This window comes from Balaenoptera musculus, chromosome 18, assembly GCF_009873245.2.
Source record: "Balaenoptera musculus isolate JJ_BM4_2016_0621 chromosome 18, mBalMus1.pri.v3, whole genome shotgun sequence".
NCBI classification, from domain to species: Eukaryota; Metazoa; Chordata; class Mammalia; order Artiodactyla; family Balaenopteridae; genus Balaenoptera; species Balaenoptera musculus.
Window position 1 is genome coordinate 36755490 of NC_045802.1, and position 72089 is coordinate 36827578.

A 72089-nucleotide genomic window follows, 5' to 3' on the forward strand; every position below is an offset into this window, starting at 1 on the left:
TTTATTACTTGTGATTGCTCTGTTCATATATTCTATTTCTTCCTGGTTCAGTCTTGGAAGGTTATAACTTTTTATGAATTTGTCCATTTCCTCCAGGTTGTCCATTTTATTGGCATAGAGTTGTTTGTAGTAGTCTCTTAGGATGCTTTGTATTTCTGTAGTGTCTGTTGTAACTTCTCCTTTTTCATTTCTAATTTTATTGATTTGAGTCCTTTCCCTCTTTTTCTTGATAAGTCTGGCTAACGGTTTATCAATTTTGTTTATCTTCTCAAAGAACAAGTTTTTACTTTTATTGATCTTGCTGTTGTTTTCTTTGTTTCTATTTCATTTATTTCTGTTCTGATCTTTATGATTTCTTTCCTTCTGCCAGCTTTGGGTTTTCTTTGTTCTTCTTTCTCTACTTCCTTTAGGTGTAAGGTTAGATTGTTTATTTGAAATTCTTCTTGTTTCTTGAGGTAGGCTTGTATAGCTATAAACTTCCCCCTTAGAACTGCTTTTACTGCAATCCATAAGTTTTGGATTGTCGTGTTTTCATTATCATTTGTCTCCAGGTATTTTTTGATTTCCTCTTTGATTTCTTCAGTGATCTCTTGATTATTTAGTAACGTATTGTTTAGCCTCCATGTGTTTGTGTTTTTTATGTGTTTTCCCCTGTAATTCATTTCTAATCTCATAGCACTCTGGTCAGAAAAGATGCTTGATATGATTTCAATTTTCTTAAATTTACTGAGGCTGGATTTGTGACCCAAGATGTGACCTATCCTGGAGAATGTTCCATGTGCACTTGAAGAAAGTGTAATCTGCTGTTTTTGGATGGAATGTCCTATAAATATCAATTAAATCTATCTGGTCTATTGTGTCATTTAAAGCTTGTGTTTCCTTATTAATTTTCTGTTTGGATGATCTGTCCATTGGTATAAGTATGGTGTTAAAGTCCCCCACTATTATTGTGTTATTGTCGATTTCCTCTTTTATAGCTGTTAGCAGTTGCCTTATGTATTGAGGTGCTCCTATGTTGGGTGCATATATAATTATAATTTTTATATCTTCTTCTTGGATTGATCCCTTGATCATTATGTAGCGTCCTTCCTTGTCTCTTGTAACATTCTTTATTTTAAAGTCTATTTTATCTGATATGAGTGCTGCTACTCCAGCTTTCTTTTGATTTCCATTTGCATGGAATATCTTTTTTCATCCCTTCACTTTCAGTCTGAATGTGTCCCTAGGTCTGAAGTAGGTCTCTTGTAGACAGCATATATATGGGTCTTTTTTTTAAATCCATGCAGCAAACCTGTGTCTTTTGGTTGGAGCATTTAATCCATTCACGTGTAAGGTAATTATCGATATGTATGCTCCAATTACCATTTTCTTAATTGCTTTGGGTTTGTTTTTGCACGTCCTTTTCTTCTCTTGTGTTCCCCACTTAGAGAAGTTCCTTTAGCATTTGTTGTACAGCTGGTTTGGTGGTACTGAATTCCCTTAGCTTTTGCTTGTCTGTAAAGCTTTTGATTTCTCCATTGAATCTGAATGAGATCCTTGTCGGGTAGAGTAATCTTGGTTGTAGGTTCTTCCCTTTCACCAGTTTAAGTATATCATGCCACTCCCTTCTGGCTTGTAGAGTTTCTGCTGAGAAATCAGCTGTTAACCTTATGGGAGTTCCCTTGTTTGTTAATTGTCGTTTTTCCCTTGCTGTTTTCAATAATTTTTCTTTGTCTTTAACTTTTGCTAATTTGATTACTATGTGTCTCAGCCTGTTTCTCCTTGGGTTTATCCTGCCTTGCACTCTCTGCTCTTCCTGGACTTGGGTGGCTATTTCCCTTCCCATGTTATGGAAGTTTTCGACTATAATTTCTTCAAATATTTTCTTGGGTCCATTCTCTCTCTCTCTTCTCCTTCTGGGTCCCCTATCATGCGAACATTTTTGAGTTTAATGTTGTCCCAGAAGTCTTTTAGGCTGTCTTAATTTCTTTTCATTCTTTTTTCTTTATTCTGTTCCATGGCAGTGAATTCTACCATTCTGTCTTCCAGGTCACTTATCCTTTCTTCTCCCTCAGTTTTTCTGCTATTGATTACTTCTAGTGTAGTTTTCATTTCAGTTATTGTGTTGTTCATCTCTGTTTGTTTGTTCTTTAATTCTTCTAGACCTTTGTTAAACATTTCTTACATCTTCTCGACCTTTGCCTCCATTCTTTTTCCAAGGTCCTGGATCATCTTCACTATCATTATTCTGAATTCTTTTCTCTGGAAGGTTGCCTGTCTCCACTTTGTTATTTGTTTTTCTGGGGTTTTATCTTGTTCCTTCATTTGGTACATAGCCCTCTGCCTTTTCATCTTGTCTATCTTTCTGTAAATGTGGTTTTTGTTCCACAGGCTGCAGGATTGTAGTTTTTCTTGCTTCTGCTGTCTGCCCTCCAGGGTAAGAGAGATTTTTAACACTGGGGTGAGCTAGGGGAAAAGTACTGGAGGACCTTCGGGGTGGTGGTCAATGTGATTAGGTCATTTCTTGTTTGTTAGTTGATGCTTATCAAAGTTAAACTGCTACTCTCCCATAGATCTGGAGATAGGGTGCTCTCTCTCTTGATGATGTTTCAAAAGAATGGCTTATAGGTCTTTGAGAGAGACATTTCTAGGTTGTAAAACTAGCAAGAGGTTGGGAGAAGATTTACATATTAAAGGGACAGGGAAAGAATTTACAATAGTAAGTTTTCTAAAATAAATGTTTTAAGAAAAGAGAAGTCTATTGTCAGGAAGAAACCATTCTAAAATTTAGTCAAGCTGAGGGGAACATTAAGCTCATCTTGGTCAAGAGAGAGACAAAAATACATAGAAGTATAACACCAAGCAGAATAATGGTGCTGGGTTGTATAGGGATGCTATTTTACAGGGTATATGTGATTTTATCCCAATTCATATCAAGAATAGCTGTCTTAAGTCCCCAGTTCCAGACTTATAGAGCAACTAATTAGAATTATAATTATAAGGGGGAACATCTCCTAATGACAAAGATGTAACAACCAACTTGTTGTTTACTAGAAAATGTGTTGACAGGCTGCATCTTCTGGCTTAGCTCTGATCTCAGAGCTTTTCCAGCTATTATTCCTAATGTTCATCATTAATTTCAGGGCCATAATTTGGCATTAGCATTTAGGCTACTATCAATCACCTTCATCATCTTTCCCTACCCCAACTTTCTAGATCCTCTAACTTGAAGACCTGATTATAACCGTCTCCTGGATAACATGGCTATCCTCTCATTTTACTGAGGGAAAACATCCTGGGTCACTTTAGCCTGTTCTCCCTTCATGTCTTCTAAATCTGGCATATTTGCCAAATAACCCTAAACTGAAAGTGTTCTTACACATTTTTCTGGACAATAGCTTTTTTCATTTAATCTCCAAAAGACAAGGAAGTCACTTCAGCATCTCAGAAGTCATTTTTCCCCTTGGTTAATAAAGGAGACTTTTCTGAAGCTCTCTCCCCAGCTAAGACAGGAAAAGCAACTGGCTAAAAAGCAAATTTAATCTCCGGCAGGGCACCTCTACTCCATTACACTATCCCTATTCTTTTTATGTTCTCACAAAAATGTTACAAAGCTCTACATTTAATAGATAAGAAGACTGAGACTTTGAGAGTCTTATTCAAGCCACATAACTGTTAAGCAAAGGGCTGAGATGTAAGCCTAGATTTTCATAATTCCGAAGCCTGTGTTCTTTGCAATTTTTTTTTGCATTGTTACATACTTAATCAAGTTTTAATCATGAGGATAAACCTAAATTCTATGGCTTTTATTTTTTCATGGAAAAATGTAGACATCTATAATGATATCAAAATGAAACATAAAAATATTATTCTGGTCTAATGTGGAGTTTTTCCTGAGTTATAATAATTATAACAGAGTTTTCTATTCAAATGTTCTTTCAGGAATAGATCATTAGAAAAAATATGCTAAATGGTATTGATTATCCATTTTTATTTCAACATTAAGAGGAACTATTTTACTAGCTTATTATTTCCTTTTGTGGCTTTATAAGGTCAATTAGTTTTGTTCTCTTTGGAGATAAGAATACTGAAGAAAACAGAGTACTATAGGTAATATTCTTTTTTTTTCTTTTTTACTATTTATTTTTTATACAGCAGGTTCTTTTTTAAACATATTTATTTATTTATTTGGTTGTGCAGGGTTAGCTGCAGCAGGTGGGCTCCTTAGTTGCAGCGTGCAAACTAACATGTTCTTTTTAATTATCTATTTTATACGTATTAGTGTATATATGTCAATCCCAATCTCCCAATTCATCCCACCACCACCACCACCACTGACCCCCACCCTGCTTTTCCCCCTTGGTGTCATACGTTTGTTCTCTACATCTGTGTCTCTATTTCTGTATAGGACAAATTCTAATTACTTTATAGAATATGAACTACTTTACCTTGTTTTGGTTGTTTGCTTAAGATATTTTTTCTTATTAAAAAATTACAATGGAAAATGCAGGAGTAAATTTTCCTTTCACATTATTTCACAATTCACCTCACTTCTCTTTCATGTACTTATACTATGAGGCTGATTTTAATTCTTGGCTTGGTGAACAATAGTTTGTGCATCCCTTTGAAAAACTGAGCCATGCCTCATTGCACTTCTGTCCTTCACTTTCTCAACCTAGAATTTATCCTGAATATTTCAGAAAATTAAGGCTACATCTTCTCTATAAGAGTGAGGTTTGAAGGATGAAAAGCCAAGTACCTGGATAGGCACAGATGCATCTAAGTTGCATTCATGGAGATGGGGCTGTGGCTGCTATGTTCTTGCTGATGTTCTGTTCTGCTGCTGCCATGAGCCTACTGAGGTCATGAGCCCTTCTCTTTGTCACTGGCTCCTAATACTGCCACATAGCAATAGAATTCTCCATCATGGCATCAGTTAGAGGGAATGTACAAAACTCCCTATCTCAAGAGATGTTTAAAGATAGGTACTAGAGCTGTACCTAGTGTGTGTGAGTGGTAAAATTATACAATCTCACCGGGAGATGGGACCATAAAAAATCACAGTCATTGTCAGACTTCAGAATTACTTAGTATCACTCAGGGATGATTGTTAGGTAAGCAGATCTCCCTGTTACAGTAACAATGCATTTCTCTGAGTGGCTCCAGAATCTAGTTGTTTGACAAACTTCTGAAAGTATTTCTTAGTTACCTCTGAAACACAAAAGGATTTGGCTGGGTGGTTAAACAGTGCAATGCACCTCTGAGATAATAGAATCTGAAAATGACAGCAAATAATTCCTGAATGATAATTTTCATCATAATTATCTGGGTAAAATCTAACCAGATTCTAACTCTTTTATAGATCAAAAACCTATTATGTTTTCTCCTAAATGGTTGGATTGCAAACTGATTTGATTTTGCCTCCAGCAGACTTTCTGTGACTGTGTCCCAGGGGAGAGACAAAAGGACTGGAAACAAGGGTCATTCTAGAGGACAGCTTTTGTTGAGAAAGGTACCTTCATTCTTCTCACTTGAGGCAGAGAGCACCGTCTTCACCAGGTAATGAAAAATCTGCTTCTAGAGTCATTACTCCCTCACCCCCTCCTGATTCTTGACAGAGTGCATCCAAAAAGTGAAAGAACTGTTTATCTCATGATTCTAGTGAAGTGAAAAAAGATGGCCTTCTCCCAACTCCTGGGTAATTAATTTAGCCTAATGTGTTTGTTCTAGAATCCAAGTACTGCAGTAATAGGCGCCATGTAAATATACAGATAGCTTAAGAGAGATCACTTTATTTAGATAATCAAATAACTCTTTGGTTCACCCAAGATTAACAATGACTTGAAACTCTCATTCATTTAAACTAATACCATCTTACCTGTTATAAAAATATTTAGTATTTAATGCACAAATTTTAGTATTTAATACACTGTAAGGAAAGTAGTGCTTAACAAAGATTATATGCCTTGCTTTCAAGGTCTGACAACACAGGAAGGATCAGATTTGGGATCCAAATGCAAGCCTACAGACTCCAAGTCTAGTTCTCTTTAAAGGATGTGAGGGCGTATGTAATGAGTTTTTCCAGATTCTTACAGTTATGGAGGACATCCAAAGCTCTGGTTACAGTAAGAGTGTTATTGGCCTCAAACCCTCACCCAGATTTGCTGAGACTGTAAAGTACTCTTATCTCTCTTCAAGTCTTGGTTTCTCCTAAAAAACATTCTCCAGTCTCCTTTCTCTGGTTAGGGTTCAGGGGCAACTCATTTGACATAGCACTAAAGCCTGGGGTCATCATATAATTTACTCATAAACCTTTGACAGACTCCATAGTTCCAAAATATTTACATCAGACAGATTCTGCCACTGCAATTGTTGTCTAGATGTGGAGACAGATATCTGGTGCTCTCTCCTCTGCCATCATCTCAGAACCCTTCCCTCCAGTCATACGTATTTGCACAAGAGAAGTGAAAACATATGTCCACCAAAAGCCTTGAACAAGAATATTTATAACAACGTTATTCATAATCACCGAAAACTGGAAACAACCAGATGTCTATCAACAGTCCAAAGGAAAAATCAAGTGTATATTCATACAAAAGAGTACTGAGTAGTATTCTACTCAGCAATAAAATGGACCAAACTGATGATAAAATAAGCAACATAGGTGAATCTCAAAAATGTTATGTTGGGTATATTTCTACTGATATGTATACTTTTGTGTAATTCTGAAATGGCCCAAACTAACACTGAGGATAAAAATCAGATCAGTGATTACTTGGGAAACAGAAGGAGGATATAAGCTGGGAAAGGACATGAGAGAACTCTCTGAGATGGTGGAAATGTTCTGTGTGGGGGTCAGTTTGCATTTTTCAAACTGATTGAATGATATTCTTAAGATCTGAGCATTTTATTGAGTGTAGATTATACCTCAAAAGGAAATATTTTTTAAAGCTCACTAAAAATTACCCCTGTAAATTCTACTTGATCTTGCTTATCAGTTGATTTTGAAAATACATATACAGATGATAACCACCCATGAATAGAAAAAATCAAATAAATGGGTCAAAATATGATTTTATAAGTTTGAATCCAAGTCATTCAGTATCTGTTTCAGTCAGGTCAGAATGTATAAATGAGATACTAATAATTAACCAAATTCATTGTGATGTCCGGAGAATAAATTGATTGAAGATCTCTAAAACAATAAAAGCAAATCATTCTTTATATGCCATATAGTTTATCTTGACATGTAAAATGGAAAATCATCATTCTTTTCTTCAGTTGTTATGGTAATTTTTGCTATACTTTAGGGAGGTCAAGCTATGTAGGCTGTATGTAAAAAGAGGAACAGGTCATTGTTATTTTGCATAATTGATTTTCAGTGATCTGAGACCCTTCTTGGAGGTTGATTTGTGTAAATACCATAGTGCCTTTGTTGTCATAAATAAGGAACCAATTTATTGAGTTGATAGCTGTGAGAAGGTGGGAGAGGCAACAGATTGTTATCAACTGCAAACTTATGGAATCATGAGGACATTTGGCCAAGTACCACTTCATATGGAACTAAAGGGGAGTATTGTCCCTACGATCAATAATGCTTACCCGGGCACAGAAGAATATAGAGAAAATCTAGATAGGGACAGAAAGCAGAAAGGTAAAGAGAATCAGATGTGATATAAACCATAGAGCACATCAGGGTATTGCTCAATTCTCTATGAACTGCATTAAGATAAAGCAGAGGGGCTTCCCTGGTGGCGCAGTTGTTAAGAATCCGCCTGCCAATGAGGGAACATGGGTTCAAGCCCTGGTCCAGGAAGATCCCACATGCCATGGAGCAACTAAGCCCATGAGCCACAACTATTCTAGTTGTGCACTCTAGAGCCCATGAGCCACAACTACCAAGCCCACGTGCCACAACTACTGAAGCCCACATGCCTAGGGCCTGTGCTCCACAACAAGAGAAACCACCACAATGAGAAGCCCACACACCGCAAAGAGGAGTAGTGTCCGTTCGTCTCAACTAGAGAAAGCCCATGTGCAGCAACAAAGACACAACACAGCCATAATTAATTAATTAATTAATTTTTAAAAAGATAAAGCAGAAATAGCTGAAGCTAACTGTTTATACACCCAAATATTTAGAAATAAAAATATTTTCATCTACAACAATCCTGAAAATCACTCCAGTTCCTAAAAGGCCAAAGATAATTGGCAGGTATATAAAGAAAGCGATATTTAGAAGGGAGGACCTGACATTTAGCCTATTTAGATACGTGACATCAATACATATTGTTAAGCGGGCCAATTGATGTGACACAATAAATCATTGTTACAACAGTTTCAGAAGTACTATCTAAAAATAAAGTTATGTCCCAGAACAAAGAAAAATTTTTAGCTTCAACACTTGTTGACTCTGTTTTCTTGGGCAAGTTACTTACTGAGCCTCAGTGTCCCCATCAGTAAAATATGGATAATAGCACCTACCTCATAGGGTGTTTGAGAGGATTAATGATAAAATGCAGACAAAACATTCAGCACCATGCTTAGAATAGAGTAAGTGCCCAATAGGTGATAAAATATAGTATAGGTAGAGATGTATGCACATGCATATATACATAATTATAAATATTTGGCAAAAGAAGAGACAGATTTGACAGATATACATCAAATTTTTACTTGTTACTCATGCTAGGCACTGAATTCCTACCACTGGAATGAATAGAAGGGATGTGCACTGCCACTTCCAGGCCTGGCATGTGAAATCCTTCCATGAATTTCTCTACATGTTCCCTTTTCCTTCTGCCAGCTAAATGTTAGGGGTCACTTGCTAAAGGATGGCAGAACCTGGATTACTGACAGCAAGGACTGAGTGCCACCACCACCACCATCTCCACTCCCCTGACCCCGTGTCCAAAAGTTTTAAGTGCATGAAAAATAAACTTCTATTGCATTAAGGCCACTGAAAATTGGGATCCACCTATGGTAGTAACTAGCATTTCTTTGACTGGCACACTAACACATCGGAACATCAGTTTCAGATTTTCGTTGTATGAATGAATAGCAGGAGAGGGTGTCAGTCAGAATTTTGTTTGGTTCTTAGTAGTAAAAAACTCAATTTCCAGCAGCTTTAACACCTAGGGGGTTATTTTTCTTATAGAACAGAGGTCCAGAAGTAGCAGTTACTCCCTTATTTCGGCAGCCGGTATATCTGGAAATCTCTTGCTTTTCCTCCTGATTGCAATATTACGGCTGCAGCTCCCACTATCATGTCCATGTATAGGGCAGGAAGAAGATAGCAAAGCTCACTGCATCTGTCCCCTTTTATCAGGAAAGTCAAAGCATATATACTTCTCAGCAGACATCTGCTCAAAACTGGCAGAAGTGTGTCATCTAGTCACAACTAGCCACAGGAAGGATGGAAAGTCAATATTTACTGGGTACCTTGTTGCCCCAGACATAAGTATGGTTCTGTTATCAAGGAAGAATTGTCCATTCTACCAGTATAAGTGTTCAGTTCCTCAAGATTGTGTTGTGTTCACACCCCAGTCCTCCACCCCAGTTCAGATGCCAATCACAAGCCCAGGTTATCACCTGTGCTTCTGACCAATGGGCTGCAGATTGGAGGTTCCCATGACCCCCTTCTTGGGTTGGTTTAATTTTCTAGAGTTTTCACAGAACTCAGAGAAACATTTTACTCACTAGATTACTGGTTTATTATAAAAATATATAATTAAGGAACAGCTAGATGCAAGAGATACATAGGGAAAGACATGGGTAAGGGCACAGAGCTTCCATGCCCTCTCCAGGCATGCTACTGTCTCCAAATTTCCACATGTTCACCAACCCTGAAGCTCTCTGAACCCGTCCTTTTGAGGTTTTATGGAGGTTTCATTACATAAACATGATTGATTAAATTATTAGACATAGTCAATTGATTCAACCTCCAACCCCTCTCCCTTCCCCAGAGGTCAGGGGGTGGGACTGAAAGTTCCAATTCTCCAATCACATGGTTGGGTCTCCTGGCAACCAGCCCCCATCCTTTAGTTACCTAAGGGCTTTCCAAAACTGACCTCATTAACATTACACAAGACATCTATGTTGCTGTCATCACTTATTAGAAAATTCCAAGGGTTTTAGGAGCTCTCTGCCAGAAATGGGGATGAAGACTAAAATATATATATATATATATATATATATATATGAAAATATATATATATATATATACTTATATATGTATGTATTTTTCTTATTATAAATCACAATAAAACACTTGTGAATTCAGTATTTTGTGAATCTATCTGCTGTTAGCTCTGGAATAGACTATTAAGTTTGTGTTTGTGTTTTGCTTGACAAACATTGATCTTCCCATATATTTATTGATATGCAAAATTACAAAGTTGCTGGAAAAATAGTGGAAAAAAAAGTCACATGGGGCAAGCAACTTCCTAGAAGTAAAAAGACAGAGAAATCTCTTTTGTTACCATTACCCCTGGACATGATATACTGAAGTAGCCCCTACTAAATATGGTGGGAGAAGGCAGAAAAGACTCACCAAACAGCAAGGGAAGTGGTTATTGAACTTGTGTGTGATTGGGCTTAATACCAGGCATAGGTTGTCATAAGACATGACTGCATCCTGGTAAAGATCATGGCCCAGGCTTGAAGTGCCCCTTGAATGAAACTGTGTCATGGAGGTTTTGTATGGTATACATTAATTAAGGAGCAAACAGAGTCAGACATATACTCAGGTCAATCAGCATCTCTTTCTCCTAATCTCTTCACTAGGCTCTGAAATGTCTAGGACCAATTCCCTCAAATCTATCACCACCCCTCACATCCCAAAATATTTCACCTTCATGCTTATCATGCATCCATTGGCTCAGGCTATGATGAAACCCTGAAGTCGTTGTTGACTTTTCTCTATCCTTCATATCTCCTACTCAGTCCATTAGAAAAGTCTATTTTTCTACCACCTAACTGTATCTTAAATCCAACCACTTCTCATTACCTCTACTGTTACAACCCCAGACCAAGTCTCCATCAATCCCTACCAGGACAGGAAAGAAATCTTCCAACCAGCTATCCCCCACATAGGAGCCTGAGGGAACTTTTTAAAGTACATGTCAGATCACTTAGGTCCCAAACTAAAACCCTCCCATTGCACTTGGAATTAAATTCAGACTCCTTAAAATGGCTTCTCTTTGCTTATGCTAGAGCCTACGTACCTTTCTGGCCTCATTTCCTTACTCTCTGCTCCTTGTTCATCACCAAGCAATGTTGGCTTTTTCCCTCCTCAAAGCCTTTGCACTCAGTGTGCCTTCTGCTTGGACCATTCTTCCAACAGTCATCCTGGGGTTGTCTTCTCATCATTTCAGGTCACAACTCAAATATTGTTTCTTCAGAGATGCCTCCTCTATTCTTATTGCTAAAAAATTTGCTAAAAATCTTCTAGATCCCAGTCATGCTTTATCACATTAAATTATTTTAACTTCTTCTAGAATTTATCAGACTAAAATTATTTTGTTTATTTGTTCAGTGATTTCTGTTTGTCTCCTTCCAACTTGCATATAAGTTCCCATGTCTGTCTATTACTGCCATATCCCAAAAGCTTCACAAAAGAGCCTGGCATATGGCAGCTTGTTCACCACTTGATGAACTAACAGTTTTGATATGGAACAATCAACATCTGGTAGCATTTGTGGAGATCACAATCACAAGCTTTAAAAGTGTAACTCTGAGCTCTAGATCTACTGAGAAACAAGTAGCTACAGAGTGACCACTCCCTCCACTCATCAGGGTCGAGGCACAGCTGCAGGGTCTGGATTCAGCATCCACACTTGGGCATATCTGAATTTCAGCCCTAGTTAAAAGATAATTCTACTCAGGATTCATTCTTTAACCCAGAGGTCCCCAACCCCTGGGCTGCAGACTGGTATTTGTCAGTGGCCTGTTAGGAACTGGGCCGTACAGCAGGAGGTGACCAGTGAGTGAGCAAAGCTTCATCTGCTGCTCCTCATCACTCGCATTACCACCTGAACCATCCTCATCCCCACCCCCAGTCCGTGGAAAAATTGTCTTCCCCAAAACCAGTCCTTGGTGCCAAAAATGTTGGGGACCACTGCTTTAGACTGAATGAGCCAGTGAGCCCTAGTCTGGCTCCCCTCTTTCCTTTTCTTTTTCTTTCTTTACTCCTTTCTTTTCTTTCTCTCTCTCTCTCTTTCCTTTCTTTCTTTCTCTTTCCTTTCTTCCCCTTCCTTCCTCTCTTTCTTTCTTTCTTTTTTATTTTTCATTGTTGTTGCTTAAAAGAAGGACACCAAGAAAAAAGAAAAGAGTTTTCTTGATAGGGCTCAATCTATTTAACTATAAATATTAGAATATACATAAGCTTTCCCAACATAATGCAATCACCTTTTAAGTGTACAGTTACATAATTTTGAGGATATTCACATGGTTGTGCAATCTCCAGAACTCTGTATCTTGCAAAATTGAATTCTGTACCCATTAAACTCCCATTCCATGTCTTATAGTCCTGGTAGTATGAATCTGTTCCTAGCTTTACTTATGAAATTTATTTATCTGTAGCACTGATGTGATCTTACAAAGTGATCCATGACACTTTTCTCATCTTGTACATGCACTGCAGCAAGAAGGCTAATCCTCAGAGTGTGAAACCTCCTGAGTGACTGTCTCAAAGCCTAAGTTCCATAATCCACTAGATATTTTGACATTTTAATACTAGATACAGGCGTTTGACCAACTTCTTAAATATTCTAAATTATTTTTTCATTTCACAAATTTAATGAGGTCTACCATCACTAATAACAAGTCTATTGACTACAAGAATGTTGACTGTATTATTACTTATTATAGTCAACATTCTTAAGGAAACAAATTGCTCAAAAATAGGTTAAATAAATTATAGTTGCATCAAAGATTATTTGAAAGGTGTAATAACATGGAAATATGTTCATTACATACTGTTGAGTGGAAAAAATCTGGTTACCAAATATGTAGTTTGATCTCATTTTTAAAGAATAAAAATATGTATGTTTGAATACATGCATGTATGTGCATGTGTTGTATTTTATATAATATACACACATATCTTTACACACATATGTATACAGACATATAGCAACATGGTAGAGCAATAGAGAGACACAGAGAAAAATAGAGAGAAGGTAAGAGAGAGGGGACTGTACCTCTACATTATTGACTCTCAGCTTAATTTCATGTATGGAGGAAAATGAACTAGAAAATAAAAACTGGAAGAAAACAAAATATTAACTATGATTGTCTTTGGGAAAAGACAATGTGGGTAATTTTTGCTATTTGCATTTTCTAGTTATTAATACTTATATACTTACATTACCTTTGTAATTTGTGTAGTGTTTTAAGTAAAAAAGTTTTATATCCAAATTTTCAGTGATTTTTAATAAAAGATATATCAACAAAATATGATTATTTCACCTTTAGCCCACAAATAAAACTCATACCATATTTTCTATCATTATGAAATAAATTTGGACACAGTCAATAAATAATATCACCCAATAAAATAAATCTTGTATGGTTCACTTTAATTAAACATTACATGAAAATATGTTACTAAAAAGCAGATATTAAACACATCTCCTAAAATAATTCTTAAAACATCCTAAATCCAATACCAAGAATTTGGTTGACCCAAGTTAACATTATACAACTACATGTAACACATGTTTCAAAATAACCAAATCACATGAAATTTTAAAGTAAAAAGAATTCAGAGAAGTCTTCAGTTAAATGTTACATAGTATTCATTATTTCTGTCAGCCAATGTACCTAGGAAGCAGGATAATTGATAGTATCTTTGCTTTGTGTAGAATGGAGGCATATGGGTTTAAATACTTTTTAATAGAGCACTATTGAAAGCAGAGTCAAAATTAAATCAGGAAAATGTGTTTTCTGTATTAGTTTATTCTTGGGAGCTATTTTGACAAACATCAATTTCTCCTATTTTGTAAAATTCTTTTTCTCTACTGTATCTTAGCCCATGACTCAGGATTTAAAAAACGTCAGTATTTCCCCACATTTTCAGTGACAGTGTAGGTGCACAAACGGCTCTGATCTGGTGGATAGTTATGGAGAAGGCCGTGAAAGAGCAAGGGCACATCTGAGAGGATAAAAATCAATGACATTAATAATGACCACAGTTACAAGAGTTAGTGCAAAACTTTTTTTTTTTTCTTTTTTAAACTTTTATAAGATTATCAAAATTGTGGAATGGTGGACAGTCTATAGCTGGGAAACCTGACACCTGAGTTGTCACTCTAGATTTCTTATGGTCATTTGTGTGAGCTTGAGCAAGTCAGAGGCTTTGGAAATCAGTTTCTTCAATTTAGAAATAAGTCTGGGCCAGGCTTATTAAAATTCCTTTCAGATTCATAGTTATATAACTCTAAGGTACATATACCTTTGGACACCTAACTACTATCAGGTACGGCTTTGGCAACATGAAAAATATCAGTTTCAATACTATATAAAACAATAAAAGAACTACTAACATTTTCAAAATGTGGTACAATACAAACCACTGGAATATTGTTATCCCTGAACAGTTCTTATTTTCTTATATTAAGAAAATTTTAACCTCCTACTGATCTAAAATGCCATATTGTTTCTTTTTATTTATGTCACTAATTTTCTCGGTTATTATGAAACTTCATTTCTGAATAAAATTTTATTTTTTAGTATTATTATTTAAATTTCTAGGGAAATTGTTTTCAGTAATGTTTTAAAATATTCATTAAATTCCTATTTACTTTAAGTGTCAGCATTCTTCAAGTGCTCAATACAGTTTACACAACTAGAAGTTTAATCTGAAAATCTATAGGCTTTTAGTGTCTTTAATTTGAATTAACATTCCCTCATATTATAACAAAAACTTAATGAAAGTTAATGATATTGATATCTGATAATTTCTAAGGAAATATGGGGAAAGCATACACTTTAAATAGACAAATATATTCAGGAGAATATTACCTGGCTTGATTCTCCCTTTGGATCTCAGAAAGTAAATAGCACTGTATTTTCATCCAGCTCCGAGAACTCAGCTTTATTTCTGCTATAGGCAAAGAGGTGATTTCATTCAACTAGACAATTCAATCAGCACAGCTTGCTGTAAACAGGAAATAATATATTATTTAGCATAGTAAGATGAAAATCCCATTTGAGGGAAATGACTTGTTGGGTCTTTGAAAACACCTCAATTTCCCTTTTCATTGACCTCACAAGCAGTGCTAAGGAATTAGTATTTAGATTTCTTTTTAGAAGGTCCCAAACGCAGGTCACATCTATATTCTCTCTTGAGTGCTACAACCTAGACTGGCGAGGAAAGCAGAGATTTCTTCTTATATGCTAACCAAGTGCAATGTTAACTCATCATTATCAGCCTCATCCATGTTAACCTTCTCACAAACATGAGGTGGGGAAACAAACGGCTCAAGGTAGGAAGTAAGTGAAAACAATGAACATTTATTAAGCCTTTTCTTATGTGCCATATTCTTTATATTAATTAACTAACTTCAATTCTCACAACTCAGAGGTGATAATAGTTAATCCACTATGCATGATAAATTAGAAGAAAATGTTCAGAATGCTTAAGTCATTTATGTGAAATCTATGACACACACACTTAAGATCTCACATTCATAAAAGTAGCTGTACATTTTTCTATTTTTCCTTTTACTTCCCTGGAGTTTGCAAATATCTTTTAAGCTCTGAATAGAATTCAATACAATAAATACTTAATCTTTTCTGTTTGGTACTGTGGGGGACACACGAATGAACTAAGGGAGGCCCTAAATCCCATACTGATACTGATGGTAATTAGTTCAATTTCATGACAGATTCTCCTAGTTCCAGTGGTATAAAAAGGCTTCCAGTTTTATTTATGAAATTTTTAAATTTATCTGTAGCACTGATGTGATCTTACAAAGTGATCCACGACACCTTTCTTACCTTGCACATCCACTGCAGCAAGAAAGCTAATCCTCAGAGTGTGAAACCTCCCGAGTAACTGTCTGAAAGCCTAAGTTCCATAACCTGCTGGGTGCTCTCACATTATAATACTAGACACGGGCATTTGACTAACTCCTTAAATACTATGAATTCTTTTCTTTTATTTTGAAGATCTAATGAGGTTAACTGTCTCTAATAACAAACAGCTATTTCTTAAAGGAAAGATAATCTCTGGATAACAATACATGATTTTAGGATCTGAGAAGTAAAATGTGTTTTTAAGGTTGATATAATACAAAGGTTTTGACAGAATTTACAATTCTCTGAGGTCACATGAGAGCATGAACATGAGCATCTGAATTCTAGAGGTAGAGAGACTTCATCAGCTCTAATCCCAGCTCAGTCACATGCTAAATGTGTGGCAAGTTCTTTGATTTCTCTGAGTCTCAGTATTTTTATCTGCAAAATGAAGCTAATAACATGTACTCTGAATAGTTGTTGTAAAGACAAAAAATAATACTTGTAAAGATCTAGTAGAGAGGATACAATAGGTACTTCATAAATAGTAACTTTTTTGTCATCTATCATTGCATTGCATCATTGGCTACAGTAGCATTTCAACTCTGAGAGCATACATTTGGTCTGTGATAAACTAGTTGACCAGTTCAAGTATGAGTCCGATTAATGAGGATATGCAGAGATCAAATAAATAAATAGATTCTTTGGACATTTTCTACAAATTACCTTCCCATACAGCTGTCTTCTAAATATAAGGTAGATGACTCTGGATTAGCTAAGAGGACAAAACTTACCATTATCATCTTTATGGCTTTAGTCTGGAAAATAATAATAGTGATAATTACCTTGGACTCTTGTGGAATTTCCATAAGTAATGTATATAATTACCATGAAATAGACATCTTTTGATATCAATGAAATAGTAAAGTGAGAGAATTTAGGAAGACACATTTCAGAAGTCTGCTCATTATAAAGTGCCTATGATTGTCACTTAAGCAGGAACAGATAAAGTATACTCATATTAAAACATATGGCAACATTCTTAAATAAAATGCCTCAGTGATTGGATGATTCTACTGAACTACTGCCTCAGTTGACCAAAATTCTAACTTGCACAGTGCAAATGCAACTACTTTGAGCTAAAGATTAGTTTTAGAATAAATAATATATGCATACTCCCCAGTGACCATTCATTTTAAAACCTGACTCTACATGTGCAATCACTTGCAAAATCAATTATTTCTATGATTATGGTACTTAGATGGTTTTCTTTTTATGTTGGAGAATAATCATACTTAAATAACATACACAGGTTAGGGAAAGTGATCATGGATCATCAGACTATAAGAATTATCAGGACATGATAAATGGTTATGTATTTCAATGGTAAAAGCAATCTAATTATTAGCTCTTCATTTGAAGCAGTTTATCTACAGTTCAAAAATGCTTTCAGTGCTTTCACTGATTAAACTCTAAAGCATCCTTTTCATTGTCAGCAGAAGTGACCAGCATTTAATTAAAATAGACTCTTCTAACTATAAATAATTTAATTAATAGTTTTAAATTTAATTTGGCTAAAATTGGTGAATTGATAAATAACTAAATAATGCAAGAATAAGAATTATCAAAACATTTTTGAGAACACAGTTCTGCTTGGAGGGCTCCATGGAGGAAGTACCTCATTTTCAAGAAAGGGATGATGTTTCTTTTGTTTTCGTTCAATTCTTTCCTTCCTTTCTTTTTTTTCCTAAAGAGAAAATAGAAAACTATTTATATATAAATTTATATACAAATATGACCATTATTTTCAAATCAAGTTGCTTGCTGAAGAACAAAATAATCATTATAAGGTATTTAAATGTCATTTGCTAGCTTAATTGGTTATAAAGTAATAGCAGCTAGGGAATATTGTTAATTTATGAGTATACTATCAATAGGCGTTAACGCACCACTTTATTTTTTAAATATTAAAAGTGATAATATTTTAAAAGAATTATGTAAAATAGGAAAAAAAGACCTGTAATCCCATAATTCAAAGAGAATAATTATTAGAATTTAGTGATGACTTTCTGAGAACAGAGTCTCAGAAATAAATTTACTGGGTGCAAAGGTTGAATATGTGATGGCAGCAGATGATACTTCACAGTGTTTAGAAATATTTGAATATTGAGGTTCATGTTTCTTTGCTTGTTATTGAGCTTGAGCACATTTTCATTTCTTTAGTGCTTTTGTGAAGTTTTTGCGCTATTATTTGGCTCTTCTAACTGTATGGGTATTGGTGCTTGTAATTTTTAGCAATTTACATATTTTCATATAATAAATATTATCCTTGTAGCATTTTATCTACATTATTTTTAGTCCTTAATTTTTTACCAAAAAATTAATATTTCAACCATAGACAACTAAACTGTTTAAAGAGTAATATAGTCAAAATCTGTGTACCCACTACCTGCCTTTTGAAATAAAACATGACCAATACTTGTGCAGCCCTTGTATCCACTCCCTCACCACACTTGCTTTCTCTCCACCATCCAGAGATAACCATTACTGAATTTAGTGCTTAAGTTGCAGTGCATCCCTTAATACCTTTATCATACACACATATTCATCCCCAAACAACAAATAATTTTGTTTTGCAGGTTTTTTGAGTTTATGCTAAAAGGTACCATGTTATATATTCTTTTGCACCTGTCTTTTATTTATGACCATAGTTCTAAGATCCATCTATATGGAGCTGTAGCTCTAGTTCATTGATGCACAGAATTCCAGTATATCAACATATCACAGTTTACTAATCTATTTTGGTGTTGAAGACATGATGTTCTAATGTTTTTTCCACACAAAGACAATGCTGCTGTAAATATCCCTGTTTGATTCCTTGGGCTTATAAGCCAAGATTTTCTCTCCAAGTATATGCCTAGGAATGAAATTGCCAGTTTGTAGGGTATGAATATGTTCGACTTTGCTGGACAATAATGATTTATTCTCCAAAGTTGTAGGAAATTACCCTCCAGCCAGCAATTATACTGATTTTTTATTTTGTATTATTAATATGATGTATTCTATTGTTTGGCATTTTATATTTAATGTTTAAATCTTTTGAAGTTTGTATTGCAGTAAAGTAACTGTTTGAAGTGATTTTATGTCCAAATGTCACAAATAATCCCAATTGTTATTGCCTTGCATCCATTAATTTGTGTTACTTTATTATATAGTACATCCTTACAGGTAACAGGTTCTGAGGCTATTATTCTACTTGTACTATACTATAATTTGTGCTCATTCATTCAATGTTAAGCACTGAGATCTTACTCTGGGTCAAGCAGTATACAGGGAGCAATGCATGAAGTGATTATAAAATACAAACACACAGGTAACTGTTCCTGTCCCTTAGGGAACTTTCAAAATAGATGCTTAATAAACAAGTACATAAACAACAGATAATTCCAAATTGTGTGAAATTCTATGAAACATATAAACAAGCTGTTGTGATTGATAAAAAATGAAAGGAAGTACTTACTTTCAAAGAAAAGTGGATTCAGGGAAAGTCACTTTGAGACGTGATGGGTAAGAGGAGCCACTGGTGATGTGCACTGAGGGGAGGGCACCCCACACAGACAGAAGAGTGTGTGTGAGGACTCTGACAAGTGGGGAAAACTTGGGATGGGAGAGGAAGCCAGAGAGCCAGTGTGAATAAGGCCTGGCGGGAGATGGGAGCAGGGTCCCAGATGAGAATGACAAGGTATACTGTAAGATCAGACGGGGCCTAGCAGGCCACGGTAACATTTAGAACACAGGTTTGAAAAAAAAAAAAAAAAAAAAAAGAGCTGCCAACAGGTGATTTGGAGAAGAAAGGCAGAATGCTGAGAGGTAAACTGAGGAACATGGCAGCAGAGGAGCAGAGGAGGAGACAGCTCAAGTGGAAGGGGAAATCGACTGTGCAGAATGCCTAGAGTTCTAAGAAACAGGGCAGAAAAGAATACATACCACAGGCTAGATGCTCTAGCAAAATCTTAACTCTCAAAGTTTAGTTTCAGAAAAGGGATAAGATGGGGGTTTATTGAGGATGAAAAGGATATGAAGAACTAAGGAAGTGTAAACAAACTTTCCAGAAGTTTAGCTATTAAAAAAGATGAGATCATAGCTGGAGGGAAATGAAGAATTAAGAGAGTTTATGTTTATTAAGATTACTTATCCTGAGACTTGATGGGAATAATCAAGGAGGGTAGAAGAATGCAGATTCACAGGAGAGTGAAATGGTAAGTTCATATTTCATTGCTTGATTGGTACAGTCCCGCTTCATATTATTTTGAAAATATTATCTTCCAGAGTCTCACATTTTTATTATACCAGGTGAATTTTAGAACCATTTGGCTTCCCTGCTATACTCCCTTCCAAAAAATGACTGAGTATCTGAGGATTAATATGAAATCTAAACAATGATCTAGGAATACTTGAAATGTTAATAGCATTTGGCCTTTCATCCTGCAGCTTGGACTGTCTCTCCGTTTCTTCAAGTTTCTGCTAAAACTATAAAGTTTAGTGGTTTCCTTGTATTCCAAAGAGCAATGGTGTCACGGAACACTTGGACAACCCTGCCTCTGCAGGCTGAATGGCTTGGGAGGAGTGGTATTTTGGTAAATTATTAGGTGTCTATGCTTCTTTCATCAGTACATAAATGGAATTGATAATGTCACAAGGAGAATATGGTAATGTAAGGTTCCATTAACATGCAATTATTCACATACAACAAAAGGATTGAAGAGAGGTGTGAAATTTTCTTTTTGTCTTAACATTTTGCTCTTCATCATGAGAATGTTTTCATCCTTGCTACTTCTAATAAACAGAGAACCTCCTTTCAGAATCCTAACTGAGAAAATAAAAGCTGTAATTGGATCACGGTCAATCATCTTATTACTTTAGAGAGAGGCAGGACCTCTAGCTAGGTGAGAGAAAAGCAGTGACCATGCTGTGTCCTCAGAAACTGACTGAAAAAACCTCATTGTCCATTCCATTTAGCATAGAGAGAGAGAGGAACTGAAAGCAACCTTGAGTTTACCGGCAGGTGCTAAAAAGTCAGGGCAGGAAACAGGCAATTATCAACCTTAATATCAATTTACATGAATCAATGTTATCTTGAGTAATAATTAAAAGAGGTTTCTTAAAAAGTCCTTCTGTCTGTTGTTTGTTGGAGTCTGAATCTTTTGCTTATTTTCTTATTAAATGTAACTATGAATTAATCTGGGAACCAGCTTGACGAAGCATCTTACCTGATCTTTGGCTACAATTTTCACCTAAAACAGTGACCCATCAATTGCTCACTCCCCAAACTAGGTTGTACATCAAAATTTTGAGATGTTACTTTACATGAAGATTGAAGTAATTAGCTCTTCTGTATAAGGGTATTTTTCCATTCTCTCTGCAAACAAATTTCAATAAGAAATTGGTAAGATGGGGAATAGAGCTGTAACATGTTGTACATGGATTTTTTTTTTAGGTAGCGCTGTATTGTAGGGATATATTGTATACCAAAACAAGTTATTTTGTCTTAGGTCTTTGACTAGTTTTTGTTTTCCAGAGGATTGATTAGAATGAGAAAGTGACTAACCACTGTAATAAAACATTGTGTACCTAACTATGACTTAGTCACTAAGGAAATTCTATCTCATTTTCAAGACAATGTGAAAATAAAACTGAAAACTGAAACATTTACATTCAGTTACTACTGTAAAAGATACTAGCAGAATTAGCATACGTCTCCTTAATATAAGAAGATTTTTAATTTTTCTTAGAACAAAGCATTATTTAAGAGTTTAAGGAAATCATCATAGAACACTACTATCCTCATTCAAACAACTGAACCAATTTTGATCACCTTATTACTGTTTCTCTGCATGGATTTAGCATTATAGCAGTACTAAAGTCAACACATAAACAACAATAAATTCTGTTGGTATTTTTATTAGGATTGCATTAAATTTGTAAATTACTTCAGGGAAAACTGACATCTTTATAGCATCATTATAAGATTTTTTCTATACAAGAACAGTTTTGTTCTAATTTCTCAGTATTCATTTGTGTCCTTCAGGAGTGTTCTAAAGTTTTCTTTATATTGGTATTGCACATTTCCTGAGTTTATTCCTAAGTGTTACATCTTTTTATCCTATCTTTAAATAGCCTGCTTTGGGTCTTGTGTGTGTCTCTACTACTGATTCTAAATTTTATGTGGAAAAAAAAAACCCAAGAATATGCAGAAATACTTTGAATGAAGAGTTATGAAGGGAGATTAGCCCAAACATATATGAAAATATATAAAGTCCTGATGATGAAACAGTGTCGTACTGGAATATGTACAGTGAGATTGACCAATGGAACAGAAAGTTAAGAAACAAACAGACCTGAAAATATGGGAATGATCTAATGTATCATATAATAAAGGCAGTACCTCAAATCAGTGGGTAAAAGATGTGCTGTTTTATGAAAGATGCATTTGGAAAAAATAAAGATGGAATCATATTTCCCATCATACACTAGGATAAATTCTAAGTAGAGCAAATATTAAAATGTTAAGATATTAAAATCATAAAGTCATTAGAAGAAAAATGGGAGCTTTGACCCTAGATTTTGGAGAAAGTCCTTTCAACTACACCTGAAAATCAGAAGCCATAAAAAAAGACTGATAGATTTGACACCTGAAAATAAAATTAATTTTCTCATGGAATAAAATGATATAAGACTTCCCTGGTGGCACAGTGGTTAAGAATCCACCTGCCAATGCAGAGGACATGGGTTTGAGCCCTGGTCCAGGAAGATCCCACATGCTGCAGAGCAACTAAGCCCATGTGCCACAACTACTGAACCTGTTCTCTAGAACCCATGAGCCAGAACTACTGAGACCACGTGCCACAACTACTGAAGCCCGTGCACCCTAGAGCCCATGCTCCACAACAAGAGAAGCCACTGCTATAAGAAGCCCACATATCGCAATGAAGAGTAGCCCGTGCTTGCCACAACTAGAGAAAGCCTGTGCGTGGCGAAGACCCAATACAGCCAAAAATAAATAATAAATAAATAGATTTACTAAAATAATGATATAAGCAAAGTTGAGAGACCAAGAATACAATGGGAAAAAATTTATAACTCATATCAGAAATGATAGGCTAATTTCCCTAGTACATAAAAAAGCTTCTAGAAATCACTAAGAAAAAGACCAATGAAAAAATGTTCAGTTTATGAATTGACACTTTACAGGAAAAAAAATACAAATTATCCTCATACAAATGAAAGGATACTCAAGCTCAATCCTAACCAGAGAAATCCAAATAAAAAAATACTCTGGATGACATTTTTTTAACTTGCTGATAGACATGAAATCAAAAAAAGTTTGATAAGAAACCCTACTGGACCCTAAGCCCTGTGGAGAAATTTTGCACTTTTTGATTGTTGAATCATCTGAATGTGTTAACTATTCACATAAAGTACTTATGCATCTGAAATGTATTACTTATTTACTTATTCAAAAATAAATGAATAAAATACATATTTATATTGATATTTTAAAACAGAAAACAGTATTTTGCTTGCCATCACTGAAAAGTAACTATAAACATAAGTACATTGAAACAAAGAATATAAAGTCCTGCTAGATATCATTTCTCCCAACGTTCATACTTGATTGCTTTCATTAAAAAATCACTTAAATAAGACCTTCTCCTTGAGGTCATCAGAAAGATCAAAAGAAAATGAAAAATGGAATAACTTTCTCATTAAATACAATTTTACTGTGTGCCAGGACCAAGTTCCACCTAAATTAACCTGGTATGCCTTCAGTAATACATTTATCAGCTTTTTATAATTTTAGGTAGGAGAATCATTACGAAGGACGAATAGGCATGACTGGTAAGTGACTAAATGTGGGGATGTAGGTAAGGAACAATATTATGACTAGTTTTAAGCCTGACTGTTTTAAGGAATAGTAGAATTATTAATAGAAATGATCTATTAATAGAAATAGATCGAATAAATTTTGATATATGTAGGAGAGAATGAATTCAACAATTAGCTTCCAGGTAGAAATGGTCAGTAGGCATGGGACAAATAGAACTGGAATTAGGGACAGAAAAGTCAGAAAAAAGTACATTTAAAAGACACAGTGCAGGGCTTCCCTGGTGGCACAGTGGTTGAGAATCTGGCAATGCAGGGGACATGGGTTTGAGCCCTGGTCTGGGAAGATCCCACATGCTGCGGAGCAACTAGGCCCATGAGCCACAACTACTGAGCCTGCTCATCTGGAGCCTGTGCTCTGCAACAAGAGAGGCTGTGATAGTGAGAGGCCTACGCACCGCGATGAAGAGTGACCCCCGCTTGCCACAACTAGAGAAAGCCCTTGCACAGAAACGAAGACCCAACACAGCCAAAAATAAATTAATTAATTAAAAAAAAAAGACACAGTGAATTAACAAATAACACCTACCAGCCATTTTTCATATTCATCAAGAGCTTGTTTATCTTTATCTTTTTTCTCAGCTCTTTTCAGTTCTTCTTTTCTTTTCTCATTTATTTTCTCTTTTTCCTTTTCCTTGAAAAAAGCTTCCTTTTTTTCATTCCTATGTAGGATAGACAAAACACTGGCAAGTTAAAGGAGAATATATAATAAAGATTCCCTAATGTGCCTTTGCAATAATGAGACTGAGTGCATTAGTAACATTCAAGTAAATGAATTTTAGAAAAGCCTAAAGTGTTACTAATTTAAGATCTATCAAAACATTTATTATTTTGGATTACCAGTTTTCAACAGCAGTTAAGTTATCTTTCCTTTTCTCAGCAACAGTTTCCTCCTCTTTCTGTTTCTTTGCTCTTTCATATTCTTTCTCTTTTTTACTTTTCTCTTTAAGATATTCCATCTTTTTCTCTTTCCATTTTTCAAAAGACTGAAAAAGTTCAGAGTTACTTTCTTATTTAATGTGAATATAATAAAATAGTAAAAACACAGTTAATCATTAATTTTCAAATATTTTAAAAATAATTAAGATATTCAAAACCATTGCATACTTGCAATGCTTCTCTTTTTCTCACAGCATTTTCTTCTTCAGTTTTCTTCTGGTTTTTTTCCTCAAGCCTTTTTTTTGCAGCCACCTTCTTTGCTTCCTTTTCTTTCATGGCTTTCCAGGCCTCAAATGATGCTAAGGCTTCTTCTCTCTTAGCAGCTCTTTTCTATTTTGGAAAAATAATAGACAGTTATATGTATATGTATAAGTAGACAAATATAGATAGATATAGATATACACACATTCATTTATTTTTAATTCCCTTCATATTCATCAAATTAGGTTTCAAAGCAATCTATTTAAAATAGATTTAGAGAAGTTAATTGATAAAGAATATTATCTGAATTATTCACTGCATTTTAAAATGTCTTTCTTAAGCATTTATCAGATATTGATCTACTACCATGCATAGGAAGGAATTTTTTTTTGGAAGTATACTGAACAAATGCTATGAAAATAAACTGTAAAAGGATAATTGGTACTGCAAAGTGCTCATAATGCAATATTGCACCAGAAGAAAAATATCAGGAAAGTTGCAGGCCAGAAAGGTAAAGTTATAGTCAGAGTAAGGTAAATTGGCCGAGTCACACAGAATAAACTACAGATCTGTGCTTTAACCCTGAGTTTTGACCGACATCAAAGCATAAAATTCTTACTGCATAAACATATCCCAAGTGTTGAAAACATGTGCCAGATTAGAAAATATGTAGGTGAACATATAGCAAGTATGTTATTACTTTACTTACTTCAATCTAATCCCATAATATTCTATGTTTGCCTTATAATATTGCTTGGCATTAAATGATATAAAGTTTTATTACAGAGATAACATAATTTAGAAATAAAAGTATGAACTCCCTCACTGAGTTGTGAAGAGCAAATGAGGTATTTGGCACTGACTGTGGCAGATAATGCTGCAAAGGCAGTGCCAGTGTCCAGGCACATCCCCTGCAGGGCTGCTCCACACAGTGCTGTGCGCTGGGGAAATAAGTTTCTATTCATGGTAGTATTAAAAGCACAATGAAGGGTTTTTTTTTTTTTTTTCTTTTGTTTTTTTTCAGGGATTTTACTTTAGAAGATGGGAAAGAACTGGAGCATGTTGTAGGCAGGAGTTAGAGGCAGAGGGTGAAGTACAGGAGAGACTGAAATGAGAGCCCAGCTCCAGTCAGTGGGAAGGATAGGGGCAAACACTCAGGTAGAGGCTGGTCTTGAAGATACATACAAAACTCAAGATAGAAAAGGGGAAAACTAAAGGTTAATGTCTGATGACCCTTTATATTACTGGTTAAGTTGTAATATCAAAGTCAATTTTTAAGAATGAATTAGGTACATGGTCACAAGAAAAAATAAGTTCATAATCAGTAGTGCCAAAGCTATTGCTCAGGGCTTCCCTGGTGGTGCAGTGGTTGAGAATCTGCCTGCCAATGCAGGGCACACGGGTTCGAGCCCTGGTCTGGGAGGATCCCACATGCCACGGAGCAGCCGGGCCCGTGAGCCACGGCTACTGAGCCTGTGCGTCTGGAGCCTGTGCTCCGCAACAAGAGAGGCCGCAATAGTGAGAGGCCCGCGCACCGCGATGAAGAGTGGCCCCCGCTTGCCACAACTAGAGAAAGCCCTCGCACAGAAACAAAGACCCAACACAGCCAAAAATAAATAAATAAATAATTATAATTAAAAAAAAAAATAGCACAAACCAAATCCATGCAATAAATCTGTTTAAAAAAAAAAAAAGCTATTGCTCACATATAAATAATAAAAATCCCTCTGCATCCATGTTTTCATGTAAAACAGTTATATTTATATCAAACTAAAAATGTATAAAGTACCAGAGAAATAAAATCAGAAATCAATTCTTTTATATACAATTTATTTCACCATTTAAAAAACAGTTGATTTAGAAATATTAAACATTCAGACTATTTTACTGACTTAAAAATCCAGAATATTTTTCACTTCTATATTCAGAATACCTGTTCGTTTTGAATCCTTAAGTTTTCACTTTTGATTCTTTTAATTCTGTGCATTTCATGTAAATAAACATTTTTCTTTTCTAACCACTCCTGTGGGAACAAGAAAAAGGCTATATAATATTCAAAGTTTTGCAAATGAATTAGAATTCTTATTTATTTCTGAAATATATGATTAAAACTTTAAAAAAGCAAAACATAAAAACTTATAGATTTTATATGCACTAGTATCATTCTTTTTCTGATATTCTAATATGTAAAGATGAGTAAGAATTAAGAAAATCATGTGTATATATGATTTATATATGTGTAATATAATGACTACATATATTAACATTTTTCTCTGAAATTCACATGGACAATTTTCCAAAGTGTACGATATTCTGTACAACAATTTTCGAAAGTGTACTATATTCTGTACAACTACATATATTAACATTTTTCTCTGAAATTCACATGGATAATTTTCCAAAGTGTACTATATTCTGTAAAAAAAAAAAAAAAAAAAAAAAAAAAAAAGACTTCTTTTTTGGAATTGTGAAAAAATTAGGACAGCTTTCTTCTATGTAAGTTTAACTCAAATACAGAAAGTCTCAGGAAAGAAAAAAAAATTAAAACCCTTTTTGTTCAGAACTATATAAACTTTAAGGAGAGAAAGTATAGAACATAGGTGTACCTCAACTACATTTTGCTTTTGCTGTATTTTTATCAATTGCCATGGCATATTCTCTTTCTTTAAAAACAACTATGATCAGTTAAACAAAGCCTGGAAGGAGATAATTTAGTATAAAAAAAAAAAGCTTTGGATTGCTCAGGTATTATAAAGGAAATAAATTAAACATTAAATCATCATCTCTGACAGGGTCATTTTATTTCCTGATAAACAAACCTTATGTAAGTGATTAATTCTTCTAATTTTTAAAAACAATATTTTCCTTTTTACCTGATAAACAGCTGCCCTTATGTTATCTGCTCTGTCAGGTTCTGTGTTCTGTTTCTGTGAGGGCTTTTGGTCCAAGATTCTCAAAGTCCCTAAATAGTGAGAAGTGGGAACTGTCAACGGAGTTCTCCTTAGAGAACCAGGTTTCTTTAAGAACTCAGAGGTCACTAATCTGAAAAGATCCAAATGAATCAAGATAAACTATTACAATTGCACTTGGTAGAAGACAGATTCATTAGATTTTGCAAATACTATATTTGAAAACTACATTATAATGTAATAAATTATAATTACTTTGAAAATGATGTGTTCTTAGTATACAAAGACCCCTATTCAACATAATTTAAATTTTATTACTCTTAGTTATATAGCTTCAAAGCAATTTTTCTTTTTAGGTTTTGTAATTAAAACATTTTTAACAAACATGGACTCAAGTTACATGGGAAAAGATGATATTAATAAGTAAGTTTTAATAGTTTCTCATGTCATTTTGCTACATAAACCATCTTAAATATAAAGTTAGACTAGTAACCTCTATTTCAGGGTTGGTGGGAAAATCTGACCCCCCCCCATCTATTCTGGTATATAAAGTTTATTGCACCCTGGCTTTTTCATTTATTTGCACAATGCCAACAGTGTCTTCCCTGCTACAACAGCAGAACTGAGTAGTTACAACAGAGACCATATGGCCTACAAAACCTGACATATGTACTAACTGGTAAATTTACAGAAAACGTTTGCTGACCCCTGTTCTATTTGACTAATGATAATTTAAAAGATTCAGAAGGTTTTGAATAGCATTTATGAGTTCTTATCATTTTAATAAACCAACTTAGTCCATAGAACCTCTAAGTTTAAAGTACAATTTTTCATGTGTTAGACAAAGACATTTAATAGAGAAAGTGAATGCTGAACTTCAGCTTTATTACCACTGTATATCTACTGTCTCAGGAAAAATAGGAGAAAGAAACTATATCCTGGGAGCAATGTAGAACATAGAGGATCCTTAATCAATTCCTTTTTATAAATGAATATATTCAACTAGGGGGATTTACCATGAAGTAACTACTTCATTCTTCTCATAAGAAGAAAATTAAGTAACACCAAATGAAATTTACTGTACAGAAGTTAAACTAAAACTAGTTTTCTTGGAATGTAAACCCATAACTGAGGGAAAATTATAACTCTATTACCTGCCAGATGCATTGGATGCTCTATTATTTGTTGACTTTTTATTCTTCATATTTCTATCTTCAATTATTTTCTATTAAATAGAAAAAGGCAAAGATGGATTACTCACTGTATTTATCACAGCTAGACTTAGAGGCCAATCTTCCAGTAAATCGATGTTTTTTAAGCATCTACTATGTGTCAAGTATAGCTGTCACCAGGAACAAATAAGGATATTACATTTTAGGGAGGTTGACTGGCAATAAACACGTAAACTAATGTCACTCATGAAGGAGATAAACTAGGGTCCAGTGACAGTGACAGAGTGGAGTTGATGAACCACAATAATGAATGTGATCAGGGAAGGCCTCCCTGAAGGCTCGACATTAGAGCTCAGACAAATGATGAATAACAAAGGGCCACATGACGTTCTATGGAGAGCTTGATAATTTTGAGAAACCAAAAAAGGTGAATGATGCTGAGGCACAGTGAATGGCAGGGAGACCTGAGGAGTATAAGGTCTGGGAAGAATCGTATGAGATCTCCAGTGGTGAGGAGTCTGCATTTTATTCCATGGGGAGAATCCAACAAAGAGACCTTAGAGGGGAATGATTAATCAGACTTAAGATCACTCAGTAGAGGATAAGAATAAAGCCAAGGATTCATTCAAAAGAAATATGTTATAATCTTACTTGTTATATATAAGTCACCTGTTCCAATTTAGAATTACCTCTGTTAAACATTTCTAAGACCTGTCTATAAATTCCAGAATCCCCTTCTTCCTTTTAAGGAATAACTCTTCTACTTTACACAGACAGATGGGTGCTAACACTAAAGTGAGAGCAGATGTAAACACATCCCTAACTTGGCATTAGCGCTTTTTCCTAAGGAAACTGGTTAAGGACAATATACCTGGAATGTGGCTTAATGAACCTTCTCCATAAAATTTTATAAAAACTTATACTCTGTATTATAAAAGTCCCATTCAACCACAAGTTTTCAGCTAACTGTTATCTTCCCTAGTAATAAGTATACATAGCCACCAATTAACTGCAGGAGAAACTGCATAAAGAAAATTTAGGAGGGCTTCCCTGGTGGCGCAGTGGTTGAGAATCTGCCTGCCAATGCAGGGGACATGGGTTCATGCCCTGGTCCGGGAAGATCCCACATGCCACGGAGCAACTAGGCCCGTGAGCCACAACTACTGAGCCTGTGCGTCTGGAGCCTGTGCTCCACAACGAGAGAGGCCACGATAGTGAGAGGCCCGCGCACAGCGATGAAGAGTGGCCCCCGCTTGCCGCAACTAGAGAAAGCCCTAGCACAGAAACGAAGACCCAGCATAGCAATCAATCAATCAATAAATAAATCTTTAAAAAAAAAAAAAAAAAAAATTTAGGAGAAATAAAGACTAAAAATGCTCCCCATAAATTTTAACAGTATAGTACTCTGGTGCAATGTAGTGTAGGGACAAGTAATCCTACATATCACAAATCTGGTTCTCAAGGTAAAAATAATAATATTCCTGATAATGATCCTGTCCATCCATTTAAATAGGTATGGATGTTGATAAACTTTTCTTAAAGATTTTTATTAAAATTTATAAAATATTTTAAAATGATATCCAAAGGAATATCCTTCACTGACTCAAAACCTTAGAAATTATTCCAGACAGCTGCATTTTTATAACCTGAAGACCTATAGAAACCTACCCACTTCTGGGTATGTATTTCTGAAACATTTAAAAATATATTATGATCATATACTTCTGATAACTTTTAATGAAATGTTGGGTTTTATTATTTTCACTGCAAACCTTCCCTGAAGTTAAAATTCTATTGAATAAGAATCACTTGAGGGGAGGAGAGAAGATGGCGGAAGAGTAAGACGCGGAGATCACCTTCCTTCCCACAGATACATCAGAAATACATCTACACGTGGAACTGCTCCTACAGAACACCCACTGAATGCTGGCAGAAAACGTCAGACCTCCAAAAAGGCAAGAAACTCCCCCCGTACTTGGGTAGGGCAAAAGAAAAAAGAAATAACAGAGACAAAAGAATAGGGACGGGACCTGCACCAGTAGGAGGGAGCCGTGAAGGAGGAAAGATTTCCACGCACTAGGAGCCCCTTCATGGGCAGAGACTGCGGGTGACAGAGGGGGGAAGCTTCAGAGCCACGGAGCAGAGCGCAGCCACAGGGGTGCGGAGGGCAAAGCGGAGACACTCCCGCACAGAGGATCGGTGCCGAGCAGCACTCACCAGCCCAAGAGAGGCTTGTCTGCTCACCCGCCGGGGTGGGCGGGGCTGGGAGCTGAGGCTCGGGCTTCGGTCGGATCGCAGGGAGAGGACTGGGGTTGGCAGTGTGAAACCAGCCTGAAGGGGTTAGTGCACCACAGCTAGCCGGGAGGGAGTCCGGGAAAATGTCTGCAGCTGCCGAAGAGGCAAGAGACTTTTTCTTCCCTCTTTGTTTCCTGGTGCGTGAGGAGAGGGGATTCAGAGCGCCGCCTAAACGAACTCCAGAGACAGGCACGAGCCGCGGCTATCAGCATGGACCCCACAGCAACAGGGGTGCAGAGGAAAAAATGGAGAGATTCCCGCACAGAGGCTTGGCGCCGAGCAGCACTCAGCAGCCTGAGAGGCTTGTTGGCTCAACCGCCGGGGCGGGCGGGGCTGGGAGCTGAGGCTCAGCTTCGGTTGGATCGCAGGGAGAGGACTGGGGTTGGCGGCATGAACACAGCCTGAAGGGGTTAGCGCACCACAGCTGGCTGGGAGGGAGACCGGGAAAAAGTCTGCAGCTGCCGAAGAGGCAAGAGACTTTTTCTTGCCTCTTTGTTTTGCGGCGTGCAAGGAGAGGGGATTCAGAGCACCGCCTAAACGAACTCAAGAGACGGGCGTGACCCACGGCGATCAGCGCGGGCCCCAGAGACGGGCATGAGACGCTGGGGTTGCTGCTGCTGCCGCCTCCAAAAAGCCTGTGTGCGAGCACAGGTCACTCTCCACACCGCCCCTCCCGGTAGCCTGTGCAGCCCGCCACTGCCAGGGTCCCATGATCCGGGGACAACTTCCCCGGGAGAACGCACTGCGCGCCTCAGGCTGGTGCAACGTCACGCTGGCCTCTGCCGCCGCAGGCTCGCCCTGCCTCCTCTGTACCCCTCCCTCCCCACGGCCTGGGTGAGCCAGAGCCCCCGAAGCAGCTGCTCCTTTAACCCCGTTCTGTCTGGGTGGGGAATAGACACCCTCAGGCGACCTACACGCAGAGGCAGGTCCAAATCCAAAGCTGAACCCCAGGAGCTGTGCGAACAGAGAAGAGAAGGGGAAATCTCTCCCAGCAGCCTCAGAAGCAGCGGATTAAAACTCCACAAACAACTTGATGTGCCTGCATCTGTTGAATACCTGAATAGACAACGAATCATCCCAAATTCAGGAGGTGGACTTTGGGAGCAGGATATATTAATTTTTCCCCTTTTCCTATTTTTGTGAGTGCATATGTATATGCTTCTGGGTGAGATTTTGTCTGTATAGCTTTGCTTTATAATAGCTTTATTTTACTTCACTATATTATATCCTCTTTCTTTCTTTCTTTCTATTTTTTCTCCCTTTTACTCTGAGCCGTGTGGACAAAAGGCTCTTGGTGCTCCAGCCAGGCATCAGGGCCATACCTCTGAGGTGGGAGAGCCAACTTCAGGACACTGGTCCACAAGAGACCTCCCAGCTCCACGTAATACCAAATGGCAAAAACCTCTCAGAGATCTCCAACTCAACATCAAGACCCAGCTTCACTCAACGACCAGCAAGCTACAGTGCTGGACACCCTATGCCAAACAACTAGCAAGACAGGAACACAGCCCCATCCATTAGCAGAGAGGCTGCCTAAAACCATAATAAGGCCACAGACACCCCAAAACACACCACCAGACGTGGACGTGCCCACCAGAAAGACAAGATCCAGCCTCATCCACCAGAACTCAGGCACTAGTTCCCTCCACCAGGAAGCATACACAACCCACTGAACCAACCTTAGCCACTGGGGACAGATACCAAAAACAACGGGAACTACGAACCTGCAGCCTGTGAAAAGGAGACCCCAAACACAGTAAGATCAGCAAAATGAGATGACAGAAAAACACACAGCAGATGAAGGAGCAGGGTCAAAACACACCAGACCTAACAAATGAAGAGGAAATAGGTAGTCTACCTGAAAAAGAATTCAGAATAATGATAGTAAGGATGATCCAAAATCTTGGAAATAGAATAGACAAAATGCAAGAAACATTTAACAAGGACGTAGAAGAACTAAAGAGGAACCAAGCAATGATGAAAAACACAATAAATGAAATTTAAAATACTCTAGATGGGATCAATAGCAGAATAACTGAAGCAGAAGAAAGGATAAGTGACCTGGAAGATAAAATGGTGGAAATAACTACTGCAGAGCAGGATAAAGAAAAAAGAATGAAAATAACTGAGGACAGTCTCAGAGACCTCTGGGACAACATTAAACGCACCAACATTCGAATTATAGGGGTCCCAGAAGAAGAAGAGAAAAAGAAAGGGACTGAGAAAATATTTGAAGAGATTATAGTTGAAAACTTCCCTAATATGGGAAAGGAAATAGTTAATCAAGTCCTGGAAGCACAGAGAGTCCCGTACAGGATAAACCCAAGGAGAAACATGCCAAGACACATATTAGTCAAACTGTCAAAAATTAAATATCAGGAAAACATATTAAAAGCAGCAAGGGAAAAACAACAAATAACACACAAGGGAATCCCCATAAGGTTAACATCTGATCTTTCAGCAGAAACTCTGCAAGCCAGAAGGGAGTGGCAGGATATACTTAAAGTGATGAAGGAGAAAAACCTACAACCAAGATTACTCTACCCAGCAAGGATCTCATTCAGATTCCATGGAGAAATTAAAACCTTTACAGACAAGCAAAAGCCGAGAGAGTTCAGCACCACCAAACCAGCTTTATAACAAATGCTAAAGGAACTTCTCTAGCCAAGAAACACAAGAGAAGGAAAACACCTACAATAACAAACCCAAAACATTTAAGAAAATGGGAATAGGAACATACATATCGATAATTACCTTGAATGTAAATGGATTAAATGCTCCCACCAAAAGACACAGGCTGGCCGAATGGATAAAAAAACAAGACCCATATATATGCTGTCTACAAGAGACCCACTTCAGACCTAGAGACACATACAGACTGAAAGTGAGGGAGTGGAAAGAGATATTCTATGCAAATGGAAATCAAAAGAAAGCTGGAGTAGCAATTCTCATATCAGACAAAATAGACTTTAAAATAAAGACTATTACAAGAGACAAAGCAGGACACTATATAATGATCAAGGGATCGATCCAAGAGGAAGGTATAACAATTGTAAATATTTATGCACCCAACATAGGAGCACCTCAATACATAAGGCAAATACTAACAGCCATAAAAGGGGAAATCAACAGTAACACAATCATAGTAGGGGACTTTAACACCCACTTTCACCAATAGACAGATCATCCAAAATGAAAATAAATAAGGAAACACAAGCTTTAAATGATACATTAAACAAGATGGACTTAATTGATATTTATAGGACATTCCACCCAAAAACAACAGAATACACATTTTTCTCAAGTGCTCATGGAACATTCTCCAGGATAGATCATATCTTGGGTCACAAATCAAGCCTTGGTAAATTTAAGAAAATTGAAATCGTATCAAGTATCTTTTCCGACCACAATGCTATGAGACTAGATATCAATTACAGGAAAAGATCTGTAAAAAATACAAACACATGGAGGCTACACAATACACTACTTAATAACGAAGTGATCACTGAAGAAATCAAAGGGGAAATCAAAAAATACCTAGAAACAAATGACAATGGAGATACGACGACCCAAAACCTACGGGATGCAGCAAAAGCAGTGCTAAGAGGGAAGTTTATAGCAATACAAGCCTACCTCAAGAAACAGGAAACATCTCGAATAAACAACCTAACCTTGCACCTAAAGTAATTAGAGAAAGAAGAACAAAAAAACCCCAAAGCCAGCAGAAGGAAAGAAATTATAAAGATCAGGTCAGAAACAAATGAAAAAGAAATGAAGGAAACAATAGCAAAAATCAATGAAACTAAAAGCTGGTTCTGTGAGAAGATAAACAAAATTGATAAACCATTAGCCAGACTCATCAAGAGAAAAAGGGAGAAGACTCAAATCAATAGAATTAGAAAGGAAAAAGGAGAAGTAACCACTGACACTGCAGAAATACAAAAGATCATGAGAGATTACTACAAGCAACTCTATGCCAATAAAATGGACAACCTGGAAGAAATGGACAGATTCTTAAAAAGGCACAAACTGCTGAGACTGAACCAGGAAGAAATAGAAAATATGAACAGACCAATCACAAGCACTGAAATTGAAACTGTGATTAAAAACCTTCCAACAAACAAAAGCCCAGGACCAGATGGCTTCACAGGTGAATTCTATCAAACATTTAGAGAAGAGCTAACACCTATCCTTCTCAAACTCTTCCAAAATATTGCAGAGGGAGGAACACTTCCAAACTCATTCTACGAGGCCACCATCACCCTGATACCAAAACCAGACAAAGATGTCACAAAGAAAGAAAACTACAGGCCAATATCACTGATGAACATAGATGCAAAAATCCTCAACAAAATACTAGCAAACAGAATCCAACAGCATATTAAAAGGATCATACACCATGATCAAGTGGGGTTTATCCCAGGAATGCAAGCATTCTTCAATATACGCAAATCAATCAATGTGATACACCATATTAACAAATTGAAGGAGAAAAACCATATGATCATCTCAATAGATGCAGAGAAAGCTTTTGACAAAATTCAACACCCATTTATGATAAAAGCCCTGCAGAAAGTAGGCATAGAGGGAACTTTCCTCAACATAATAAAGGCCATATATGACAAACCCACAGCCAACATTGTCCTCAATGGTCAAAAACTGAAACCATTTCCACTAAGATCAGGAACAAGACAAGGTTGCCCACTCTCACCACTATTATTCAACATAGTTTGGGAAGTGTTAGCCACAGCAATCAGAGAAGACAAAGAAATAAAAGGAATCCAAATCGGAAAAGAAGAAGTAAAGTTGTCACTGTTTGCAGATGACATGATACTATACATAGAGAATCCTAAAGATGCTACCAGAAAACTCCTAGAGCTAATCAATGAATTTGGTAAAGTAGCAGGATACAAAATTAATGCACAGAAATCTCTTGCATTTCTATACACTAATGACGAAAAATCTGAAAGTGAAATTAAGAAAACACTCCCGTTTACCATTGCAACAAAAAGAATAAAATATCTAGGAATAAACCTACCTAAGGAGACAAAAGACCTGTATGCAGAAAATTATAAGACACTGATGAAAGAAATTAAAGATGATACAAATAGATGGAGAGATATACCATGTTCCTGGATTGGAAGAATCAACATTGTGAAAATGACTCTACTACCCAAAGCAATCTACAGATTCAATGCAATCCCTATCAAACTACCACTGGCATTTTTCACAGAACTAGAGCAAAAAGTTTCACAATTTGTATGGAAACACAAAAGACCCCGAATAGCCAAAGCAATCTTGAGAACGAAAAATGGAGCTGGGGGATTCAGGCTCCCTGACTTCAGACTATATTACAAAGCTTCAGTAATCAAGACAGTTTGGTACTGGCACAAAAACAGAAATATAGATCAATGGAACAGGATAGAAAGCCCAGAGATAAACCCACGCACATATGGTCACCTTATCTTTGATAAAGGAGGCAAGCATATACAGTGGAGAAAAGACAGCCTCTTCAATAAGTGGTGCTGGGAAAATTGGACAGCTACATGTAAAAGTATGAAATTAGAACACTCCCTGACACCATGCACAAAAATAAACTCAAAATGGATTAAAGACCTAAGTGTAAGGGCAGACACTATCAAACTCTTAGAGGAAAATATAGGCAAAACACTCTATGACATACATCACAGCAAGATTCTTTTTGACCCAGCTCCCAGAGAAATGGAAATAAGAACACAAATAAACAAATGGGACCTAATGAAACTTAAAAGCTTTTGCACAGCAAAGGAAACCATAAACAAGACCAAAAGACAGCCATCAGAATGGGAGAAAATATTTGCAAATGAAGCAACTGACAAAGGATTAATCTCCAAGATTTACAAGCAGCTCATGCAGCTCAATAACAAAAAAACGAACAACCCAATCCAAAAATGGGCAGAAGACCTAAATAGACATTTCTCCAAAGAAGATATACAGATTGTCAACAGACACATGAAAGAATGCTCAACATCATTAATCATAAGAGAAATGCAAATCAAAACTACAATGAGATATTATCTCACACTGATCAGAATGGCCATCATCAAAAAGTCTACAAACAATAAATGCTGGAGAGGGTGTGGAGGAAAGGGAACACTCTTGCACTGTTGGTGGGAATGTAAATTGATACAGCCACTATGGAGAACAGTATGGAGGTTCCTGAAAAAACTACAAATAGAACTACCATACGACCCAGCAATCCCACTACTGGGCATATACCCTGAGAAAACCATAGTTCAAAAAGAGTCATGTACCAAAATGTTCATTGCAGCTCTATTTACAATAGCCAGGACATGGAAGCAACCTAAATGTCCATCGACAGATGAATGGATAAAGAAGATGTGGCACATATTTACAATGGAATATTACTCAGCCATAAAAGGAAATGAAATGGAGGTATTTGTAATGAGGTGGATGGAGTTAGAGTCTGTCATACAGAGTGAAGTAAGTCAGAAAGAGAAAAACAAATACAGTATGCTAACACATATATACGGAATCTAAGGAAAAAAAAAAAGAAGGCCATAAAGAACCTAGTGGCAAGACGGGAATAAAGACACAGACCTACTAGAGAATGGACTTGAGGATATGGGGAGGGGGTGGGGTGAGATGTGACAGGGTAAGAGAGTGTCATGGACATATATACACTACCAAATGTAAAATAGGTAGCTAGTGGGAAGCAGCTGCATAGCACAGGGAGATCAGCTCGGTGCTTTGTGACCACCTAGAGGGGTGGGATGGGGAGGGTGGGAGGGAGGGAGATGCAAGAGGGAAGAGATATGGGAACATATTGTATATGTATAACTGATTCACTTTGTTATAAAGCAGAAGCTAACACACCATTGTAAGGCAATTATACTTCAATAAAGATGATTAAAAAAAAAAAAAAGAATCACTTGATAGTATAATACCATTATTTCCACAGATAATTCAGATGTACCTAACATGGAAGATAAAATATTTAAAAGTTCTATTTTGAATTTTAAGCTATAGTATAGAAAGTACGATTTTATATAAATACCTTTGCAGACTCATTGCATAAGATACTCTGAAGTTGAAATAGTGGTGGATCAACTGTTAAGTCATCATTCATAATCAGTTCAGCTTTCTCCTTTTCTTCTTTAAGGTCACCAGTAGTCACTTGACTTTCCTTGGGTTTCTCAAGTGCAGTAACAAAGTCTATCAAAAATGAGTTCTCTTCACTTTCAATTGATTTCAAGGAATTATGGTTTTCAGTGCATTCTTCATTCTGATCTATTTTGTGACAGAGTAACAGAACTAAATCTCCCTTCTGAATTAATAAGGTGGGTAACAGATTCATTTGCTTTCTGCTAAATGAAAACTGTCTATAATCTCTTTCTTGAAAAATAATAAATGGAGAAAACTATCATATTCAACTTGAATAAACTTTTTTCCCAAGTGAGCTACAAAAGAAAAAATGGCTACTAAATCTACTAAAGCATTTGACACACCTTAGAAAATGGAATAACAACCCTAAACCATAGACACGCCACAAGCCCTTGTGTATAAACCAAGAAAGTGAAATGGCAATATCTATTCAATTCAAAAGCCTGTGTTTCTTATCTGGATCAAGAGGCACAGATTTCTAAGATACTACAGTTACTAGCAATGAACTTATAATATTGTAGAGATGTAGAGAGAACCAAGAATCAATGCAGTTCTAGAAGAGGCCACCACACAGAGAATAAAGCCATCCTTTAGAGTTTTACTCCCACTAAGATGCAGTGTTGCCTCTGATACCAAAAGGGCAGGAAAGGAAGGCCTAGTACTTACCCTCTCAGTGCTCAAGGGACAGGCTTAAGCTCTGGCATGGAGGATTCAGTTTAGCATTTACAGAATTACTTCTATTATTCTGATTCTACCACACTTTAGAATGTTCAACAGAAAATCAGTGCTTTCTGCGTTGATCATCAACTTTCAGTTCTACTAGGATCCACCTACTGGTCAACCTGTATCTTTATTGTCAAAGTCTTAATTACGAGGCTTTCATTACAGCCATTTCTGGGGAACTCGTTTTGAGGTAAGCTAGATATAATATCACTTTATAATTCCAGTTATACATTCATATTTGGAGACTACTCATGATTCAAAGTATCATTAATGGATTCTTTAGAGCTGTTAATCAAAGTACTCAGCGAAAAGAACAAAGACTTTGGAGCCAAAGATTCAAATTATGGCTCCATCACTGACCTTGGGTATGTTTCCCAATATCTTTGCACTTCAGTTTTTCTCATCCGTAATATGACAAAAATTATACTACATAGTAAGCACTTAATAAATGTAAGTTATACATCCCAGTCTTAAAATCAGCTATGCCTTTAGCTCTCATTAAGTTATATGTCATAAGACTAAGGAAAGAAACAATATTAACTGCTCATACCTCACACTTACTAGGTGCTAACGATGGTTCTGTTCTACATGCTTTACATGTATTAAAACTAATTTAATTCTCACAACCACCCTACTCTTATTAAGCCCATTTTAAAGAGCAACATACAGGGCCAGAAAGGTTAGTTACTTTCTCATGTAGTTGTACCTAGATTCAAATCCAGCTTAGTCTCACTCTAAAAGTTCACCTAACCATTATGCTGACTATTGCAGCAACACCTACATAATAATAGCTCACATTTAGTGAATAGTCTACTTGTGTCAGGAATTGAGTTAGTGGCTAAAATGCATAGTATCACTTAATTTTCACAATAGCTTTATGAGATTGGTCTTACTATAACTTGGGGGATTGAGGCATTGAGAGATCAAGTTCTGCATCTACAATCACATGGTTAATAAATTGTATTTTGGGGATTAAAACTCAGGCAAACACAAACATATATTGTTCCTATAACTGTGTAAAGTATTATTTCTTTTACAAATAGCATTCTAAGCAATACAGAGTTCACAAATAAAATAAGGTAGAATAATTTGATATAATCACCTGTAATGGAGGCTTTTTCCCCAGATCCTGGTGAAGAGGAATTTCCGAGACTTTCTTTAAGGGATGATGATGATAGACTTGTTAACCATGCATCCTATTTAAAGAAAATGTATTTACTAGTAAGTTTAGTTCTCAAGATTTGTGGGGGGCAATAGGATTATTAAAACTGCTTCATAACTCTGAAATCTGCATTATTAGTTTTCTGCTAAACACCAAAAGTAAGTAAAAGGAGGTTATAATATGTTTTACTTTCAAGCCTTTATATCTTGATCATTAAAAGCAGTCACTAAGAGCTATTCCAGTTCTTTAACTGAAACCTCTATATTTTCAAAACTCCTGCTGTTCTAAAATCAGATCTCAGAAATATTTAAGGTAAATATTTGACATCTCTTTCCCTAATTATATACTTTCTTAGAAAGTATAAAGGAAATAGTAGGTAAAAACCCTTAGTTTCAAACAAATATTACTTGTTTACAAAATGAAAGCAATTTATAAAACCAAGTAGACAGTTACTTCCAAATATTTTAGATAAAATACTACATAGATTTCATACACTTTAGTTTTCCTCAAAATTCCTATATCTGAATTAAAATAATTATTATATCTGAAATGAAGTAATTATATTTGTGTGCATAAATTAAACATCTCTTTATAGAATAATACTCTAATCTAAAGGTGATGATATTATAATGTAAGAAGTTTGATTTTTTTGCATAGATAATAAATTTTAATTTTCTTTCCCATAATATTTACGAAGAAAATTATATGTCAAAAGCAATAGAGAGAAACCATCTGGGCAGATGGCAGAAGGGCTCAAACACTACCCTGAGAAGGGAATATTTACCCAAGAAGATTTGCAAGTTAGTAGCCTTCTTCCTGAGGAAATTCCCCCAACTGTGCAGCTTAGTAGAACGCTGCAGCATTACTAGACTGGCTTGAGGGGTCAGAAGATAGAGTTTAGGACTCGAAGATCAGCCAGTAAATTTGGAGAAGAGCTGCAGAAGGCATGAACCCCAATATCTGCATATAAAATCCACCTCAAACACTTGGCTCATCTATGCATGGCATGGGAAAGACCTCAGAGGGTCCTGTAAAATCACAGTAGCTAGAAAGTGAAAAAACTAAGCAGAGATTTCAGTCAATGTCCATGGCAAGGGAGACAGAGCTGGGAATTTGAGTCTAGCCATAATACCTGTGTGCTAGAACACATGTTCAGAGGAACATAACAGAATCCAGAATCTCTACAACATATCATTCATAATGTTCAGTAGTCAATCAAAAAGTTAATAAGTAAAGTAAAAAAAATGGTGACACATAATCATGAAAACAAAAACAACAAAAGCAGTCTATAGTAACCAAGCCAGAGATGACCCAGATGTTGCAATTAGCAAACAAGAACTTTAAAGTAGGGATTATAAATATGTTCAAGCACTTAGGAAGAAATATATATATAGTGGCTGAACAGATGGGGTATCTTATTATTAGATACGGAAAATACAAAAAATACCAATGGAAATTCTAGAGCTGAATGCTACTGAAATTAAAAAAAAAAAAAATCACTGATAGACTTAACAGCAGATCAGGAATGGTAGAAAAAGGCAGTGAACTTGAAGACAGAACAATACAACTTATTCAATCTAAAATAACAAAGGGAAAAAAAGATTGAAGAAACATGAAAGAAATTTAGAGATCAGTGAGACATATCAAAAATTTCAATGTGCATGTAATTACAAACAAGAGGAAAGAAAATAAAACAGAAAAAAATTTTAACTTCCCATCTGCATGGAAAATATCAGTTTACAAATCCTGAAATCTCAACAAAACCCAAGCAGGATAAATATAAAGAAAACCACACCTAGGTACCTCATAGTTAAATTGTTGTAATTCAAAGAAAAAAAGACTAAATCTTGAAAATAATTCTGAAAGCTGCCAGAAAAAAACAAAACATTGTATAATGAGGATAGCAAAATAAATTTTTGCTGATTTACTAACAGAAATAATAGAGACCAGGAACAATGGAAACCTATAAAGAGCTGGGGATAGGAGAAGGAAACTGTCAGCCAAGAAGTATATATTCAACTAAGCCATCCTTCAAAAATGAAGATAAAGTGAATATGTTTTAGATAAGCAAAGACTGAGAGAATCCATCACTGGCAAACCAAGAAATGCAAAAATAAGTTCTTAAGATTGAAGGGAAATAACACTAGAAGGTAATCTGGATCTATAGGAAGAAATGAAGATCCCTGGAAATGGTATATATATCTAAGAAAACTATAAATGTTTATTCTTTTCTTCTTTTAGTTCTTTAAAAGTCTAAGACAAAAAGTTTAAAAGGCTCTTTAAAGAAAAGTTATAATTCTGTGTTGTGGAAATTATATCATATGTAGGTGTAATATACATGACAACAACACCGTGATGGATGAGGGAGTATATGGAACTATACTGTTACAAGGTTTCTATTTTAAATGTGAAACAATACAGTGTCAACTGTATTGTGACCATTTATAGACACATCTTGTAATCCATAAGACAACTACTAAAAATAAAACACAGGGCTTCCCTGGTGGTGCAGTGGTTGAGAATCTGCCTGCTAATGCAGGGGACATGGGTTCAAGCCCTGGTCTGGGAAGATCCCACATGCCGTGGAGCAACTAGGCCCGTGAGCCACAACTACTGATCCTGCACGTCTGGAGCCTGTGCTCCGCAATAACAGAGGCCACAATAGTGAGAAGCCCACGCACTGCGATGAAGAGTGGCCCCCACTTGCCACAACTAGAGAAAGCCCTCGCACAGAAACGAAGACCCAACACAGCCAAAAATAAATAAATAAATAATAATTAAAGGTACTAATAATTAAAAAAAAAATACCACAGAAGTGAAGAACCTAGAAAGTTAAACATATAGTTCTTCCTAAAAAAAATATATATATATATATATAAAACGCAAATAGGTATAGTCAAAAGGCGACAGAGAAAACTAATGGAAAACTAAAACCTATGTGATTAACTCTGAAAAAAAAAAGGCAAGAAAGAAGTTATAGAGGAACAACAACTTCAATTTTAAAAAAATAGATAAAATAAATAGAAAACAAACAGCAACAAATTGGCCCTAAGTGTACTTACATTAAGTGTATATGGACTGGACTTCCCTGGTGGCGCAGTGGTTAAGAATCCACTTGCCAATGCAGGGGACACGGGTTCAAGCCCTTGTCTGGGAAGATCCCACATGCCGTGGAGCAACTAAGCCCGTGAGACACAACTACTGAGTCTGCACTCTAGAGCCCACGAGCCACAACTGCTGAGCCCGAGAGCCACAACTGCTGAAGCCTGTGTGCCTAGAGCCCGTGCTCCACAACAAGATAAGCCACCACAATGAGAAGCCGGCACACCACAACAAAGGGTAGCACCCCACTTGCCATAACTAGAGAAAGCCCGTGCACAGCAATGAAGACCCAATGCAGCCAAAAATAAAATAAATAAAATAAATAAATTTATTTAAAAAAAGTATATGTACTAAACACTCATAAATGGAATAATGGATTCATAAGTAGATCGCAATTAAAAAGCAGATTGTCCAACTTGATAAAAAAGTAATACCAAACTATTATGAGTCATTTAAAGAAAAAGAAAAAAATTGTTTGAAAGGAAAATGATGGAAAAAGTTATACCATGCAAATACTGAAATGTTGAAATATCAGGCAAAACAAACTGCAAGATATGAAGCATTACCAGAGATACAAAAATTTCTTAATGCTAAATAGGGTTAAGAACTAATAATGATGAATGTGTATGTGTCTAATTAGAGTCATGGAATGCTGACAGAACAAAAAGGAAGTACAGAGAAATTCACAAACATAACTGGAGATTTTAACACACTCTATTTAGTACATGGTAAATCAACTAGACAAAAATTCAGTAAGAATGGAGAAGATCTGAATGACACTACCAACCATCTTGACCAAACTGAAATTACAGAACATTATATCTAACACTTGCAGAACACACATTCTTTGTTAATACAAATGAAACTTTCACAAGACACACTTAGTCTGGGCCATAAAAAAAAATCTCAACAATTTTTAAAAATGTGAATTCATATAAGATATATTCTTTGATCATAATAAAATTAAATTATAAATCTATGCAAGAATATATCTAGAGAAGATCTAAATATGTGGAAATAAAATCATTCACTATAAAATAACCATTTGGTCAAAAAAGAGATCACAAGGAAAATTAGAAAATATATTTAAAGGAATGATAATGAAAATAAATGGCACCAAAAAAATTGGGTGCTGTTAATCAGTGCATTAGAGGAAAATTTATAGTTTTCAAAGTTTTGATAGAAAGAATGAAAAGCTTAAAATGAATGGACACATCTTCTAACTTAAAGGTAAGCAAATTAAACCCAAAGAAAATAAAAGAAAGAAATAATAAAGAGTGAAAATCAACAAAATTGGAAACAACAGAGAAAGCTAACAAAGCCAACACTGGTTCTTATGAAAGTTTTAACAAAACTGAGCAATGCCTATCAAAATTTAACAAGAAAGACAGAAAACACAAACTACATATTAGAAATGAAAGATGGAATGTCATGATAATTTTACTGTCATCAAAAGGATAAGGGACTATCACAAACAACTTTATAAATTCAACATCTCCAATAAAATGGACAAATTTCTAAATAGACATAAATTACCAAACTGATGAGAAAATCTGGATACCAAATATTCACCACCCCCCCAAAAAAAAAAAAAAATCAAACTTAGTGTCAAAGACCTCTCCACAAAGAAAATTCTAGGCCCAGATAATTTCGCTGGTGAATTCTCTCATTTAAGGGGAAAATGATACTAAACTTCTGGTTTCATAACAAACAAACTTTTAGAAAATAAAGGAGGAAGAGACACTCCCCAATTCATATGATACTCACACCTGATAACAACATTATAAGGAAAGAATTATAGACAACCTCCATAAATATTGATGTAGAAGTCTTAACAAAATATTAAAAAATCAAATCCCACACAAAAATGGTCTACCATGATCGACTAGATTTTATTCCAGGAATAATGAGTTAATTTAACATATAAACATAGATATATATCATCATACACACACACACACACACACACACACACATGCACACACAAAGGAAAGGTGGGAAGTGAGGTTGTAGTGAGAAAGAAAATGTCACCCTTTTGATACCCAGCTGTGACATTTGCAGGAAGGTAAGGCAATAGGGAGAGAGGTGCAGTGTCATGTGAAAGCTTATACAAGGTTAAAGAGGCTTCAGCATAGTTGAATGTGGATGAAAATAGACTCTTCCAGAGCCAAGGATTATAGACATAGGAGAGAGAAGGGTTGGACAAAAAATAAATGGGAAATCCCTGAAAATGTGGGCTTAAAGAAGATTCAGAGCATGGTCAGGAAAATTTTATAATGAGGAATAAGGAAAATTTAGACTATTAAAAAGAGAAGTGGGCTTCCCTGGTGGTGCAGTGGTTGAGACTCTGCCTGCCAATGCAGGGCACACGGGTTCGAGCCCTGGTCTGGGAAGATCCCACATGCCGCAGAGCAGCTAGGCCCGTGAGCCACAATTACTGAGCCTGTGCGTCTGGAGCTTGTGCTCCGCAACAGGAGAGGCCGCGATAGTGAGAGGCCCGCGCACCGTGATGAAGAGTGGCCCCCCTTGCCACAACTGGAGAAAGCCCTCACACAGAAACGAAGACCCAACACAGCCATAAATAAATAAATAAATAAATAAAATTAAACTTTAAAAAAAACAAAAAAAAACAAAGACCCAATGCAGCCAAAAACTAATTAATTAATTAATTTAAAAAAAAAAGAGAAGTATCTAATATACCCAACAAAGATAATAGCTCTACAATATGGGCTATGTTATAGTCATTAAGGTGAACGTAGTCTCAAGATCACCCAGCAACATGGAAACACGTCATGACCTAATGTTAAGAGATAAAACAAAAAAGCATGATACAAAACATTGTGAATGTTAAGATGACAAATATTATAAAAACAAGTATAGGAAAACAGCCCAAAAGGGGAGTAAGAATAATGAATATAGTTGTTATTAGGTGGTGGGATTTTGCGTAGATATTTTTCAATTAAATTTTCTGTCATAATATAATGTTACTTTAAAAACTTTAGGAATACTTTTTTCTTTAATCAAGGGATATAGAATACATCACAAAGAGCAATTAAAGTTAGGTATCACTACCAGTTTGAATAGTGTTCCCTCAAAATTCATGTCTATCCCAAATCTCCGAACGTGATCTTATTTGAAAATAAGGTGTTTGCAGATGGAATTAGTTAAGATGAGAACCTACTGGAGTAGGGCAGACCCTAAATCAAATGACTGATGTCTTTTTTTAGAGAAAAGTGAGGGGAGACACAGAGACCCAGGGAAGAAGACCATGGGTTGATGGATGCAGGGACTGGAGTGGTGCAGCTACAAGCCAAGGACAACCAAAGATTTCTGACAACCACCAGAAGCTGGAAGAAGCAAAGAAGGATTCTTCCCTAGAGCCTTCAGAGGGAACATGGTCCTGTCCACACCCTGATATTGGACTTCTGACCTCCAGAACTGAGAGAACTTTTGTTGTTTTAAGTCATCTACTTTATGGCAATTTGTTACAGCAGCTATGGTGAACTAAATATCCACTTGGCCAGATGATTTTATTAAACATAAAATAATTGTTTGGTTTTGATAACACCCTCTCTTCACCTGATTTTCAGAACAAATTAGGACATAGCACATTGAAGTCAGGCAGATTTATATCAAAATGCCAGCTTTTCTGGTAAAGCTAACCTACAGGATAAGAGTGGAATCAGAGTCTACTGTGCTCATACTTCTAGCCTGAATTGGAGAGATTCATCTGTTTAGTTATGATACAAAGAACTTCCTCTGTCTGCCTTTGTACCACGTCCTGGGGAGCAGATCTTTTCTCACATCAGTAACACAGACGAGTCAGGAGAAGAAGAAAGAAGCTTAGCCAGTACTGTTTAGTTCCTTTTCTCTGATCTGCTCAAGCAGATTGTGGAGGAGGAATGCTCTTCCCATACTTACCCCTTCTGAAATGTGAGGTGGAACTTCTCTAACCATAGTGAAATGTAAAGACAGGCGGCCAAGTGTTCTTCCCTAATAAAAATACACAGTAAACTCCTGATGAAGTCCTGAAGGATCACATCTACATCCCTTCTAGTGTATCCCAAAAAATATAGGACTGTGCCGTGAACATTCAGTATACATTTGTTGAGTGATTAAAACCAAATGAATAAAATGACACTGGCCATAAATTTTACAATTCAAAGATACATAAATAAAAACTCTTGCAATTAAAGTGTTGCCTAGATTCAAAAAGGCAACAGTTTTTTTCACATTTTACTTTCTCTGAAATTGGATGCATCATATGTTACAGTTTAGCAGTTTTCTTCTTTCTTAGTGGTACATAAAATAATGCTGTATTTTTGCTATATCTTACAATTGAGTTTTAAATCAATTTTTTTTTTTAATTACACTATACTAGGTGTGCTTTATTTATTTATTTATGGCTGTGTTGGATCTTCGTTTCTGTGCGAGGGCCTTCTCTAGTTGCGGCAAGCGGGGGTCACTCTTCATCATGATGCACGGGCCTCTCACCATCGCGGCCTCTCCCGTTGCGGAGCACAGGCTGCAGACGCGCAGGCTCAGCAATTGTGGCTCACGGGCCCATTTGCTCCGCGGCATGTGGGATCTTCCCAGACCAGGGCTCGAACCCGCGTCCCCTGCATTGGCAGGCAGACTCTCAACCACTGCGCCACCAGGGAAGCCCCACAATTGAGTTTTAGATCCAATAAAATATAATATAATTTTAAAAACTTAAAATTATTTCCTTATCAATTGCTGAAGAAATCATGTAAAACACACACACATGCACGTGCACACACAAATATTCTTTCTCTCATAATCAGATGCAAAAACCTGAATTAGAAACACAGTTTAGCAGTAGTGCTAACCTCAGGGTCAAGGTTTTCAGAGAATGCATTTTTCTCAGCTTCTGGTTGTCTGCCATTCAGACTTGAGAGGAACGAAGGTGCAGAATGTGCCTCTGATTCTTCATGGAGGGCAGTGTCTTTATCTTCTCCTAGACTGTCTTTCTCCTCCCTGTGGCTGTGCTTTTTCAACATGCTCCTTGGCCAAGGTGAAGGCTTAAAGTGGTTGTCTGCTTCAAGGCTGCTGTTATTTTCTGCAGAAAAATACAATGTTTTAATACATTAAATACAATTTAATACACTAAAAAATACATTTTTTAAATGACCATGGCTTCTCTTACATTGCAGGTGCCACCACACTTCCCTCCTGTGCTGAAGCACCTTGGCTTTCTATCCTGGAGAGTCTAGAAGAAGCCCACACCCTTCTCTACACAGAACTCCAGAAAGTACAAGTAGGCGATAGTTCATAATCAAATAAATTTTTTTAAATGGCTACCATCCTGGAAGTAACTAGTATACTTCACTTTTGGAGTAGTTAACTCAACAACTCTCATAGTATTAAAAAAAATTTTTTTTTTAACAAACAAAATCAAACTGCCTCAGTTTCAGCCTTTATAAAATGAGGCAGTTCATCCATCAAACCTTTATTGAGTATCTGCTGCCAGGCCCCATACACATCATTCACATTAATGGACCTCAGAATCAAGACACTGGCAATGGCCCTGTCCAAGGATTTTAGAGGTTGGGAATGGAGACGATTCTAAACAAATAAAATTATAAGACAAAGGTAAGTGCTGTTACAAGTATAAAGATGATGTCAGTACAGGGAGTAGAAGAGCCAAATGTCCCTGGAAGGAGGAACAGACAACTGGATAACTTGTGAGCTGCTGTTCTCTGAGTCCATAAAACCTCTCCAGCAGTTATTAAAATTTCTTAGTTACTATTTCCATTACTTCTAAGTTTAAAACAAAAATCTAATGCTGGTATACTTCCAGCCCTCAAAACATGATAAGAAACATTTTACATGAACTTTTCCCTAAATTTTATCTGTTATACATATCCATCTCTCCATTGTTCTACCAATGTATTCTTCTGACGAAACTTCAAAACTGAACTAATTAATACCTTTATCCTTTTTATCTATAAGTGGAGTTATAAATCCTGCTAGAAGATTCTACAACCATACCTAATTGGAACCACTTTAAATGTTTCATTGTCAATTTTAGGTATGTCCTAAACTCTGGTCAAATGTCCAATCCAAAATCCAAGAGTCATCCTAGATTCCTCCCTCAAAATCCAAAGGATCACAATACCCTATCCATTCTACTTGCTAAATTTCTCTCTCATTTATCCCACTTTCTACATCCCCACTCTCAGTTCCTCATCCACTCTTGCCTAGATTACTGCCTCAGTGACATTTATAAAACACAAATCAGATCACATCACTCCTCTCCACAAAATTATTCAATGGCTCCCCATCAGCCAGTCTTACAGAATAAAAAGCTCATTGCCTCTGAACAATATAAAAGGTTTCATGGTTTTGTCCCTGGCTACCTGTGCTGCCTCATCACTGACACACCCACTTAGTAATCTGTCCTGAAATGCTGGGCTCACTGTGCTTCTGCAGCTGTGCCACATCCCTCCTGCCACCAGAGCTTGCCACCCAAGCTCTCCTTCTGCCTAGGATGTTCACTTCCTGTTTCTCCTCCTGACAAATGCTTGCCTGTCTTTGGAACCTCAGTTTAAGCAGAATATTGTATAATGCCTGGTTTTGAGTCATTTTTTTTTATTGTGGTACGAACACTTAATAGGAGATCCACCCTCTTAACAAACTTTCAAGTGCACAATACAGTATTATTAACTAAAGGCACAATACCACAAGGCAGAGCTCTAGAACTTATTCATCTTGCATAACTGAAACTTTACATCTGTTGACTAGCAACCCCCATTTCCCTCTCCCTTCAGCCCCTCATAACCACCATTCTACCCACTCTCTGTATGGGTTGCCTATTTCAGCTATTTCATATTTGAATCTTGCTCTGACACTCATTAGCATTGTAAACTTCCACGAATCATATAACCGCCACACACCCCAGTTTTCCTATAGGTAGAATTAGCTAAGATTTCCTAAAGCGCTCATGGGACTTGAGTAAGATAATACATACAAAGCACACAACACAGTGCCTGACACATGGGAAGTGCTCAATGAATATCAACGATTGTATAGACATTTCCTGTTCTGATTTGTCCACCACTCCTGTTTTCTTTTTGGGTATCCTCTTCTCCTTTCTATCCATGTGATTCTGGTGGGTTAATAAATATCTCCACCATACCTCAGTGAGAATGATGGGCACGTGATGCAACCCCCTTCTTCCTGTGCAGCTTATCATAGAAACTTCATTTCCTCTGACCACAGTAGGCAGTCAGGAGGTCAGTATTTTTCTACTTGGAGTTGGTGGATATGCATTTAAGGCCATGGAGCTGGAAGGATGTGATTTAGAGACCGCTAGTGGCATTCTCTGCTGCCAAGTGAAGGGCTGTCTGAGACAAAGAAACCAAATGACAGAAAAATGGACCAAGGGATGGAGTAAATGGGGCAGTGACAGTGCAGGAGGAGAGAATGAGAGGGTCAGGGAGGCAGGGTAAAAGTAAAGAGAGAGAATCCTGATGATATAGAAATACCGATTCTCTACACTTAATCACACCTAAAGCAAGGACTTCTGACATCCATGCTCAACACAGGGATAAACTCTTTGCACTGATGTTTGAATTGGGTCATTTGCATCTGAGAGTCCTGACTACAGGTACTATTATTTGTCAGTTATAGCTATTAACACCAGCTCCTCTAGGAAGCCTTCCCTGATGCCCTCAGGTAAATTTAGATGCCCACTTTCCTGTGTTCTTACTATACCTTTTATACACCTTCCCACCAAATTGTAAAGTATTTGCTATGGTCTGAGTGTTTGTGTCCCCACCTAATTCTTATGTTGAAATCTTAACCCCAAAAGTGACATATTAGGAGGTGAGGCCTTTGGGAGGTGATTAAGTCATGAGGGTAGAATCTTCATGAATGGGATTAGTGCCCTTAAAACAATGCTCTACAAAGTTCCTTTGCCCTTTCCACCACATAAAGATACAATGAGAAGCCTGCAACCTGGAAGAGGGCCCTATCCAACCATGTGAGTCCTGTGATTTCAGACTTCCAGCCTCCAGGACTGTAAGAAACAGGTTTCTGTTGGTTATAATCTACCCAGTCTGTGGTATTCGGTTACAGCAGCCCGAACAGACTAAGACAGTATTGGAGGATTGGTACTAAGTCTTTGTAATGCCACAGTGATAGCTACTATCACAGTGCTTGTAACAGTGAAACATATCGTACCCACAATAAATATGTGGGATAAATAAAATGATCTGCTTATGAACAAATGCTGAATAATAAAATGAATAGTAAAAGCATTTATAGAGTACTTAATTTATACCAAGATTGCTCTAAGCACTTCAAATACATGAACTCAATTTAATTGCTTCAAACCCCTAGTGGTGGTTCAACTATTGTCTCCATTTTACAGGTAAATAAAATGAGGAACAAAGAGGTCATGTGCCCATAGTCATAAACTCTAATTTGTGGGATTAAAGCAGGAGCACCCAGACTCCAATGCTAATAGAGTCAAGGTTCTCCTGCTTTAAAGTTAAAATAAAAACAGCATAACCTGTAAAAATTACTTTCTACAATCACTACCAATGTGACCATTACCTGATAAAAGTGAAAGAGTTTGATTATTGTACTAGTTACAGCAGACAAGCAAGAACTAAGGAAACTTTCAGGTTCTAATATTTTTATAAAGCATTAAGTGATACTCAGCAATATCTCACTACATTAAAAATATTAAGTTCTTACTGCTGAACTGAATGAATAAGCATTTTCAGAACTCTAATGAAAAACTGATGAACTCATAAAAGTGCTAACAAAAGATCAAGATAAAAAAAAATTAATTACATGGGACTGCGTGAACTGATGAGGATGAGTATAATTTTTGTGACTTTCTGTCTGAATTAAAAAAAAAAAATCCCACAAGGACTCAGAGGCAAAGAATATACAAATCAATTTTCACTGCAAAGTAAAGGAGCTGTTGCAGTGGAGGATTACTGGACTGAATGTCAATATTATGACATAGTATGAGTGTGTTTCATGTTTGGTAATTGCAATCATTGTTGCTTTTGTTGTGGTCATCCATGTACAATGCTTGGTGTCAGTCTATTTATCTCTTGTAAAAATAAAATACAGTGTGTGTGTGTGAAAAAAACAAAAAAAACAGAAAAACAAAAAAACCCAAAAAACTTCGTGGAGTGAATGTACAAGTCACTGTAGGCTCTTAATTAAAGGAACACAATAAATCTTGTATTGGAAGGTGAAAAAAAAATATTAAGTTCTAAACTCTATAAGAAAAAAAAGTCTAAAAATTTAGAGAAGGATAAAGCTAAGCTCATTAACCACTTTCCTTCTTTAATGAATGAATTATTCATTTATTCATTTATACATTCAAATACTTAATGAATTCTACATGCCAGGCACTAACCAGCAGCCTCAACTTTTTTCTTCAACTTGAATAATCTAGGAATAATGATTTTAATATATTTTATACAAAAATTCCACTTCCAGAAGCATCATCAGTTTTCAGAAAGAAAAAAAATACATCTATACATTATCAAATGTTTTATTTTACAATCAAATGTAAATGATTACCTGTTTTGGTAATTTTTTTTATCCTACATATACTGAATTGCAAATGGTTAATGATTGTTTAAAAATACAGTATTGCACATTTAGAAGCCTGAGCTATCTTGTGGTCAAAATACAGTATTTCTCTATTCATTTTAATTTGTCACAGGTTTTAAGAAAGATATTAAATGGGTAGATTATTGCTGATTATCTACCATAAAATTCTAATAATATACTTCTATCTATATCAGACTAATTTTTAGCTTCTATAATATGCTCACATTTTCTTATTAACTTAATGAAAAGCTCTTCAGAATCAGGACAAATAGGATAAATATAATCCATAAAAATAGGTTTTTAAACTCAACTAAGACTAGGAAACACTGCATACTCTTTCTTGAAGATTCACTGTGCATATGTCTTTATTAACAGTTCCAAGAAGTTCATAAAGAAATTGGTTTAAAATTCCTATAACTCGGTGTTTTCCCCTCAATACCAATGAACAAACTGTGGAACATACTTTGGAAAATGGTGATGTAATGGATTATTCACTGTTTGATTACATTTCCCTTCTCTCCATTTTTGATTTTACTCAGTACACTGGGAAGGTACATTTTAGCAAGTTAATTCTGTTTCATTAGGTCTTGTGCTTACACTTTTGTAGAAGTTTATAGTTTGAGACATACTTCAGTAGATTCTTAAAACAATTTTGTAGGAAAGGAGAGCAGGTTTCCACCCCCTCCTCATGAAGACAGTGAGGCTTACCCTATGGCTGAGGTCACACATAATTAACTTGCAGTAGCTTTTCCCCTAGTATCCCTGCTTGCTCATATCTTCTCCTCATTTGAAAGTGGATGGAATTTGGGGGGTGGAAAAAGGAGTGTCTGAAATATAGCTTTGCCTAAGGTTACCAGTGCCATCTAATATGTAAAGTATGAAATACTTACCAGTACCATATTTAATGATGATATGAAAGAAAGAGGTTTTTTTGAAGGTTAGCATCAACTACTATTTTTTCTATAGAACAGAAAAAGACTGGAAGACTCCAAATCCTTAAACTTCTATGCCCTTGTTTCTGCATGGCAGCCCAGGGCATGTCACAGCAGTTGGTGCCTGCTTTACTCCATCTCTGCTGCACTATGCACAGAGCCCAGTAGAACTGTGGAGAAACTACTGTAATCACACCAGGAACATCCCCACAGAAAATTGAGTTTTAGTGGATTTTCCTGGGGAACAGAGAAACCAAATGGAGATTCTCTTTTCTTAAGGAAAGTCTGGAGGCTTAAACAATAACAGCAACAACACCTCCCCCCACCACCCCCTTCAAATATACAAATGCCAAACAAATATTCTGGCAAATGGCTGCATGGAAATGATTGTTTTAAGGACTAGCCCCATTGCTGCTATAACCCTGATGTCTGGAGTGTGAGATGGATTAGAAAGGATTCCATTGTAGTTCCACTGCTAAAAACAAAATTGGAGCTCACAGGCCTAAGCAAGGCTGGATCGAGGAGCTTTGGAGCCACAGCTGTGGATGACTGAAGGTACTTTGGCCAGCTATCAGGCACTAGCAGAGATACAAGACTGAACGTACAACTGGACATCAGAATTATGGTTTTTCTCTATGGTTTTATTATTTTTATTTATATCTGTAAAATTGAAAAGTTAAGTCTGATTTTTTTTTCTTAAGTATCTACTAGCCACCATACGCAGTGGTCAAGAATCCACCTGCCAATGTGGGGGACACGGGTTCAATCCCTGGTCTGGGAAGATCCAACATGCCATGGAGCAACTAAGCCCATGCACCACAATTACTGAGCCTGTGCTCTAGAGTCCGTGAGCCACAGCTACTGAACCCATGCAGCACAACTACTGAAGCCTGCACGCCTAGAGCCCATGCTCCACAACAAGACAAGCCACCGCAATGAGAAGCCCGTGCACTGCAATGAAGAGTAGCCCCCGCTCTCCACAACTAGAGAAAGCCTGTGAGTGGCAAAGAAGACCCAACGCAGCCAAATATAAATAATAAATAAATAAATAAAAATTAAAAAAAATCTACTAGCTACCATGTAAAAGTATTTTGTGATTGATTATTTTAAAATAAATTTTCAAGAAATGCAATTACAGTAACCTAACAAATTACCTGAAGATACGCTTTTGATTGGAAGAATCATGGGTTTCATTTCCATTTTAATTTTCTCTTTTTCAACTTCTTGTTGTTTATTTTGAGATTCAGATAAGGGATTTACAACCATGCCTTCACCACCATCAGGTGCCATTTCATCATTTTTGATAGAGACTACTGGCTCATCTTTCCTCACATCATTGATTGATTTCTTGGTTTTCAAAAAAGACCGTTTTGGAGAATTCTTTACTTCATAATCTGATATATGAAAATCATTAATCTTTTTCTTAACTGAATTTTCATCTACTGAGGTGTCAGAAAAATCACCTAAGGAAACTGAAAAATAGAAGAGAAAAGATATTTTCAATAGTATATTTTAAAGTTTTGAACATTACATCAATCAAAAAGATTACCTTAAAGACTGGAAATGAATTTACAACTGTGAATAGATTTGCAGCCCTAAAAAACAGTTAACTTTGGCAGTTTTTATTGGCATTTGTAAAATAAAAATTTCAGTTTCATTAATTTATTCAAAACATACTTATCGAGTATGAATAGTTTGTCAAGGCAAGCACTGTGCTTGCTCTGAGAAAAGTCCTTCAAAAGTTCTTCAAAATAATAATCAGCCATGGACATTTAAATTAGATTTTGGACTGTAAAGCTTTTCTTTTTTTTTCAAAAACTTCATAAAATCAACAATATTTGTAAATGGAAGAATTTGCTAATAATGTTTTTTCATAAAAATTTTGGAACTGCAATTCCATCCATACCACAGTATTAGATTTTACTATGAGAAGAATAATAAAGAATGCTAACCGAACTATAAAGCAATGATTTAACTATTGTTCTGATTACTTTTACAGAGAACATTGAGAGTTATTCACTGAAAGTATAAAACACTGAATTTCAAGTTTAGAATTTTGTATGTTTATCCTGAAATGTAAAATATTAATATTTTACATAATCAAAAGAAACCAAATTAACCATACAGTACTGATATACTGGGTTTTTTAAACTGATTCTCTGTCACAGCCAAAAAAAAACCTTGATTTATAAAAAGCATTATAAAAGTGATCCTAACGTGCACAAAGTTTAGTTCTATGGGCCCTAGTTATTACCTTATAGGGTTGACCTTAAAGATGAACTTGTTATCTCCAATGTGGTTTACCACTAACAAGCAAATCTGCTGTCAGTTAAATTTTATTTTCATACACACATTCAGAAAAAAAACAAGGAAAATTATACAACTTCTTTAAAATTAAGAGTGGCTTTTTACTCATTAAAAAGTTGGAGATCTAAAACCTATGAATTCATAGGTATTATTTTAACATAGCGATTTTTTTGCAGGGTTGGACTAAACCTAACTAAAGAAGCAAAAAGAAGAGAAGTGGTTTACTTTCCCATGTTCTCACATACCAATCTCATCACTGTCAAAGTCATCTGAGTATTCAGAACTTCTTTGTCTGGCTGAGCGAGCTGTAATTGCTTTTATTAGTTCATCCTGAAATGAGATAATTAAAATCAATTTCCTCCCAAATGTGGAGGTCTCATATATTGAATTAATTCTTTAAACAAATAATGTTTGATTAATAACTGCCTTAAAACTTAGGTTTCATTCATTTAACAGATATTCACTGAAAGCCTACCTTATGCCATGCACCCAACCCCTAAGACTCAATGCAGAATATCACAGACAATTCCTTTCCTCATGGAGCTTAGGGTTAAATTAAAGAAGACAGACAACACCAAGCAAATTAATTGAAGGACTCAATTTAGACAGGGTTCATTATAAACTGGCATTATGGAAGAAACTGGTATTCTTTATGATCTTTTGTTTCAGCATATTGCTTTTAACAGATGTAATCAATACTGCAAACTTAGAGGCTGAGTTCAAAATTGTAGTGACTGGACAGGGAAAACCTAAATGTTATAATGTTACACCAGGGGGAAAAAAACACCAATTTTTATATGAAAATGGCAATTAGAAGCTGCTATTCAACTTTTAAAAGCTAATTTAACTTTTAATATAGTAAGAACCTAGTATTGAGTTTAGTTTGGTAGTCTTAAAGCCACACAGAAGAGTTGGTAATACTGGAGCCCAAATACAATCATCTGCAAAATTTCAAAAGAAACATAGATTTACTCCAGCTTTACATAGGACTGTTGTATTGAATAGAAGCACTTTCAAGTCCAATATTCCTAATACAGTGTTTAACATGTAAAATCATTCAAAATAAAAATACTTTACCTGGAAAGTAGTTCTTTTGGTGACTTTTGGACTCTTTGTATATGCCAAAGTTGTGCTAAAAACTTCATCAGACATAGTGTTTATTTTAATTCTCTAACTTTATAAAATGGCTAACAAATGATAGGGATAATTCAACCTCTGATGGTGGCTGAAATATATAAAAAACAAATCAGACTTTTTTGCATGCTTGAGAATTTCCATTACTACACTTAGTACTCCCTCCCTGCCCCCAAAGCCAAACAAAAACCAGAAAAGCATCATATGAACGTTGAGCTATATCTTCACTTTTAAGTAGCAGAGTAATAAACAGAGTTCTTGTAAAGAAAAAGCAAATTCTACTAACAAACTTGTTTTCAGAAAAATAAAATTCAAACTGAAGTTATCCAAAAATATTTCTACAATTATTTTATTATCCTAAATAAGTTTTACAATTATTGCACTCATTTAAATAATGAGTGCAATAGGTTGTTGCCAATTAAAATAGAAACTTTTTCACCTCCCTTCCATTCAAAAAGTATAATATAGCCTACAAAACAGCCATAATTATTTAAAAGGCTACAAAGAAGACTATTGTCAGCATAAAGTACAGCAACGTTCCCCAACCTTTTTGGCACCAGGGACCAGTTTCGTGGAAGACAATTTTTCCACAGATGGCGGGTGGGGGGAATTGTTCGGGCGGTAATGTAAACCATGGGGACCGATGGGGGGCCGCAGATGAAGCTTCACTCACTCGCCCGTCGTTCACCTACTGCTGTGTGGTCCGGTTCCTGGTTCCTAACAGGGGTCTGCGGCCTGGGGTTGGGGACCCCTGAAGTACAGAAGTCCCCTACATACCAATGAGTTCCATTCCGAGATTGTGTTTGTAAGTCCAATTTGTTCGTAAGTCCAACAAATTTAGCCTAGGTACCCAACAGTAGTACAGTACAACAACTAGCATACAGGGGCCGGCATCAAGTGAACAGGCAAGAAGAGTTACTGACTGGAGGAGGGAGAGGAGGTGGAAGATGGTAGAGTTGAAGGATTGTCAGCAATAGGAGACAGAGGGCAAGCTGCAATTTCACTCATGCCTGACATTGATGGCACATGTTCTGCTTCCTGGCTGCATTCAATTCTATCTACCCTCTTGCTTCCGGGCATCCTGGGCTTGAAATAAAGATACTGAACTACTGTGCCCTGTACAGTACTGTACAGTAAAGTACACAAAAGCACAACCACTTGTAGAGGACGCACGCACGTGACAATGTACACCATACACGTGAACTAACGTACATGATTGGACATGAGAACGCAGGTTCGCATCTTTTAAAGTTCGTAACTTGAAGGTTCATAGGTAGGGGACTTAGTGTATATAACTAAAAACATCACCATTTTTTTTTAAAAAGTTTACATACAGTGCTGGGAAACAAAAAGACCGTAAATAGTGATATTTTTCCAGCCACTCTTCCCTCTCACAAGTGTTGAAATACTATTAGATAAAACAAAAAGAAGCTTCTGTGATGGACTACATTAAAATCTCTGTTAAATGGTCCTGTGGACGTTTCCAGTGCTCCAGGCGGAGGCTGCTCACCCTCCCCGCCGCCCTCAGCAGCGCGGGGTGGGGGACCGCTCCGGCCCGGCCAGGTGGCGCCCTGTGCCTGCTCGATCTGCCCCGTGTGGCCGACCAAGCAAGCACCCGTCACTAGCCAGGTCGGTGCATAGCCGAGCGCCGCCTCCGCCCCGATTCTCCACAACCCTCAAGTCCCGCGGTCTGTACTCACTCTGCATTCCTGCGGATGTCTCCCCGCGACCGGAGGAACCAGCTGCTGGCCCCTCTCCTGGGCCTGGGCCTGGCTGCTCTCAGAGACCAACTCTGCAGGGAGCGAGGAGGCGGTACTAAGAACGGAGGTGGGAAGTCGTTGCTAGGAAACAGCGTCTCCGGGAGGAAGTGACATACCGCGCCGCAGGTCTCTCGGGTACCTAACACCGCCCTACAGCCCGCCGTGTCACTGGTGCAACCGCCCAGACGAAGGAAATGACATCAGCCCTCTGGGTCTGGGGAGAAGGGTGCTTTATCGGCCGCCTGTGCTTCAATCATTACCTAGGAGACAGAACCTGTCCAGCTCCCACCTGCGCGCTGAGAGCTGGCGCTTGTCAGTGGCGTTAGGATCTTCAGCCGCACAAAGCACATCCATCGTTCGTTTTGCCACAGTTGTCACAGACATGAAGTTCTGTGAATCGTAGTAGTGTACTAACGGACTAGTGCACTAACAGATGGGACAGAATAGCAAGATAGAGACGTTTGCAGGTTCAGGGGTCAAACTACGCGTTTGAATCCTGGTGCACCTCCCTCTGTCCGTGTGACGCCGTGCAAGTTAACGTCTGTACACCCCAGTTTCCTCTTCTGTAAAATAAACATATAAAGATAATAATATTAATAGCCACCTTAATAGCGTTGCTGTCAGTATTGAATGAAATCATGCAGATGGAATACTTGGAAGAGTGCCTGGGATTGCATTCCGTCAATGTTAGATACTCTCTTTGTGCAACTCAGCCACAAAGGGCCTGGATAGAAGTCATCCCTTGTCCACACAGCTGAAAACCCATTCCGAGTGTTTCTTTAATGTAAAGTTCCCCGCTTTGTATATGTACTCGGTGGATAATCTGGCTAAAATCAAACCAGTCCACAAAATGATCTAATAGGCAGAGGACTGTGTGCTGATAAGGTAACCAAAATCAACACCACTTAATTAGCATAGGTAATCGTTAAACAAATAAACAAAGACTTTTCTTTATAGACTTTAAAATAACAAGGATTTCTACTTTTTTTAATTTAAAAGAAGTTCAATCCTAAATTGTCTGAATGCGTTTATTATTCATTGACAAGTAATTAAACTTGTTGCCGGTATTTTTCCCCTGACTCTGAAATATATTTTCACTTGTTCATCAAATATTTATAAACAAATCACATTGAGATATAAGTTTAATAAATCAATGTGTTGAAAAACCAAATGTGCATAACAAGAAATACGAAATTTAGTGTAAAAAAACCTATGCTTTTAACAATATGTGCAATGCAATTTTTTAGATACTATGTTCAGTTGATGCTCAACTTGTCCTTGTTTGAAAAACTCAGTTTGATCAACATTTGCTTAACTTTGATGTTTTCAAACATTTTTGAATGTCTGCATCAAAGATTTTTCATTCACCACTTACTGTTAACTTTCTGACCCATATAAGTTATTAATCAACAAATATGATTCCATCATAGTACCTGTGTCCACAAGGAAAGGACAAGGTCCACATTTTCCTTATATGTGAAGTACTAATTTGTTTGTGTTGAAGTATTTATATTCATTCAAAATGCTCTGTTCATTTTTTTCATCCATTTGGCTAATATAGTTTTCACTTGGATATGGCTTAAGAAAATAAAATTCACAAAGATATTAATAAAAAGAGCCTTTAAGGAAAAAGTCTATCTTTTTTTACAGAACCCACTAGATTTATATTTTTAACTTAATTCAAAATAATTAATACAGGATATAAAAGCTATGCCATACATAGCTATAGTAAATAAGACAGTTAACCTGAACTAGTTAATTTCTCACAAGCCCTAAGGCACAATGTCTTTCCACTATTATGTTAAGCACCAGAATATTATGCACTTTATTAATATTTTCAGGTAGCTTCAGTATAATAATATGTTAATAATAACATTATATAAACCTGAATTAATAGCATGATGTTTTCTGATGTATAGTTTGCAATAAATAACTGTTGAATGAATGAATGAAATCAAGAATAAACAAATAGCATTTAAAGCTGAAAAATAATTTTTGAAACATTCCTATAAAAGCTCATGGATACTCACTTAAGAAAATGAAAACACTCCAACACACAAAATTTCAGTAGCTTATGTAACATTTTCTCTATATTTCATTTTTCTAATATATATTTGATCACAGAAGTATTTGCCTAGCAAACTTTTTTGAGTTTACTACTCTCTTCATTTCCAAACTTTGCCTTCATTCATTCATTCAATAAGTAAGTATACCCATAACATTTTGGGTCAGATTTGGTGAGTTCCAAGGTAAAGCAGACTAAGTCCCTGCCTGGGGATCCTGTAGACTAGAGAGAGCTAGAAGGCTGAGTAAACACATAATGACTGTACACTGTGAGAATTTCTCTATAGGAATACAAAGTAAGAAGCTCTCAAGAGAGAAAAATTCTTCCTGGAGGTTCTAAAGAGTTTTCACAGAGAAAGTGAATTCAAGTTGATTAATGAATTTAGGAGATAAGGAAGGATTTTAAGCAGAGGAAATGGTCTATGAATATGGAGGCTAACACTGTTCTATCTGAGGGGCAAGGAGGGGAGTGAGAAGCTCCATTTCCAGATCAAGAAGCAAACGAAAAGTGACTCTTCTTCAAAATTTCCCTGCCTTCACAAGAACAGGCAAATTGTTAATGTCTTTTGACTGGCAGTTAGAGAAAAACGATCTTGTGCTCATAGGCAGTGCTGGTTGAAAACATACAGCACGTGTTTAACATCTTGAGAAGTATGTTACAAAAGCAAATCCCTCTGGGTGTCAATTGATAAAGATTATACTTGCATTAAGCATTGAATGCCTATGTTGGCAGAGGATAGGAGAAAGAGCCCAGATTCAAGTGCACTTACCAATCAATACCAGGGCCAATTTGTGGGAGAAGAACAGCAAGAAGCTTATAGAAGGTAAATATCAGAATCTTGAAGAAAGACAAACATGACGAACTACACTGGCCATCTTTACTCAAATATAGCAGTATGTATTCTTTTGGGCTGTTAAGCAGACATACATGAATACAGCAAGAGAAGCATGATTCATCATAATTCGAACTCAGAAGTTGTAATTCAAGCAAGTACCTATAGTATGATTTTTTCCCCATGTTAGTTTACAACTGCAAAGGTGACTTGGAGAGAAAGCACTTCCACTGCCTAAAAAGGCTTGTGTTCTGTGCAGTAATCCTATGTGTCTTCTGAAAGCGAGAGGAAAGGAATTTCAGGCATGATGTACTTTCTCTGTAAAAAAACAAAACAAAACAATCATCCCCAAAGGAAGTAGGACTTCGTGAATTGTTCCTGAGCTCAGCAATATTCTTGCATCTCCAGCTAAATGAAGAGATGGACTTAGCTTAATTTCCTAGGGTGACTAGAAGTGAATGCCTTTAAGACTGTTGCAAGGCTTGCATCCTACTGGGTAAAACATACGGATTTTTGCAAGCTACTAGGAGGAACGGGAGAACATACCAAAGACTGGGAGACTGACCTTTGGCCAGTGACCGAGAGATGAAAGCATTGGGGAAGAACTGGTCTTTTAGAGACTTATATGGGCTAGAGTTGAAACGCTTCTCCATAAGGTGTTTGACCAAGAATGGTTAAGACACAAGTTTTCACCCCTCCTAGCAGAAGCAGATTCCTTTCCTATGTACAAGGCCTTTCTTCACACCCATGTGTACCAAGGCCAGGCACGGACGTTTCAGTGAAGAGTAATATTAGGAAGGATGGAATACCCACTGCAATTAGAGGTCTGGTGATCTTCAGCTGAGCACTGCCAAGGGCGGTAGGAAATGACAAGTGAAACCGTTTGCAAAAACAATTCATAGGAAGAGGCTTTGGGTTACCGGGTTAGACCTGTCTCTCCTCCACGGAGAGTAGGGCTTACTTACTGTCTATAGCAGAGAAAGAATAGGTGCAGAGACCTTTCCTTAGGTGGATGATCAAATGGAAGTCAAGTTCATGGGGAGCCCTGTTAAAGGGACAGCCAAGGAAGATAAGAGGAGTCACTTGAAAAATGCACTCGTCTTAGGGTACTCGGTACAAGCAACCACTGTGTGAAATCTGTATCCTGTGAGCTGCTCTCTTTAGGCCATGGGTAGTCGGATGCATGCTAGATATCAGAAATTTCACACATTGTATTGATTTGCCACATGAAACTCTTCGGTCACACTGGAAACAGGCTACGATTCGTCTGACAGCCTGCACTACAACGGTTTCCTCAGCTTAGTTTATAGCTGCCTTCAGGTAAGAGGTGCAAGCCTGAGTTGGCTAGAAAGCGTTTCCACTATTAAAAGGCCTGTATTCCGACCAGTAAATATTTTTGTCCTCTCAAACAGAGATGAAAGGAATTTCACTCATGGTTTACTGTCTCTGTCAAAGAGTCACCACCAGAGGAAGCAGGGTGTGAGAATGGTTGCAGAGCTTTGAAATACACTTCTTCTTCAGCCGAATGACGAGAAGGGCTCAGCTTAGTTTCCTAGTGTGACTAGAGGCGAATGCATTTAAGTTTTTATGAAAGGGTGGTGTCCTACTGGTAAAACATACGTGAGTATACCTAGCCACAAAGAGGATGGTTGAGAAGACATTGACCTCTATGGAGACGCACTTTCGCACTTGGATAACAAGAGAAGAGCTGTAGGCATAAGACTTATGTATCTGCTGCTTCTATGGCCTAAACTGAACACCCTCCTCCCTGTGGTATTTAACTGAGAATGAGAGGGAAAAGCGTACAACCAGCCAAAGAGAAGTACCTTCCTTTCTGAAGCAGAAAGCCTTTCTGCAATGCTATGTGAAGGGCCTTGTGTTCCAGGTGGGTGAGAAAAAGGTAATGTTACAGAAGGAAAAATTCTCAGTGTGCGTGGAGGCCGGGAAGTGCCCAGTGGAGTTTTACCGATGGTAGCTTTCATTGCGAACATTGACAGTTTAGTGGAAGCCTTGAAAGGCTGAATCCTTAGTGTTACCTGGTTAGACCTGTCTCTCTTACACGGAGAGAAAAGCTTGCTTACTGGGTATTGCAGGGAAAGACTAGGTGCAGATACCTCTCCTTAGGTGGATGATCAAATGAAAGTCAAGTGCATGGGGAGCCCTGTTAAAGGGACAACCTGGCAAATTAAGAAGAGGCACTTTAAAAATGCACTCATCTCAGCATACATGATAGAATCGTCTAGAGTGAAGGCTGTGTGAAATGTGTGTCCTATGAGCTGCTCTCCAAAGGCCATGGGTGAGTCTGATGCATGCTAGATCTCAGAAACTTCACACATTGTACTGATTCACCTTTTGAAACTCTTCACTCACTTTGGAATAAGGCTACAATTCCTCTGGCAGGCCTACACAGCAACGGTTTCCTCAAGTTAGTTTATATCTGCCTTCAGGTAAGAGGGGCAAGTGTGAGTTGGCTAGAAAGCGTTTCCACTGCCTTAAAAGATCTGTATTCTGGCCAGAAAACATTTTTGTCTTTTCAAGTTGAGAAGAAGGGAAATAGGGTCATCGTGTACTGTCTCTGTCAAAGAGTCATAAACAGAGGGAGCAGTGTGTGAGAATGGTTGTAGAGTTCTGCGATACTCTTCATTTCAGCTGAATGACAAAAAGTGCTCAGCTTAGTTTCCTAGGGTAACTACAGGCAATGCATTTTACTTTGTTTGAAAGGCTGGGGTCTTATTGGTAAAATATATGTGAGTTTTCAAGCCAAAAGAAGGATGGTTGAGAAGACACCGACCTCTGTGGAGATGGACTGTCGTGCTTGGATCATGCGAGGAGAGCTGTAGGCATAGGGCTTTGGTCGCTGCTGCTTCTAGGGCCTAACCTGAACACCCTCCTCCCAGTGGTATTTAACTGAGAATGGTAGGGAAAAACCTTCAACCTGCCACAAAGAAGTACCTTCCTTTCTGAAGCAGAAACCCTTTCGTCAATGCCATTTGAAGGGCCTTCTCTTTCAGATGGCTGAGAAAAAGATAATATTACAAAAGGAGAAATACACACTGTTCACGGAATCCTGGCGTTGCTCAGAGGATTTTTGCCGAGGGCAGCTTTCATTGCGAACGTTGACTGGTGGAAGCATGTGAAAGGCCAAGCCTTTAGTGTTACCTGGTTAGACCTGTCTCTCTTACACGGAGAGTAGTGCTTGCTAACTGGGTACTGCAGGGAAAGTCTATGTGCAGAACCATCTCCTTAGGTGGATGATCAAATGGAAGTCAAGAGCATGGGGAGCTCTGTTAAAGGGACAAACAGGCAAATAAGAACAGGCCCTTGAGAAAACCACTCGTCTCAACATACACGGTAGAATCCTCTAGAATGAAAGCTGTGTGAAAGAGGTATCATACGGGCTGTACTCCGGAGGCCAAGGGTGAGTCTGATGCATGCGAGATCTCAGAAATTTCACACATTGTATCGATTCGGCTTTTGAAACTCTTAGGTCACTTTGGAATAGGGCTACAATTCCTCTGGTTACCCTACACTACAATGGTTTCCTCACGTTAGTTTAGAGCTGCATTCAGGTAAGAGAGGCAAAGGTGAGTTGGCCAGAAAGCGTTTCCACAGCCTTAAACAATCCGTATTCCGACCGGAATATAGTTTTGTCTTTCAAATTGAGAGGAAAGGAAATTCGGGCAAGGTGTACTGTCTCTGTCAAACAGTCATTCACAGAGGAAGCAGGGTGTGAGAATGGTTGCAGACGTCTGCAATACTCTTCGTCGTCAGCTAAATGACGAGAAGCACTCAGCTTAGTTTCATAGGGTGACTAGAGGCGAATGCCTTTAAGTTTCTATGAATGGCTGGTGTCCTACTGCTAAAACATATGTGAGTTTTCCAATCCACAAGGAGAATGGTTTCGAAGACATCGACTTCTGTGGAGATGGACTTTCCCACTTGGATCATGTGAGGAGAGCTTTAGTCATAGGGCTTTGGTTGCTGCTGCTTCTATGGCCTAAACTGAACACCCACCTCCCAGTGGTATTTAACTGAGAATGATAGGAAAAAGCGTTCAAACTGCCAAATGAGAATAGGTTTCCTATCTGAAGCAGAAAGACTTTCTTCAATACCATTGGAAGGGCCTTCTGTTCCTGATGGGTGAGAAAAAGATATTATTACAGAAGGAGAAATTCACACTGTACGTGGAGCCCTGGGGTTGCTCAGAGTAGTGTTCCCGAAGGCAACTTTGATTGCAAACGTGGACCACTTCGTGAAGAGTATGGAAGGAAGAGACTTTAGTGTTACCTGCTTATACCTGTCTGTCCTACACGGAGAGTACAACTTGCTTACACTCTACTGCAGGGAAAGTCTAGGAGCAGCGCTCTATCCTTTGGTGGATGATCAAATGGAATCAAGTGCATGGGGAGCCTTGTTAAAAAGACAGCCAAAGCAAGATAAGAAGAGCCACTTGAAAAATTCACTCATCTCAGCGTACCCAGTAGAAGCCTCTACTGTGTGAAATCTGTATCCTGCCAGCTGCTCTCCTTAGGCCATTGTGTGAGTCTGTGCATGCTAGATTTTATAAATTTCAAATATTGTATTGATTCGGCATGTTAAACTCTTCGGTCACACCGGAATCAGGCTCCTAGTCATCTGGCAGCCTGCACTACAGCAGTTTCCTCACATTAGTTTATAGCTGCCTTCAGAAAAGAGGTGCAAGCCTGAGTTGGCTAGAAAGCGTTTCCACTATCTAAAAAGTCCCGTATTACGAGCAGTAAACACTTTTGTCAAATTGAGACAAAAGGAATTTCACTCACGGTGTACTCTCTCTCTCATAGAGTCCCCACCAGAGGAAGTAGGGTGTGTAAAATGTTCCAAGCTCTGAAATACTCTTCACCTTCAGCCCAAAGATGAGCAAGTCTCAGCTTAGTTTACTATGGTTTGCATGAAAGGCTGGTGTCCTACTGGTAAAAGATTTGTGAGTTTTCCTAGCCACAAGGAGGATTGCTGAGAAGACACCGACCCCTGTGGAGGTGGACTTTTGCGCTTGGATCATGCGAAGAAAGCTGTAGGCAAACGGCTTCTGTGACTGCTGCTTCTATGGATAAGCTGAACAGCATCCTCTCTGTGGAATTTCACTGAGAATGATAGGAAAAAGCGTTCAACCTGCCGAAGAGAAGCAGCTTCCTATCTAAAGCAGAAAGCTTTTCGCAATGCCATGTGAAGGGCCTTGAGTTCCTGGCAGGTGTGAAAAAGATAATATTACAGAAGGAGATACTCGCAGTGTTTGTGGAGCCCTGGCGTTGCTCAGAGGAGTTTTGCCAGGGCAATTTTCATTGCAAACGTTGACCATTTGATGGAAGCATTTGAAAAGCCGAGTCTTTAGTGTTACCTGGTTATACCTGTCTCTCTTACACGGAGAGAAGGCCTTGCTAACTGGGTACTGCAGGGAAAGTCCACGGGCAGAGAGCCCTCTCATTAGGTGGATGGTCAAATGGAAGTCAAGTGCATGGGGAGCCCTTTTAAAGGGACAACCTGTCTAATTAAGAACAGGCACTTGAAAAATACACTCATCTCAGCGTACACGGTAGAATCGTCTACAGTGAAGGCTGTGAGAAATGTGTATCTAACGAGCTGCACTCCGTAGGCGATGGGTGAGTCTGATGCACGCTAGATATCAGAATCTTCACACATTGTATTGATTCTGCTTTTGAAACCGTTCGGTCACTTTGGAATAAGGCTACTATTCCTCTGGCAGACCTACACAACGACGGTTTCCACACGTTAGTTTATAGCTGCCTTCAGGCAAGAAGGGAGAGGGTGAGTTGGCTAGAAAGCGTTTCCACTGCCTTAAAAGATCCGTGTTCTGACCATAAAATATTTTTGTCTTTTCAAATTGAGAAGAAGGGAAATTCGGGCACGTTGTACAGTCCCTGTCAAACAGTAATCCACAGAGGAAGCAGGGTGTGAGAATGGTTGCAGAGGTCTGCAATACTCTTCGTCGTCCGCGGAAATACGAGAAGCACTAAGCTTAGTTTCCTAGGGTGACTAGAGGTGAATACCTTTAAGATTGTATGAAAGACTGGTGTCCTACTGGTGAAACATATGTGAGTTTCGTAGCCACAGTGAGGATGGTTGAGAAGACATCGACCTCCATGGACACACTTTCGCGCCTTGATAACGAAAGGAGAGCTTTAGGCATAGGACTTTGCCGCTGTTTTTCTATGGCATAAACCGAACCACCTTCTCCCTGTGGTAGTTAACAGAGAATGATAGGAAAAAGCGTTCAACCTGCCGAAGAGAAGTAGCTTAGACCTGTCTCTCTTATACTGAGAATAGGGCTTGCTAACTGGATACTGCAGGGAAAGTCTAGGTGCAGAGCCCTCTCCTTAGGTGGATAATCAAATGGACATCAAGTGCATGGGGAGCTCTGTTAAAGGGGCAACCAGACAAATAAGTAGAGGCCCTTTAAAAAAGCACTCATCTCAGTGTACACGGTAGAATCCTTTAGAGTGAAGGCTGTGTGAAATGAGTATCCTACAAAATGCACTCCAGAGGTCAAGGTTGAGTCTGATGCATCCGAGATCTCAGAAATTTCACACATTGGATCTATTCGGCTTTTGAAACTCTTCGGTCACTTTGGAATAAGGTGACAATTCCTCTGGGAAACCTTACATTACATTACAACCCTACACTACAACGGTTTCCTCACATTTGTTTATAGCTGCCTTCAGGTAGGAGAGGCAAGGGTGAGTTGGCTAGAAAGCATTTACACTGTCTTATAAGATCCGTATTCCGACTGGAAAATATTTTTGTCTTTTCAAATTGAGAGGCAAGGAAATTCGGGCACGCTGTACTGTCTGTGTCAAACAGTCATCCACAGAAGAAGCAGGGTGTGAGAATGGTGGCAGAGATCTGCAATACTCTTCATCATTAGCCGAATGACAAGATGCGTTCAGCTTAGAGACCTAGGGTGACTAGAGGTGAATGCATTGAAGTTTTTATGAAAGGCTGGTGTCCTACTGCTAAAACATGCGTGAGTTTACCTAGCCACAAGGAGGATGGTTGAGAAGACATCGACCTCCATGGAGACAGACTTTGGCGCTTGGATCATGCAAAGAGAGCTTTGGGCATATGGCTTTTGTCGCCGCTCATTCTATGGCCTCTGCTGAACACCCTCTTCCCTGTGGAATTTAACTTAGAATGATAGGAAAAACCGTTCAACCTGCCAAAGAGAAGTAGCTTCCTTCCTGAAGCAGAAAGCCTTTTTGCAATGCCTTGTGAAGGGCCTTGTATTCCTGGCGGGTGAGAAAAATGTAATGTTACAGAAGCAGAAATTCACACTCTTTGTGGAGCGCTGGCGTTGCTCAGAGGAGTTTTGCCGAGGGCATCTTCATTGTGAAGGTTGACTGTTTGGTGGAAGCATTTGAAAGGCCGAGTGTTTAGTGTTACCTGGTTAAACCTGTTTCTCTTACACGGAAAGTAGGGCTTGCTTACTGGGTACAGTAGGGAAAGTCTAGGTGCAGAGCCGTCTCCTTAGTTGGATGATCAAATGGATGTCAAGTGCATAGGTAGCCCTGTTAAAGGGACAACCAGGCAAATAAAGAAGAGGCACTTGAAAAATGCACTCATCTCAGCGTTCATGGTAGAACCGTCTACAGTGAAGGCTGTGTGAAATGTGGATCCTATGAGCTAGTCTCCAAAGGCCATGGGTGAGTCTGATGCATGCTTGATCTCAGGAACTTCACACATTGTATTGATTCAGCTTTTGAAATTCTGCGGTCAATTTTTTTCTTCTTTTTAACATTTCTTTTTAACATCTATTTTACATATGGTAGTGTATATATGTCTATATATACACTACTGCTCTCTCACTTTTTCCCAGCTTACCCTTCCCCCTCCGTGTCCTCAAGTCCATTCTATAGTAGGTCTGCGTCTTTATTCCCGTCTTGTACCTAGGTTCTTCATGACCTTTTTTTTTTAACATCTTTATTGGAGTATAATTGCTTTACAATGGTGTGTTATTTTCTGCTTTATAACAAGGTGAATCAGTTATACATATACATATATCCCCATATCTCTTCAATCTTGCATCTCCCTCCCTCCCACCCTCCCTATCCCACCCCTCTAGGTGGTCACAAAGCACAGAGCTGATCTCCCTGTGCTATGCGGCTGTTTCCCACCAGCTATCTATTTTACATTTGGTAGTGTATATATGTCCATGCCACTCTCTCACTTTGTCCCAGCTTACCCTTCCCCCTCCCCCTATCCTCAAGTCCATTCTCTGGTAGGTCTGTGTCTTTATTCCCATCTTGCCCCTTGTTTCTTCATGACCATTTTTTTTCCTTAGATTCCATATATATGTGTCAGCATACAGTATTTGTTTTTCTCTTTCTGACTTACTTCACTCTGTATGACAGACTCTAGGTCCATCCACCTCACTACAAATAACTCAATTTTGTTTCTTTTTATGGCTGAGTAATATTTCATTGTGTATATGTGCCACATCTTCTTTATCCATTCATCTGTCGATGGACAGTTAGGTTGCTTCCATGTCCTGGCTATTGTAAATAGAGTTGCAAGGAACATTGTGGTACATGACTCTTTTTGAATTATGGTTTTCTCAGGGTATATGCCCAGTAGTGGGATTGCTGGGTCGTATGGTAGTTCTATTTTTAGATTTTTAAGGAACCACCATACTGTTCTCCATAGTGGCTGTATCAATTTAAATTCCCACCAACAGTGCAAGTGGGTTCCCTTTTCTCCACACCTTCTCCAGCATTTATTGTTTGTAGATTTTTTGATGATGGCCATTCTGACTCTGCGGTCACTTTGGAATAAAGTTACAATTCTTCTGGCAGGCCTACACTACAACGTTTTCCGCATGTTAGTTTATCTCTACCTTTAGGTAAGAAGGGCAAGCCTGAGTTGACAAAAAAGTGTTTCCCCTCATTAAAAAGATCTGTACTCCGACCAGAAACATTTTTGTCTTGTCAAATGGAGGTAAAAGGAAATTTGCTCACAGTGTACTGTCTCTGACCAAGAGTCAACACCAGAGGTTGCAGGGTGTGAGAATGGTTGCAGAGCTAGCTCTGCAATACTCTTCCTCTTCAGCCGAATGCTTAGAAGTGCTCAGCTGAAGTTTCCTAGGGTGACTAGAGGTGAATGCCTTTTATTTTGTATGAACGGCTGGTGTCCTACTGCTAAAATATATGTGGGTTTTCCTAACCCCAAGGAGGATGGTTTTGAAGATATCAACTTCTGTGGAAGTGGACTTTCGCACTTGGATCAGGCGAGGAGAGCTTTAGGCATAGGGCTTTTGTCGCTGCTGCTTCTAGAGCCTAAACTGAACATCCTCCTCCCTGTGGTATCTAACTGAGAATGGTAGGAAAAAGCGTTCAAACTGCCAAAAGAGAAGTAGCTTCCTTTCTGAAGCAGAAAGCCTTTGTTCAATGCCATTGGAAGGGCCTTCTGTTCCTGATGGCTGGGAAAAACATATTATTACAGAAGGAGAAATTAGCACTGTTCGTGGAGCCCTGTAGTGCTCAGAGTAGTTTGGCCGAGCGCAGCTTTGATTGCGAACGTTGATTGCTTAGTGGATGAGTATGGAAGGTAGAGACTTTAGTGTTACCTGCTTATACCTCTCTCTCCTACACGGAGAGTACAGCTTGCTTACACTCTACTGCAGGGAAAGTCTAGGAGCAGCGGTCTATCCTTTGGTGGATAATTAAATGAAAGTCAATTGCATGGGGAGTCCTGTTAAAAGGACAGCCAAAGCAAGATTACAAGAGCCACTTGAAAAATGCACTCCTCTCAGCGTACAAGGTAGAAGCATCTACCGTGTGAAATCGGTATCCTGTGAGC

The 72089-nt window shown here is 37.5% G+C and overlaps 1 protein-coding gene across 1 annotated transcript; it reads right to left on the reverse strand.

The window, feature by feature from the left end:
* Positions 1 to 13601: 13601 nt before the first annotated feature.
* MAP9 (microtubule associated protein 9) lies at positions 13602 to 59384 on the reverse strand. The gene is made up of 14 exons (XM_036831122.1): positions 59287 to 59384; positions 57530 to 57677; positions 56698 to 56782; positions 55300 to 55617; positions 48461 to 48690; positions 40449 to 40542; positions 38517 to 38749; positions 29147 to 29217; positions 27957 to 28125; positions 27017 to 27106; positions 25051 to 25212; positions 24784 to 24929; positions 24473 to 24605; positions 13602 to 17746 (listed from the first exon to the last, which is right to left on the reverse strand). Exons 2-14 carry the CDS (start codon positions 57602 to 57604, stop codon positions 17624 to 17626), a joined length of 1929 nt encoding a protein of 642 aa, XP_036687017.1. The 5' UTR covers positions 57605 to 57677; positions 59287 to 59384; the 3' UTR covers positions 13602 to 17623.
* Between the last annotated feature and the right edge of the window lie 12705 nt (positions 59385 to 72089).

Coding starts and splice junctions, on each gene's coding strand:
- MAP9 (XM_036831122.1), bottom strand. CDS start 57,604: ATGTCTGATGAAGTTTTTAGCACAACTTTGGCATATACAAAGAGTCCA. Junction 40,543..48,460: donor CTGAAAACCTTGACCCTGAG/GTTAGCACTACT, acceptor TTCTTTAAATAG/GATGCATGGTTAACAAGTCT. Junction 29,218..38,516: donor TATGCAATGAGTCTGCAAAG/GTATTTATATAA, acceptor TCTATTTAATAG/AAAATAATTGAAGATAGAAA.